The following is a 72,089-nucleotide window of genomic DNA, read 5'->3' on the forward strand; positions in this document are numbered from 1 at the left end:
ATTGAAATTTATTTATCTTTTCAAAACGTCATAATTGTCTGTCACATTATAGGCCTGTATATTAAATGGCAAAACACTTGATATAATAGAATCAAAAAATTACTGATGTTTTTTACATTAAAAGCCTGCATCGTGATCTAAAAAACAATAAAAACGCCAAAACAATACTTAAACCGCCAAAATATTTACTACGATTCTGACCTAAAAATAATAAAAACGTCGCGTATTTATTAAACGCCAAAAAAATGGAAAGATGAAGTGACACGCGTTAAAAAAAAGAAATATTAAAGGACAAAAAAGCCTCTCCGCCTTTCGCTAAGCGGCGTGACATGTGTTAGGCCAGGAAACGTTCTCACCGTTCTCACACTTTTAAGCGTTTTCTCCTAATCCCGTTTCTCTATATATATATAGATATTTCAAATTATGATGAATAACGAAGACCTAAAGTTTTAGAACACAACATATATTAAAATTGTTTACAAAGAACTATTTTGGTCGTGGTTGGGGAATGGACCTGTATGTTCCATATATATTCAAAAATTCAAATTATAGAAAGTAGATAAATCCTTAAAAAAGTTTGAGACGCTTCCTAATGTAATTTTATAAAAATCAGGAAACAAAAGGTTTGATTGTATTTTTTTAAAACTTCAGAGAGGGAGTACAAACAGTAAAAATAAAAATAGTAGAGGTACATTTAGCAACAGACTGTTTGAAAAAGTGTTACATTTTATAGATTTATATCAACAGAAAATAAAGAAATTTTAACCCTATTTTAAGAGGATATGTAATTTCTCTTTTAGAGTGACGTGGTTAACATATTTTTTTTCCGGTGAGAGTTGATTTGTACAAAATTTTCTAATGCATCTTCATTTTTTTTCTTGTTGATATTGTGTTGTTGGTTGATTCTTTTATGTTTTGAATAGGTTAGAACCCATGTACAAATTCAGATTACTAAAATTTTAGATGGTTATTAATATTTAATAAGCGTGTATAAATAAACCAAAAAATTTGAGAAAATAAATATTGAAAATGAAAATCTTATAAAGTAAGTATAAATAAAGAAAAGAGAAAAATGCCCGGATAGTCTCTGTGGTTTCACCTTTTTTCACATATACTCCCCAACTTTCTAAAACTACCTGAATAGTCCCCAAGTTTTCAATTTTTGTTCCCGGATAGTCCCTGGGCCTAACTTAAGTTACTTTTCTCTGTTAAGTGACCCCACGTGCATATCACGTGAGGGGTATTTTGGTCAGTTTATTTGTGCCTAACATATAAAAGTACCCCTGCACCCCTACTCCCTCATTGTCAGTTGTTTTCCCTCCCTCCCTAAGGCGAATCCGGCTCATCATCTTCCCCTAATCTCTTCACAATCTAAACCCTAAATCTGATCGATTGATCATCAGAATCTTCCCACGAAAATGAAGGACGACGATCCTCAACAACCGTCAGTGGAATTTTCGGTCCAATTCTGAGTATGTGAAGCCATTTGTACCAGAGAGTGTTTACGGTAAGTATCGTTAAAACCCTAGCTTCTTTGTGCAAGAATGGTACGGGTTGAACAACATCCAATATAGAGAAATAAACTGTTAAAACCCTAACAATATCTGTAATTTTATACCCTAATGTGAGTTTAATGTATGTGCAGATGGTTTTGAGAACTTTTTCAGCATAAAACTTCTTTATGGTGGTGTGTTTACTCCGTCACCAGGAAGAAAATACGCTTTTGGCAAAGCTGCTTATGTTGACTACTGCAACATTGAGGAATTTTCAGTGCATGAAATCGATTGGATGGTGAGAGATCTTCAACTATATGTTCATGATGTGAAGTTGTATTACCATTTTAAGATTCCTGAGTTAGATTTAGATGTTGGATTATGTCCTTTAGGTAATGATGGTGATGTTAGGCTTTTGGCCAAATATGTTGCAAAAAACAAACTTATTAAGGTGTTTATAGAACATGGTGAAACCAAGGTTAAAAATTACTTTAGTCCTACACAATCATCGAATGTGGTTATTCAAGAATTAGAAAATGAGGGGGGTGCTGTTAATACCATTCAAAGGCCTAGAAGAAAGAAACTTAGGGTATCAAAAAATCTGTTACTTCAATGGAAAGATGTAACTGATGTAGAAGGTTTAGAGGCTGCTGATAAGGTAACTAATGAAGTTGTAAATGATGATGTTGAAGAGGGTAACACAGGAGGTGTAGAGGCTGTTAATGCAGAGGGTAACACGGGTGGTGTAGAGGCTGTTGATAAGGTAAGTAATGAAGTTGTAAATGAAGTAGGTGGTGTAGAGGCTAATGTAGGTGGTGTAGAGGCTAATGTAGTTGTGGAGAATGCATCGTTCAATAACAGTTTTAGCTATGATTTTGAAAATGCAAATTTCTCAACTGATTTTCCAATAGATGGTGAGTCTAGGCAAGCGGAGGGTGATGAGTCTGAGGTTGGTCAGTCTAAGCAAGCTGAGGGTGGTGAGTCTGAGCATGATGAGGGTGGTGAGGCAACTGATGGTGCTGAGGCTGATGATGATGAATCATCTGAGGGTGATGATTCAGATGACAGTGACTTTGTAGAGGGGTTAGAGAGTATGGATGAGGCTGAGTATGACATGATGTACTACCATGCAAATGTTGACAGGGGTGTAGAGTTTATGGGAGCTGAAGTAGAGTCTGTTGGCAACCATGATGTGGATACCAGTGATGACTTATTAGATGATGAAAATCTAAGTTATGAGTCTTTTGACAGTTTGACTGATGAGGAAATGGAAGATTTCGAAACTAGGAGAAGTTTGAAATTAAGAGAGTTGAGGAGGAAAAAGAGGGCTGGACCATCAACATCCCAAGTGACCTTTTATGTTGGTTAGTTGTTTCCAACAGCCAAAGCGGCAAAAGACAAGATAAACAAACATGCAATTGAAACAAGGAGGTCACTGTCTTTTCTGAGAAATGATAAAAAAAGAATTAGGGTGGTTTGTGAGGGTAGATGTCCAATTTTCACATATGGGCCGAATAAAAAAGGGCCCAGCCAAAGTGGGCCTGGTATCCATATACAATCTGCAACTTGCCAAAAAGGCAAGGAATCTTCTGCAAGTGGGACAAAAAAGGGGTTTAAAAAGGGATTGGTAGAGTGCAATGATAAAAGGAAGGGTAGGTTAAATAGTGTGGATTGTCCTTGGGTTTTGTACTTGTCTAGATTGAGCGATGAAGATGAGACTTGGGTGGTAAAGACTTACCAACCAGATCACAAGTGTCTCACATCCAGAAAAATACAGCCTTTCACTTCTACCTTCTTGGCAAAACAAGAGTTTGTGATGAATCAGATTGCAGCCAACCCTAATATTTCAGTAAGTAGGCTACAAGAAGAGCTTGGGAGGAAGTATGAGCTGTCTGTGACAAAAATGAAGGTATAAACCCTAATTTCTGCTTCTGTTTATTTTCTTTAGTTATAGACCATTAACTAAGTTTAAGTTGGTTACAGGCTTTCAGGACAAAGCTCAAGGCTACAAAAAAGATTGAAGGGAACTTCAAAGTTCAGTATGCAAGCCTCAGGGACTATGTCATGGAACTACACAGGACCAATCCAGGTACAACAGTTAAATTTGTTGTTGAGCCTGAGTGTAACCCACATGCACCCACAAGGATCTTCAAGAGGATTTATGTTTGTCTGGGACCACTCAAAGAAGGGTTTAAAGAGTGTAGGAGGGAACTGTTGGGGTTAGATAGGGCATTTATGAAAGGCCCCTACCCTGGTCAGATGCTAACTGCAGTTGGTTTAGATCCCAACAATGGCATTTATCCTTTAGCTTATGGAATTGTTGAGGCTGAGAACAAAGACTCCTGGATCTGGTTCCTACAGTGTATTAAAGATGACTTGGATCTTCCAGATAATGCAAATTCACCTTCATTTTTGACAGGCAAAAGGTATGGTATTAAATTCAGCAATTATCATAAGTTTGTTTTTTGTATGATTAATGTTTGAAATGTGATGAAACAGGGAATAATACCAGCCATAACTCAGGTATTTCCAGCAGCTGAGCATAGATTTTGTGCAAGGCATATATGGCAGAACATGAAACTTCAATTGAGAGGAGATGCCTTCAAGGATTGTCTTCAAAATGCATCCAAAGCTTATACAGTTCCAGATTTTGAAGCAAAAATGGAGGAGTTGAGGTTGTACAACATTGAAGCTTATAATTGGTTGGCAAGTATTCCACCCATTCACTGGAGAAGGTCTCATTTTACAGGTATATGCATATCAAAACTGTTGTTTATTGATGTTTACCGCTGTTTATTGATGTTTACTGCTGTTTATTGATGTTTATTGCTGTTTATTGATCATTCAGTTTGGCAATCTGATGTTTACTGCTGTTTATTGATGTTTATTGCTGTTTATTTGATATACAGGTAGGGCACAATCTGATGTGGTGTTGAACAACATGTGTGAAGTCTTGAATGCAAGGACAGTCAATGGTCGAGACAAGCCTATACTTTCTGCTTTGGAGTTTGTCAGAGAGTATCTAATGCAAAGGATTGTGAATGTTCTCAGGAAGATTCGGCAGACAAATGGTCCACTTACTCCTAGAGTTGCAAAGATCTTTGAAACACAAAGAAATTAGCTGCAAATTATAATGTTAGGTGGAGTGGTGGGACAAAGTATCAAGTCAGTGGTAAGGTCACAGTGGATGGTGCTGCAACACATAAACAGTATGTTGTGGATGTTGTGGATAGGGTTTGCACTTGTAGAGAATGGGAAGTTTCAGGAATCCCTTGTAGGCATGCTGTGGCTTTCAATTGGGACATGGCAATGAATGGCCAAGAGGTTGGACCCCCGGAATCATGGGTTAATGAATGTTATTATCTTGAAACATGGAAGAGGGTTTACAGTCATACCATTAGTCCCATTAATGGTAGAGAATTATGGCCAAAATCACAGGTTCCAACCAACCTAACCCCACCTCTGCACCACACACCTATCGGCAGACCTAAGAAGAAAAGAAGGAAGGATGCTGTGGAGTTGCAGGATGAAGTTGAAAGGGCTTCACAAGCAAGAAACAAGAGAAACAGGGCTGCTGAAGCTGATAACGAGCAGGCTATGGTTGGTGGCAAATTCACAAGAAAATGGAAGTCCGTGAAGTGCCAGAAGTATGTTGAAAAGGGCCACAACCAAAGAACTTGTGGAAGGACCAAAAAAGTTGTCGGGCCGAAGAAAGGGAAGAAAGGTAAGAAGAAGAAAGATGGTAATCAAGCTACTGAGGCTGGTCAGGCAGGTCCAAGTGTTTAAGGGTTATGGTTTTCGGGTTGTCGGGTTATGGTTTTTGGGTTGTCTTAAAACATTGATGCAGTCTTTTGTGTCTATTTAGCTTATTAGAACATCTATAACAATTATCATCATATTTTGGACTTGTTATGTTGATGATATTAATGTAGGATATTGTGTATGGTTGGATGTTTAATGGTCAGTAGTTTAAAGTTTGTGGTTTACTATTTTGTGTTTTAGTTTCACGTTTGTCGAATGTTGAAGGTTGTAGCTGGTATGTTTGTGGTCCATTTGTCGAATGTTAAATCTGGTCCAGTACTTTAAAGTTTGTATGGTTGGATGTTTGTTGAAGGTTGTAGCTGGTATTTGAAGTTTGGACAGGTTATTGTGTTCATTTGTTGCAACAGGTCATGCACTTTGGACAAGTTATTTGTGTTCATTTGTTGCAACAGGTGATGCACTTTGGACAGGTTATTGTGTTCATTTGTTGCAACAGGTCATGCACAATGGATTTAAACGACACATTTTGCACAATGGATTTAAACAACACATTTCGCACAATAGATTTAAACGACACATTTCGCACGATACATTTTGCACAATACTTAATTACTTCCAAGCAACCACATTCAAACAACCTGCTCATTGAATCAACCTACTCATTGAATACTATACATATTTCACCAACCACATTTAAGATAAACTTACTTCCAAACAACCAAATTCATTGAATGCATCAGATTTTCAAAAAACATTGGGAATATCCATTGCAATGAAGACATTACAACATCCTTCACATTAAAAACATTACAATATCCAATACATTCAACCCTTAACATACATCCAAAACACAACCCCTAAAAGTATCAAAAGACCCGTAATGATCTTGTTCTTCAACCGATTCCTTTCCCGCATCTTGGCTAACTCAGCATCAACTTGGTTTCTGTGTCTTAAAAGCCCAGGAATAATTGCCACTGCACGACTGCACATTGGTGGGTCCACCCACCCTATGAATCTTCCACAGTTGGGATTCTACAGAGAAAGAAGAAAGAATCATACTTTTGAAGCCCTAGACTATTAAAACCGGTAATAGTATACATTACCATGGTTGGACAAGAGTAGAATCGGCGACCAGGGTTGAGATCGGTCCATGACGTAACTATGATTGCATCTTGGCCACAATTGCAGAGAACCATGAGATGATGGAATCGAGGCTGCTGAGGAAGATGAACAATGGAGAAGACGATGGAATCGATGCTGTTGGTGGTTAGGTTTGTGGGAAAAGGGTGTTATTTAATAGGCAGAGAAAACAAACAAGTAAACTGACCAAAATACCCCTCACGTGATATGCACGTGGGGTCACTTAACAGAGAAAAGTAACTGAAGTTAGACCCAGGGACTATCCGGGAACAAAAATTGAAAACTTGGGGACTATTCAGGTAGTTTTAGAAAGTTGGGGACTATTGATGAAAAAAGGTGAAACCACAGGGACTATCCGGGCATTTTTCTCTAAAGAAAATAATAAAAGACTGATAAACAATTAGCTAAAAAAATTCAGTTAGTTACCATAGCTTGGGCCTATCAGAAAATGACATGTGTCACAACCCAATACTTATTTCCATGTGTAGTGGTTACATCAAATAATGTCCCACCCTATGGCGTTTTGCGCCACTTGTAATCCTAGTCATCAAAGGGGCGTTATTCACAAATGAGCGTAGTGATGATAACGCCCAATAATGCTCCGTCAATCATTACACAATTATTAATTTTTTTAATTAAAACTAAAAAAATTCCATTAAATAAAAAACATTACAATCTAAAAAAAACCGGAATTAAGAAAAAAAAAATAAAATCCTAAAAAAACGAAACAAATAAAATAAAAAAACGAAACAAATAAATAAGCTAGAGTCCGTATTTTTGACGGATTTGTTCCCTACGCATTTGGCCTAGGATCAACGCGTCGCCTGTGAGATGGTCGATGGGTTTAGACAAAAATTCGATATCTTTCTCCATTTGTCTCGATTCTTGTATCGTGACAAACTTTTTGTTTTCAGCGTTTCTTTCATTGATAGTTTGTAAACGCCGATGACCGATATCTCGAATGTCTTGAAGGCGTCGATTCATTTCTTCGAAATCTTGCTTCAATATTTCTTGATTAGAAGAAGAGGACTCCGTTTTTCCCTTATTTTTGGCACTTCTTCTACCCCGCGGTCGTTCCAACTCCGAATCTTCCTCGTCATCTACGATAATATTTAAATCGACGTTGCGAGCATCTGAGTTTGGTGTGTCCGGGTCAACCGACGATGATGTTATGGACCGCTTTAATTTACATCTGACGCTAGACGTCATCGTGGGTACGTTAGCCCATTTGGGACTTTCTTATAAAAGCTCCCAACATCTAAAATAAGTGAAACTGCCTTTCCTACGATTGTATTCTTCCAACATTTTTGTTATAATATTAGCGTTGTTTTCGTCGCTTTCCTTGCTGTCCCAATTGCGTTGAAAGACCTCTTGAAACTCATGGCATTTCCAGTTGATATCGGTCCATTTGCTCGAAATGGAATCTTGTTTGTGGTACTCCTCGTCTTTTCCCATAGCTTTAAAGAACGTTTCACGAATCTTTTACCAAAAAACAGGTGATGTTTGGTAATTTGCTACAAAGAAAATCAAAAATTATAATGTAATATTTTACAAAAAAAAATAATAATAATAATACTACGGCCGAAAATAATAATAAAATTTTTTAAAACACTCACCAGCATTGGGGGCCTCCGGTATATCTAGCCACGCACGTGCCAACGCGTACTCCTCGTCTTTCGTCCATACAAGGTAGTCTCCTTTTCGATGAGGAGCGGTTGTATCTTTTTTTTTGTGAGACCTTTTCTCACGTTTGGATGCCTCGACAACGGGCTCGGGTTCGGGTTGTGTCTCCGATACCGTTTCTATCTCCGGAGACGGGTGCAAACCGCCCATGTTTTGAAAGGTTTGAGGAACTTGAAAGAATGATTGGGAACCGGGCGATGCTAATATTTGAGCGTACGCGAATACGTTAGGATCCATCTCTTGTAAGTTGAAGCTCGGTTGGGATTGCGTGGTGTTCGGCCGATATGCGTTGGGGTTACCGGGTCTCGAAGGCACACCAAATGGAGGTCGTAAGGGATTCATGATTGTGGGTGAAAAGTGGAGAAGTTTTTAAAAAGTAGAGAGTAAAGGTGAAAGTTTTATAAAAAATGAATGAAAAGTGAGATATATATAGGGTTTAATGTTGAATATATATATATATATATATATATATAGGGTTAGAATCATGTGAGAAGCACTAGGCTAATTGAGAAACTTGAGAAGCATTCTGGACCACACATTTTCCTAAGCTTTTCGTAATATACACATATGTATAGTTTAAAATTGACTATATACATATATATATATTGTCAAATCTTGAATTATACACATATGTATATAGTCAATTTTAAACTATACATATGTGTATATTACGAAAAGCTTAGGAAAATGTGTGGTCCAGAATGCTTCTCAAGTTTCTCAAATAGGGTGGACTTCTCTTAGGATCCCTACCCTATATATATATATATATATATATATATATATATATATATATATATATATATATATATATATATATATATATATATATATATATATATATATATATAGGGGAAGGTTCATTTGAGAAGAAAATTAAATTAAGAAGAAAAAGAACAAAGGGTAAAAATGTAAAACATTAAATAGTTTTTCTCTCAAATCATTTATTATTATCTTTGACTAATTAATTAGTCATAAACACTATCATCCTCCACACTTAAATTTTTGCTTACACACATCAAAATTTATCCTACACGTTTTGAAATTTATCCTACACAGCTCGTAATTCATCCTACACGCCTCGTAATTTATGCTACACTTTAAATTATATATATATATTTTTTTTGAAAAAATATGTTTTTTTTTTAAAATAACTTACAAATTTAATGTAGTTAGCTATTAAAAAGGAAGACTACCAATTAATGATTCATCTAAGTTTACCAATATATCCTTACACTAATATTAAATACGAAAATTAAATGAAGTAAAATGAAGCATTCTTATTGGTTGAAATTTCTTCTTTTTTATTCTTACAAAAAATTTCTTCTCATTTGAACTCTCCACTATATATATATATATATATATATATATATATATATATATATATAGGGAGAGGATCATGAGAAAACTACATATAAATGAGAAAACTAGAAAACTAACTAAAAAAGCCTAAAAAAAGCTAAAAAACATACCAATTTTTTTTTTTTACAATTTTTAATAAAAAATCGCTAGTTTTTATGCGTAGAAAAAAATTTTCAAAAAAAAAAATTGTTGTACTGCACATGTGCAATATATGTGATTATCTGTGTACTACATGTGCAATACAACCAGAAATTTTTTTTTTATTTTTTTATTTTTGAAAATTTTTTTCCATGCAAAAAAAGCTGCGATTTTTTTATAAAAATTTAAAAAAAAAATTGGTATGTTTTGTGGCTTTTTTAGTTAGTTTTTTGGTTTTCTCATTTAAACTAGTTTTCTCATGATCTATCCCCTATATATATATATATATATATATATATATATATATATATATATATATATATATATAGGGTATGGTTATTGTAAAAAAAAGTTAAAAGTGTGAGAAAGGTGAGAAATATTGTGGAGATAACATGTGTCCTAAATATAAATTAATTTAAAAGGGTAAACAAGTAATTTTATCATTAATTCAATTAATTAAAAATTTCCCATAACCGTCACCTTAATTATAGGAATTGGATTTTTTAAAAGATCCCTATAAACACCATTCAACAAGTATATAAAACCATTCAGCAAGTATATAACACAATTCATGGACTAAACATCTGATCGAAACATATTTTTTTCTCTATATAAGTATAGCAATATGGTACTCATTTTAAAGATTAAAAAACGCTCGTTATTATGGTGTAATTTTTTTTAAAAAAAAGTTACGTATAAAAAGTTATTGACGTTTAAAAAAGACGGGGGGAAGTTACATGTGCATTAATGTTAGTTTCTTAATTTAAAAATGTTAAATTTATCTATATACCCTTAATCGAGAAAATTAATATTTTAATAGTAAACATTATTTACAATTTTGCCATTATGATCTCAACCATTAGATTCTAATGGTGTACATTCTTTCTTACCTTTCTTACAAAAAAACTCTTTTTTACAGGAACCTCTACCTATATTTATATATATATATATATACATATATATTAAATGTTGTTACCGTTTGACAACGGTAAAATCTCGACAAAAACCTCCCAGCAAGAGCGTTGTTTTTACAACGCCAAACAACAAAAATTCAAAAAAAAAAAAAAAAAAACTCCGCGGGGGGCCATGCATGGAACGTTATGCGACAAGTGGTGAATGCGTAAGAAAGGGGCTTTATGGAGCTTTATATCACAAGGGGGTGTAGTCATAAAGCCCCTAGCCCATCATTATCTAATCATTAATTTTCTATTTTTTTTTCATTTAATCTCTAATATGGGGGGTTGGATGTGAATGCTAACACCGTTTCCGGCAGATCTCCGGTGTCTGATTCCATTCCATTCATTTAAATTAACACTCTCAAACCTCCAACAACAACTCAATTTCATCAAATTTCATTTTCAATTCCAAAAATCACTCATTATACGTACCAGCATCTTTCGAAAGCACCACCACCATCATCTCCTAAACCACCACTCACCACCGCCTTCTCTCTCTCTCTCTCTAAATACAAAACATCACCATCGTTTGTCACCGGATCTGTTTCACCATTGCACCCCGCCATACCACCGCTGGGTACTACACCAACCATCACCACCATCAAGATCCTCTGCAACTCTCTCTCTCTCTCTCTCTCTCTCTCTTGCTAACATCACCGAACCCAGATCTGGACAGGTCTTGATTTAAAAAAAAAAGGAGATTTTGATTTTGATTTGTGGTACACAATTTCACTCTAACATCTTCAATTCCAAAAATAGGAGATTTTGATTTATGCTTCAGATAACCATTTGTAACGGTCAGATTTTTGAAAAGCTCCCCCCTCACGTCGTTATCCTCTTCGCAGGGACCCAAATTGAAACCCTAGTTTTGGTGTGATTTTTGAAAAGCTCCCCCCTCACGTCGTTATCCTATGGGGGGCTATGCCTTGTTTTGGTGTGATATCCCGCCCCCTACGGGTGGCCTCATGAATAAAGCATAGTGTCAAATATGAGTAAAATTTATGCTATTCTGATTATAATTTAAGTATCTACATTAAATTTAAACTTAGGGCGAATTTCACACGATATGTATTCTCATTTTAGACTACTTATATTTACTTTTTAACAATTTAACTAATAATAAACAAATTTTTGAATTAAAAAATATGTGGATAAAAATGAAACGATTAATTTAGTTGTCTAAAATAGTTAAGTTGATAAAAATGTAGAAAGAGCCCTACACCCTTTAGCCTTACCAAATCAATGTAGAAATCAGATGAGATTAGATATAGAGTAAACTGCAATTTTACCCCATGGGGTTATATGAGATTGGCACACTGACCCCCTCCCAGGGAAATTTCGCACTCTGACCCCCAACTAATGAAAAAGTCTGCAATATTACCCCCTATTGTCAACTAACTTAACAGTTCTGTTAAATGGAATGTAAAATGACTATGTTACCCTTTCATATTACCCCCTATGGTTTGTTGTAAGCAAACGTATTACCCCCCGGTGTTAAATGACTATATTGTCCTTTCTTATTACCCCCTATGCTTTATTGTAAGAAACAGTATTACCCCCCGTGTTAAATATTTCATTGTTTCCTTACCCCCTGCTGAAAACAAAACCATTCCCGCTAAAAATGTTTGACCAGACTAAGTAAAAGGCCGCAGAAACTAAGTGTAAAACAGTGTAAGTGATTTGATCCACTGTTTTATTGATACTAGAACACTGAGAAATGATGATAAACTAAGTATTCATAACATTCACTTATTTATTGATACTAAACCTGTTGCACTGAATCTGACCACAAACTAAATGCTCAACTGAATCTGATAAACAAGTCCTAATGGATCATCTAACCTGCTGCAAATGGACATGAAACTGCTTAATTGATGTGAATGGATCATCTAACCTGCTGCAAATGGACATGAAACTGCTTAATTGATGTGAATGGATCATCTAACCTGCTGCAAATGGAGCATCTAACATGCTGCACATAGACAAACAAAACCTGCTGCAAATGGATCATCTAACTGTGATCATCTAACATGCTGCACATAAACAACTCAAACCTGTTGCAGATGACAAAATGGTTGCAAATGGTCAAAATGGTCCATTTCGATCATCTAACATGTTGCACATCACTGGTGGTCCGTTTTGATCATCTAACATGCTGCACATAAACAACTAAGCCTAACTGTTGCAAATGGTCAAAATGGTCATTTAATCTTAACACTCATCATCATCAATCATCATCATTAACACTCATAATGACATTATAACTAAGCCTAACTGCAGTGGAATTGACTATATTGCATGTAAATTTTAACCATAAAATCTGCTGCTGATCATCCATCATCATCATTAACACTCATAATCTTAACACTCATCATCATCCACACAAAACCTGCTGCAAATGACAAAAATGACCATATAAACAAGTAGACTATAATGCATGTAAATTTTGACCATAAAACTTGCTGCTGATCATTAATCATCATCATTAACACTCAAAATCTACACAGTCATCATCATCCACACAAAACCTACTGAAATGCTATAAATTTTGACCATCAACATACAAAATTAACATCTACTTTAAGTTAAGTTAACCTACAAAATACACATTACTAATCCTACATAACTACTAACTTAACATCAGCTCAACACTCCGGTGGATAATGGAAGTTGATGACAGGCCGACTAAACATGGAGACGACCAAGTGGACCACCAGTGATGAGCTTGATAGGCTCATCGTCAGGTCAACTGTAAAAAAACACCAAACAACACAAAATTAACATAGAAATCTGACTAATTTTTAATACCCTGTTTATAACATCAAACAAATCCGACCCTAATCGAACCCTCCATTTACATCAAACAAATCCGACCCTAATGGGGTTCATACATGAGATTAACTAACACGGACATACATATCAAACTATAATATACCCAATCTTGTGATCTCTAATGTCGAACCCTGATTAACTAACAATGGAACTACGATTGTACCTGACGTGTGGCGGATCAGGTATCAGATCACCCAACACACTAGCGGCATTTGGTCGGAGATGTGAAGGATCGCAGTTGATCGGAGATGAGGGCAGCTGATCGGAGATGAGAAGGATCGCCAGAGAAGAAACAGTAGTAGAGCTTATAAGGTGGGGGAAGGTGGGGGGGGGGGTAAGAGTGCCAAGAGTGTGATATATGTAAGGTGGTGTCTTGAGTAAGATATAAAACTAGAGTAGAAAAGACCATTATACCCTTTGACCGTTAATTACTTATGTTGACTTTAAACAGAAGTTGACAGCAGGGGGTAATATTGCAAACTTTTTCATTAGTTGGGGGGTCAGAGTGCGAAATTTCCCTGGAAGGGGGTCAAAGGGCCAATCTCATATAACCACACAGGGTAAAATTGCAGTTTACTCTTAGATTTAGATTTATGTGTGTGAGATATTCGTTTAAAATTTTAATCAAAACGTTATCATGATATGTATAAAACAAATGAAATCACTCCATCGTGGCTATTTAAAATTAGGGAAGATACAAAAATAATGATTGAATATGCCATGAAATCTAGCTACAAACTTGGTAAAATTAATAAAGATCTCCGGCAATCACGCCACCCAAATAAAAACAAAAGGACTTAATAGTATATATTCATAAGTTTAGGTATTCAAGAAGTATCATTGTTTATGACCATAAAGTCATATAAAAGTATGAGGGGTGAAGCTGTAAACATTATAAATCAAAGAAAGCCAAAGCCATGATTGACTTTTTAAGTGGTATGTAATATATTTTAATGTTTTAGCAATAGAGATAGAAGCGCATGGCTGCCTTGCTTCCTCTTGTCTCTTTTGATGCCATCAAGTTCATGGAATTTTTCTAAAAGTGTTAATAATTTGATTTTTTTTTTTTTTTAAGTTAAGGGGGTTTAAATGAAAAGTTGTAAGCAAATGAGATCTCTATACATTTATCATCCCTAGTTCTTGGGAAACAAACACTCATTTGGCCATGTCCCATAACTTAAATTGGGTAACAAAATCTTAGTGTGTTGGTCAAGAAATAGACCTGTTTTTTTTATGAAATTGGTTGGCATCACTGAATTGGGAAGATTTCAATGCTCAACTAGTTGACAAGAGATTCTTGCATTTTCGTTACCCGATATTTTTAATTCTAGAGATAATGCACCTTACTATATTTATATATAAATAAAGTATATATGAATTAGAAACAAAATTTTTGGTCTAACCCGTGTCTCTTTTCTTTGTTTGATCTTAAGAGCAAAATATGTAGATAAATTCCTTTGTGATGATTTATAAATCACTAGGAAAACTCAAACTACCGTCTTTTCTTATCTTTAATTTGTTCACGTCATACCGTTTCCCCTCGACAATCACAACTTCCCTTACGTTACTGAGTCGAATAGTTATGATTTTGCAAGTAAGATCCGATTTTGAAAGCGACAATAACAAGGAATTAGATTTGCATTTTTATCCATATTTTGTACGATGATTTTAGGTCCTATGAAATTCACTTATCTGATGTGTCAATACCTATTTCCAATGACATTTGATGATTATCAATGTAAAACAGAAGAAATTGTCATATAAATTTTACGTGTGCACACTATGTGCTTTTGTGTCTAAGTCGATCAACGCAAATTGTTATATGGTTTTATGGTTTTTCAAATGCACCAAGGAGTTAGACATTTATAAACATGTGCGCCAAAATAAATTACGATACTCCAATAACTCTTCAAATTTGGTCATGTCGCCCTAACAAGTCTAGACGAACTGCTATAAGCTTACGCGTCAAAATGATTGACCAGAATTCGATAGCTTTTTGAATTGGACACGTTGTAGTGAGTTTGGATGCACCACTAAAAATGTTACATGAACCTTATATAAATGTGTGCGCTAAAACCAATAACATTGGTATAACTGTATACATCTGGACCCACCATTCTAAGGTTCAGGCGCACAATTGCATCTACCCTTAACCCACTAATCCGCTGACAATTGACCTCTACCTTTGTTACGAACTGTTGTAATTGAGATAGACATACTGTTGTAATGAGTATATAAAAAATGGAAAAAAATTAACATTTTATATATTAAAACTCAATATTATTATACTTATATATACATATATAGGGAGCGGTTAACATACTTCACGGCTTATCCTACTTCACGTACGCGACAAGCGTAACCATCAGATCAGGGAACTAATCACGTATGGATCAGTTAATCACGCATGGGAGTAGTTAATCACGCATGGGAGCATTTTATCACGCATGGGAGCAAAATCACGCACGTTCAATTGAACAAAAAATAATCACGCATGTTATTTATATATTATCACGCAAGTTGTGTTTGTATCGCGTACATTAACGTACGTTAAGACGTTTTGTACATTATACTTTTTCTCTCTATATATATATGATTTTTGAACGCATGAATAGTAACATAATTTTCATTTTTATCATGGCGTGATCATGAAAGAAGGTTAAATATTGTTGCTATTACTGATTTCTACATAGATGTTTTTGTTATTATATTAGATATTTTTAAGTTGTCAATGATAAGTACATATTCTATTATAGACTTATTATTGTAATATTTATTTATGTTTTAATAATATTGTATTCATCATGTAGTTTGATTTTTTAATAACATGTGTTCTCTAACTTATTTAAAAAAGAGTTAATTGTCAAAATCGTCCTTAGGGTTTGGGCATGTTTGTCATTTTCGTCTAAAATGACTTTTTTGTACCATATTGTCCCTCACGTTTTTAACTTTTTATCATCTTCATCCAAATGCCTAACCAGGTTACTTTATGCCATCTGTTGGGGTATTTTTTTAAATTTATAAATTATAAGGGAGGTAATTTGTAATTATCTCTTCTAAACATGAATAATGCAGGTATCATCACAGCTCAACCTCCAATGAACTAAAACCCATTAAAGGTGGGTCCCACTTCACAAAGTTGCAAAACTTCTTTCCCCTACCCCATTTTTTCCGGACATCTTCTCCGGCGTCCCCATGTTTTCTGGTCATTTTCTCCGGCGACCCCAAGTTTTTCTGGTCACCTTCTCCGGTTAGAATAAATTTACGAGACTTAATAAATCAAACGCAAAGGGTGTCGGTGATGACCAGTGGGGTTTCCTTGACAAGGGAACCACGTCATCATTTCTAAGACCTTGCAAGAAAATGGAAGCTTTCAACTTGAGAACATACAGATTGAGAAAGAAACCCACAAACCCTAACAGATCTAAGCATCTAATTTCCATCTTTGTACTAGCAATCTAAGCTTCTAATCTCCACCCGTACTCTTCGTTTTTCCGGTGAGAAACGTGCTTCGCAACTCCTTCATCAAGCAGTTTGCTGCATCTAATCTCCACTCGTAACTGTGGTCGGAGATATTTGCAGGTTTGTGATTGGCCGGCGATTGCAGGCTGAATGTTGTTTTGATAGTGGTGGCAATTGAACTTTGAATGGTGTTAGGTGGTGGTTGGTCGTTGTTCACAGAAAAAGGGAAAAGGGTAAGGGTGGAGGTGGGGGTGGGTGTGGTGGTTGTTTGACGAGAATGGTGGTGGTGTGTGGCGGAGGTGGATGGTAACTTGTGTGGTTTGGTGGTGGGGGTTGTATGGTCTGGTGGTGGCAGTGGTGTGGTGGTGTAGTGCGGTGGTGTAATGGTGGTTTTTGTGTGGTTCTACAAAGAAATATGGTATTGTGATTAAACAACATTTTAACAATACCCCCTTATAATTTATAAATTTCAAAAAGAGTAAATTACAAAACTCGTCCTTTATGTATGTCACTTATATCAAACCGTGTCCTTTATCTTCAATATATTCAAGAAACATACTCGATGTTTGCAAATCCTTACAAGTTATGTCCTTTAGCCCTAACACAGTTAGTTTTTATGGTTAAATCTGACCTAATGGACCCCACATGAGGGTATTTTAGTCTTTTTACCCTGTCTTTTGTAATTTACTCTAAAATTAATAATCATAATCATCTTCAACATTCACCTGCCACCACACCCTCTCTCTCTCTCACACACACCAGCTTTCTCTCTCTCTCTCTCTCATTGCAAGACCACCACCACCACCACCGCCGTACACCTCAGCAGACCGACCACCACCGCCGTACACCTCAGCAGACCGACCACCACCGCCATATTGTTCTCTCTCACACACACACCAGCTCTATCTCTCTCTAATTGCAAGACCACAACCACCACCAGAATGACCACCACCGCCGTACACACACCCAACTCCGGCGACCAAGAACTCCGACGCCCAACCCTCCCCTCTTACTTTCTCTCGGATCAGAACCCTAGCTGTCGTCCTCTGGTTCAGATCCCCGCATCCTAGTTCAGTGCACCCCCACAACTGCCCCACTCTTTATAAGAATCGCCGCATACTCTGGTTCAGATCGCCGCATCCGATATATAAGAATCGCCGACGATGTTGCAGTTTCCGGCGTCAAAGAGGTTCTGACTTCGATTCCGTTTCATGTTTTGAATGCGAGATTGAACTCCAGATCGACCAGATCTGCGTTTTAGTAAAAGGTTTTGTGTTGAACCTGATGATATTGTTGATTTTAAGACTCGTTCAGATGATTTTGATTGTCCTTTTGAAGGTTTTTATTAGTTTACTATGTCGTGTTGATCGAGAAAAGTCATGTTTCTGGGTTTGTTTCTTGATTTGCTTGATTATGGACAAAATTCATGTTTCTGGGTTTGTTTCTTGATCTGCAATTGGGTTTTCGTTTTTTTATTTTTTCTGTATTTATTATAATTTTTTTTGGATTTTGTAACGTAGGATGGAAGTGGTTGAGAGAGAGAGAGAGAGAAAGAGAGAGAAAATGGAGGTGGAGGTGGCAGTGGGTGGGTGATGGTGGCGACAGGTGGGTGGGTGGTGGTTGTAGGGTAGTTTTAGAGAGAGAGAGAGAGAGTTGAGATAGTGAAGATTATTTCTGTATATGTATAATCTTTGTTAAAGATGATTAATCTATTTATTATTTATTATTTTTATTTTTTATGATTTTTTATTTTAATATTTAGGGTAAAATGACCAAGATACCCTCATGTGGGGTCCAATTGGTCAGACTTAACCATGAAAATTAACTTAGTTAGGGCTAAAGGACATAACACGCAAGGGTTTGCAAACATTAAGTATGTTTTCTGAGCTTATTAAAGATAAAGGACATACTTTGTAATAAATGACATACATAAAGGACGAACTTTGTAATTTACTCTTTCAAAAAATACCCAAACAGATGGCATAAAGTAACCTCGTTAGGCATTTGGATGAAAATGGCAAAAAGTTACAAACGTGAGGGGCAATATGGTACAAAAAAGTCATTTTAGACGAAAATGGCGAACATGCCCAAACCTCAGGGACGATTTTGGAAATTAACTCTTTAAAAAATCAAACTCCACAACTATGTTTTTTTAGGGATTGCAATATAAATATTATTGAAAATGAATATCGTCCTGCTATCGTATCAAACCGAACCAACACCCACAACGAATAGTTACTTATTATTTTTTGAGTTTTTATTTATATTTTATTCTTCACTTAATTTGTTTTTTTTTTCTAATAGCTTGTGTGCTTTGTTTATTTTCTTTGAACATAGTGCTATAAATTTTATCGAAAATGTATATTGTGCCACTATCGTACTAAAATCGACCGAACAACACTTGTATCAGTATCAATATTTATTTTTATTGTTTTTTGCTTTCGATAAATAGAACAGACACCATATCGCTACCATACCGAACCAAAGACCATCAGTATTGGTACCTGTATTTGTTTTTACGGTTTCTTATTTGATAATGGATATTGTACTTCTACCGTAGTGAACCAGACAGAAACCGACCGAACAACATTGACGTTGGTACCGGTATTAATTTTTATTGTTTTTGCTTTAGATAAACTCACGCCATATTGAACAACATCGGTACCAGTACCTATATTCATTTTTATGGTTTCCGATTTCAATATTTTTTTATTTATATAATTCTGTTTGCGACAATAAATGGATATTGGTACCAGTACCGTGATGATCTAAACCGATCAATATCGTACGAACAACATCGGTGTCAGTACTGGTGTTTATTTTTATTGTTTTGGGGGGATGTAAAGCACGCGTTGATTTCTATACCAAGTACATGTATCATACCGGTACTGTAAGGAACTGAACCAGTACCAAATTCAAAATTTCTTTTTACACTTATAATTATGATTCGAATATAATATTAGAAATTTAATTAACACATTTAAATTTACTTGTATTCGTAAATATTGAAAATTTACATATGTGTAAGTTTTCTCATTTACACATGTGTAGAAAATCCAATAAGAGTGATTTTGAGATAATAAATTAATTATTTGATGTTGTATCTTAAATACAGAGAGAATAATAACAACAATCAAGGTAGAAATGGGAATGGACGTGGCCAAGGTTGTTTTGGTTGCGGTGATGTAGGGCACTTCAAGCGGGATTGCCCAAAGAATAACCAAGCCCAGGGAAGAGTATTCAACATTGGAGCTAGGGAAGCTCGCAAGGATCCGAACGTAGTCACTGGTACGTTCCCTATTAATCAAATTTTGCATCTGTGCTATTTGATACCGGTGCCAACTATAGCTTCGTATCTCTAGAGTTTAAGAATATACTTGATTTAGTTGCAAGTAAGTTAGATATCCCGTACTCGATAGAACTAGCTAATGGGAAGCTAGTGGAAGTCAACGAAGTGATTAGAGGCTGTGTGATAGAGCTTGGAGAACGTGAGTTTTCGTTAGATCTTCTGCCAGTTGAGTTGGGAAGCTTTGACGTAGTAGTTGGGGTGGATTGGTTGTCGAGTAATCGAGCTGAGATTGTATGCCATGGGAAGATTATCCGTATCCCGATGGCGAATGAAGAGACGATCGTGATACATGGGGAGAAGCAGGATACGCCTCTACGAATTATCTGTTGTGTGAAGGCACGAAAGTTTTTGCGTAAAGGATGTGTTGCCTTCTTGGCTCATGTCGTGGACAGGGAAGCCGAAGAACCAAAGCTCGAAGATATCCCTGTGGTAAGGGAATATCCTGAAGTCTCCCCGAAGACTTGCCAGGATTACCTCCTCAACGACAAGTCGAGTTCTGTATTGACTTGGTTCCAGGCGCCGCTCCTGTAGCGAAGGCACCTTACCGACTTGCGCCTTCAGAAATGCAAGAGTTGTCACGCAGCTTCAGGAGCTTCTGGACAAGGGATTCATTAGACCAAGCTTCTCGCCTTGGGGAGCTCCAGTACTGTTCGTCAAGAAGAAGGACGGTAGTTTTCGTATGTGCATTGACTACCGGGAGCTGAACAAGTTAACCATCAAGAATCGGTATCCCTTGCCGAGGATTGATGATTTATTCGATCAACTTTAGGGTTCGAGTTACTACTCCAAGATCAATCTTCGATCAGCTTATCACCAGCTGCGGATTCAGGAAGAGAGTATACCGAAGACTGCCTTCAGAACTCGTTATGGACATTACGAGTTTCAAATAATGCCGTTTGGTTTGACAAACGCGCCGGCAGTGTTTAGGGACTTGATGAACCGAGTTTGCAAGCCATATCTCGATAAATTCGTGATTGTATGTATCAACGATATTTTGATCTATTCGCGGACAAAAGAAGACCATGTGTGTCACACCCCGGCCGCGTATAACATGCAACCGCGGCGGAAACGCCGGGGAGTGTTGGGACAGAATTTATTGTTTCAAATCCATGGAAAATGAAGTTTCGTTTTATTAATCAAATATGAAAGTATACATTGTTTAAACAAGAACCAAAGAGTACATAACATAATTTAACTAGTTCTTGTCTCTTTTAAGTCACTAAGGCACAGGTCCGCCTAAGTATGTCTTGATAAGTCCTATGCATCATCTCCGGAAAACACATGTGAAAATAGGTACGTCAGCATAAAAATGCCTGTGAGATACATTGGTTTTGTGAAAATGGAATTCATGACTTATGTTTGAGAAAATGTTTAGTCATGAACCTTGTAATTTGCTTTGTCTTGTAAATCATTTGAAGAACGGTAAGATCAGATGATATGTATGAATAAGAGAATAATGTATGGTTAACTGAATAACCATGTAAAATGAGTTTGTATAAGATAAGTCGTTTGTAAATCAATGTCTCGTGAAAAGTGTGTTATTTGTATAAAATGTTATATGTCTCAAATTGAAATGATTCAAATAACGCTACGATATGTAATACCATACAAACACTTATATATAGGAAGTACCAGCGGCGTATCCACCATGCTTGTATTATATTACACACGACTCGTTACTTAGATCACTTGCTCAAACCAAACCATCAAGATGAAATGTTTAACAATGGTAGAAATGTTTATGTATAGTCAAATGTCTATTGTCAAATGTAAATCATGTCAACAGATACAACTGGTTCACACGGTTCAATGGTTACAAACGGTTCATATAATCAAAGGGTTAAGACAGTTCACATAGTCAAATGGTTACAACGGTTTGAAATGTAGTATAATGTGTTCATATGCTGGATGAGCATATGCAACAGGAATGCAATGTAAAACAATGTACTAAGTATGCACACAACGGGCGTACGTAGCATGAAATGTATTGTAAAGTGATGTACTAAGTATGCACACAATGGGCGTACGTAGCATGAGATGTATTGTAAAGTGAGGTACTAAGTATGCACACAACGGGCATACATAGCATCTAATGTATTGAAATCATGTACTATAAATGTACTAATGAACATAGCAAGTATATGATGTGAAAACAGGAAAGCATGAAAGTAACAAGTAGGCACATGTGTTTCACCCCAAAACAGTTTGGAAAACAGTAAAAGAGGGGTTCAATGTACTCACCTGAGATTGCTTTGAAATCCTTGTATAACAACCAAAAATGCTAGAGATCACGGAATATCAAACGGCACCTAATAGGTAGCTATATTAATATACCGGACCTAAATCGGAGGATCAGATAGTATGCGGGTTCGTAAACCCAACGAGTATGGAGACTCGTGTAATATGGTTCAACAAAGCCTACATACTAATATGAAACCTAGCCTAAGTGCTTACGACCCACTACGACCCGTTTAGGTAGCTTATGCTACCTTAACGCGTCGTTCGCGTAAAACGCGTTTGGAACGCCTAACATCGTGACCATAAGGTATAACCTCGGAAGGTTACAGCTATGGTCACCTAATGTGTTTGGTCGGATCCTAATGATCGACCAAATGGGTCGGGTTCGAAAGTACAAGCGATTGTTTAGATCGCTTACCTTACGAACCTATACAAGCACTATACTGAAAGTGACGAGCTAAGTATGTTAGAACATGCTTAACTAAGTTTAGAAAAAAGGTTTGGTATCAAAACAAACGGTTTTGATACTCATGAGTAGTTTGGTTACAAAATACGCAAGAATGCGCATTTTGGCAGAAACTACGACTCGTCACTGACCCTAGATAACGTGGTAATCAGTAGGTACAGTCACTACGGACTATAACCATCGTGATCACGCTCACGTTATGAAGTTCCAACGAACTTCGTGTTGATCATATGCTGGTCAACACAGAAAGTCAAACAAAGTTTGACTTTAGCACTAGAAAGCGATTAAAAGAACGAAAGAACACTTACGAAGGGTCCCCGAAAGCTAAACTTGATCCTGGAGCTCAGGTATGAAGCAATAGCATCAACTTAGAGCTCTTTGATCAGTTTTGTGGGTTTTAACACAAATGAGGGGGGGGGGGTATTTATAGGAAAAGCAAGACCGTTAGGATCGTTTCTTGAATATCATGCCACGATCTCATGCGTACACTTGTCAAGATGTTGTGGTGGCTTATAATGACCTTAACTCCAGAGATTGTGAAAGGGCATTGCCCTTTGGAGTGTTTGAAAAGCCAAATTCAGCCAAAAAACGAGTTTCTGCATCTGCAGGGCTCACGCGGCCCGCGTCAGCATACAGGCAAAACCCAGGCGGGCCGCCCGGCCATGTCTGATCTGCACAAACTTTCATAAATGACAGTTTTAGCCCCTGTTGCATGTTTAAGCCATTTCCAACACTTCTAAGGCCCGTAAAGCCGACTTTAAGGCCCTAAAATGATGCCTAAACATTGTGGACATGAAACATGCTCAAAAATATGTCGGATGTTGGTTCGTTTGGCCGTACGATCGCGATGTTCGGTTAATTACGACGGAATGCGCATAAGCGCGAAAAATGATCCAAATTGCGCGACGAAGGGATTTTTCTTATGCCAAACACTAAGGCAAAATATAAGGATGCTTACATAAATTTTTGGATGTCCAGATGTATTCAGAACGTAAGTTATGCGCGAAAGTGCAAACTTGTGCACTTTTTGACACTTTTAGCCCCTGAATGATCCAAAAGTTTGTTTTAGCATACCAAACCCCTCAAAGCCTATTTCTAAGCTAGGTAAAGGATATTTATGGTATGTTTAACTTATGTACATGTTCCGGAATGTTCGTTACAGTTCAAATTGGCATACTTTCGCAGTTTGTCAAGTTTAGTCCCTGTAAGCGAATTAACTTGTTTTTGCCATACCAAAGCCTTCAAAACTTATTTCTAAGTTATGTAAAGGTTATTTAAGGTATGTTAAGTATATGTTGATGTTCCAGAGTATTTGTCGCATTTAAACTGAGTACGTTTACGCACCAGATTGCGTATATTTCTCCAGAAAGCGATATAAAGTTTGAAATTTAACAAGAATTGATATGTGCAAAAGATACACATATTTATACAAGATGCCAAGTATGAAATACAATATTTCATCGGCTTGGTATTTGTTTGATGGTCACGGTGACACAGGTGTCACAGTCTCCCCTACTTTAGGAAATTTCGTCCCGAAATTTATTCGTAGGAGTCTATTTGTGACTCTGCCAAATAACCATCAGCGATCTGCAAGGCAATATCCTGTCATTTGCTTAAAGGTCATTCTTTAGAAACGAAAATGAACAGACGAAGTCATTTTCCTCAACGAGTATTCTTCAGAAATGGGAATGACGGAATAAGCAAACGAATGTTCATTTCCTCCACGGACAAATCTTCAGAAACGAAAATGAACTAACGGAGTCATTTTCAACGGTTGCTTCATCAGAGTTGGAAATGAAGGATTACACAACGGATATTCATTTCCTCAATGGGTAAATCTTCAGAAACGAAAATGAACTAACGGAGTCATTTTCAACGGTTGCTTCCTCAGAGTTGGAAATGAAGGATTACACAACGGATATTCATTTCCTCAACGGATAAATCTTCAGAAACGAAAATGAACTAACGGAGTCATTTTCAACGGTTGCTTCATCAGAGTTGGAAATGATGGATTACACAACGGATATTCATTTCCTCAACGGATAAATCTTCAAAAATGAAAATGAACTAATGGAGTCATTTTCAACGGTTGCTTCATCAGAGTTGGAAATGAATAGAGTTAACTCTAGACACGTGACAGAACTTGCTGTGATTTTTATGCACTAAATTCCATAATTATGTATGCATCCATAATTACATAATCCCTTGCACAGTCCGCACAGTTTGTTTTGTAATGTTTTGGGGAAGGATATCAAACTTGTGATGAGGGTGACTAGACTTCCATCGGGTCCTTTTAATTAGATCGACAGGGGATCTTCTTAGTTAGGCCACCAAGGAGTCCTTTCAGCTATATCATCACATGATATCCCTAACCAGATTTTTTTGGATCAATCTGTTTAACTAGACCACTCAAGGGGTCTAATTATGAAGTAGTACTTTATAATCCAAAGGAATTAACTGTAACGTAGAAGTCCATTGAGGATTTTACGTAGTACCTTTGGGTATCCTACTATGAATCCTTTATACGAATGATATGGAAGATTCTACAAGGATTTGGATAACATAATTTGGATCACACAACAACACATAAGGGAACACATAAGCACAAAGTCACATAATTGTTTAACTTGATTATAATTTGTTATTAACTTGTTATCGATTGAATACGGATATGGAAACCAGTCGACGGGCCTCAATCCCACTGGGATCTATCTGAGAAGATAGGAAGATCTCCCAAAATTCGATTTTTGATTACAAGGAATCACCACATTCGAATTAAGGTATACAACAATTAAAGACTTACGGGAAATCCTTAGGTACCCTATTAAGGATTTATAGTGGTACCTTGGGTATTCGTCACGTGTTGTAACTTGTGCCTTGTACTTCGTTTTTCTTAGAAGAAACAGGTACTTAGGAATTTCTGGAAGACGCAAGAGATCATAGAATGGGAGAATTTTGGGGGTAGTTTGTTCTTCAAGGAATACGGTTTCTTGATTGTCGGTATTGTAAGGGATATGTCGTTTATATATGCAACCACATAAATACATTGCAATGTAAATAAAGATTTATTTATAAACAACGATAACAACTGTTTCTTGGACCTTGACAACAAAAGAAAATAATACATAAGACGTGATTATTTCTAAACGATGTTGTCTTCTAGTCAGTCAGATGCTCATCCCTGTGCTGGATTTGCATTAGCAAGCTTTGGGCAATTTCTTCGGAAATGACCCATCTCGCCACAGTTGAAACAAGAACCTGGTAGAAAACGACCTTGAGCAGGATTGTTGCCAGCTTGGTTTGGCGCAGCTGTAGCTGGGCAGACTCTTGCTGTGTGGCCTATAAGTCCACAAGTTTGGCATTTGCGGCACTGTACATTGGCGTGATGATGGAGGCTACATTGGTTGCACAAGGGTGCAGTTCCATTGTATGGTTTTCTAGCAGGGGGTTGAGCTGGTTGGTTGGGGACAGCTTGACCATTGTGAGCGACCATGACGAAGTTCTGAGAAGCCTTTCGCTTCTTTGACTTCTTAGGGGATTCAGTCTATTCATCCATGGTCTTTGATTCCTCGATTGGGTTCGATTCCCCGACCGGTTTCTTGTCACCTTTTCGGAAAAGTTTACCTTTCCTGATCTTTGATTCAGTCAAGGTTGCAGATAGCTCAATGGCCTGTCTAACTGTAGTAGGGTTGCTACCAGTCACAATGTCTTGTATTGAGTCAGGGAGGCCATCAATGTACTTTTCGATTGCCTTATCCAAAGGTGTAACCATATCCGGGCATAACAAACTTAACTCCTCGTAACGATCCGTGTAGGCTCGATGCTCACCGCTAACTTGCTTAAGATCGTCGAACTCCATTTCCAAGGCCCTGATCTCGTGACAAGGACAGAATTCCTTCATCATCAGAGCTCGAAGCTCTTGCCATGTTTGAGCCAGTGCCACATCGGCACCCCTATCTCTCATCACACCATTCCACCATGTCAAAGCTCGTTTCTCAAAGACGCTAGATTCGAATTCTACCTTTCGCTCGTTTGGACATTGAACATGTCTGAAGGTGCTCTCTAAACTCTCGAACCATTGCAGAAGTGCAGTCGCTCCTTGAGACCCAGAAAACTTTTATGGCTTAGCCGAGTTGAACGTCTTGAAGTTGCAGGGGGCATTATTGTTGTTGTTGGCTTGGTTCCATTGAGCAAAGAGGTTTGGGAATTGAGCAGCCATTTGCTACGCAATGATCTCTGCTAGTTCGGCAGTCGCTATCTGGTTTTCGCATCGAGGAGGCATTCTAAAAGAGAAACAAGAAAGAAAACAAATGAAATGACATTGGGTAAGAATAGGATGTTACAATTACCGACCATAATTATGGTTGATGGTCATTTGTTTGAACCACGAAGCAAACAAACAACACCAAGGCTGAGTCAAAGCAAATAGATCCTCATAGTGTATCGCGAAGACATGCTCGCCTATAAGTGGACACTCACCCCACGAGTTCCCAGGTAAGAGTGACTGGTCCGATTATGTGGATTTGTACGAACACTCTAGCCTTAGACAGAAAACCTAGGGTACAGGCATTCACTCTTCCAGTTTGCACGTGTTCACACTATTTGGGGCCCAAAACTTTGATGAGAGTTTTGAAAATTCAAAGAGGTTCAAAACCTTATAACAGAGGGTTCAAAACCTAGAAATCAATCATCCTAGAACAGATGATTAGTTTTCAAAGCGGTTTTGAAATTTATGTTCTTGTTGTGGTCGTCGCCTAAGGATAGGTGACGGTATTGTTTTATGACTAAACGCAAGTAAACTCGCGTTAGGGTCCTAGGAAGGTTATAGACTAGGTCAAAGCATTACTAATAACCTAATTCCCTATAACCATTGGCTCTGATACCAACTTTTCTGTCACACCCCGGCCGCGTATAACATGCAACCGCGGCGGAAACGCTAGGGAGTGTTGGGACAGAATTTATTGTTTCAAATCCATGGCAAATGAAGTTTCGTTTTATTAATCAAATATGAAAGTATACATTATTTAAACAAGAACCAAAGAGTACATAACATAATTTAACTAGTTCTTGTCTCGTTTTAAGTCACTAAGGTACAGGTCCGCCTAAGTATGTCTTGATAAGTCCTATGCATCATCTCCTGAAAACACATGTGAAAATAGGTACGTCAGCATAAAAATGCCTGTGAGATACATTGGTTTTGTGAAAACGGAATTCATGACTTATGTTTGAGAAAATGTTTAGTCATGAACCTTGTAATTTGCTTTGTCTTGTAAATCATTTGAAGAACGGTAAGATCAGATGATATGTATGAATAAGAGAATAATGTATGGTTAACTGAATAACCATGTAAAATGAGTTTGTATAAGATAAGTCGTTTGTAAATCAATGTCTCGTGAAAAGTGTGTTATTTGTATAAAATGTTATATGTCTCAAATTGAAATGATTCAAATAACGCTACGATATGTAATGCCATACAAACACTTATATATAGGAAGTACCAGCAGCGTATCCACCATGCTTGTATCATATTACACACGCCTCGTTACTTAGATCACTTGCTCAAACCAAACCATCAAGATGAAATGTTTAACAATGGTAGAAATGTTTATGTATAGTCAAATGTCTATTGTCAAATGTAAATCATGTCAACAGATACAACTGGTTCACACGGTTCAATGGTTACAAACGGTTCATATAATCAAAGGGTTAAGACGGTTCACATAGTCAAATGGTTACAACGGTTTGAAATGTAGTATAATGTGTTCATATGCTGGATGAGCATATGCAACAGGAATGCAATGTAAAACAATGTACTAAGTATGCACACAACGGGCGTATGTAGCATGAAATGTATTGTAAAGTGATGTACTAAGTATGCACACAATGGGCGTACGTAGCATGAGATGTATTGTAAAGTGATGTACTAAGTATGCACACAACGGGCATACATAGCATATAATGTATTGAAATCATGTACTATAAATGTACTAATGAACATAGCAAGTATATGATGTGAAAACAGGAAAGCATGAAAGTAACAAGTAGGCACATGTGTTTCACCCCAAAACAGTTTGGAAAACAGTAAAAGAGGGGTTCAATGTACTCACCTGAGATTGCTTTGAAATCCTTGTATAGCAACCAAAAATGCTAGAGATCACGGAATATCAAACGGCACCTAATAGGTAGCTATATTAATATACCGGACCTAAATCGGAGGATCAGATAGTATGCGGGTTCGTAAACCCAACGAGTATGGAGACTCGTGTAATATGGTTCAACAAAGCCTACATACTAATATGAAACCTAGCCTAAGTGCTTACGACCCACTACGACCCGTTTAGGTAGCTTATGCTACCTTAACGCGTCGTTCGCGTAAAACGCGTTTGGAACGCCTAACATCGTGACCATAAGGTATAACCTCAGAAGGTTACAGCTATGGCCACCTAATGTGTTTGGTCAGATCCAAATGATCGACCAAATGGGTCGGGTTCGAAAGTATAAGCGATTGCTTAGATCGCTTACCTTACGACCCTATACAAGCACTATACTGAAAGTGATGAGCTAAGTATGTTAGAACATGCTTAACTAAGTTTAGAAAACACGTTTGGTATCAAAACAAACGGTTTTGATACTCACGAGTAGTTTGGTTACAAAATACGCAAGAATACGCATTTTGGCCGAAACTACGACTCGTCACCGAGCCTAGATAACGTGGTAATCAGTAGGTACAGTCACTACGGACTATAACCATCGTGATCACGCTCACGTTATGAAGTTCCAACAAACTTCGTGTTGACCATAAGCTGGTCAACGCTGAAAGTCAAACAAAGTTTGACTTTAGCACTAGAAAGCGATTAAAAGAACGAAAGAACACTTACGAAGGGTCCCCGAAAGCTAAACTTGATCCAGGAGCTCAGGTATGAAGCAATAGCATCAACTTAGAGCTCTTTGATCAGTTTTGTGGGTTTTAACACAAATGTGGGGGGGTATTTATAGGAAAAGCAAGACCGTTAGGATCGTTTCTTGAATATCGTACCACGATCTCATGCGTACACTTGTCAAGATGTTGTGGTGGCTTATAATGACCTTAACTCCAGAGATTGTGAAAGGGCATTGCCCTTTGGAGTGTTTGAAAGGCCAAATTCAGCCAAAAAACGAGTTTCTGCATCTGCAGGGCTCACGCGGCCCGCGTCAGCATACAGGCAAAACCCAGGCGGGCCGCCTGGCCATGTCTGATCTGCACAAACTTTCATAAATGACAGTTTTAGCCCCTGTTGCATGTTTAAGCTATTTCCAACACTTCTAAGGCCCGTAAAGCCGACTTTAAGGCCCTAAAATGATGCCTAAACATTGTGGACATGAAACATGCTCAAAAATATGTCGGATGTTGGTTCGTTTGGCCGTACGATCACGATGTTCGGTTAATTACGACGGAATGCGCATAAGCGCGAAAAATGATCCAAATTGCGCGACGAAGGGATTTTTCTTATGCCAAACACTAAGGCATAATATAAGGATGCTTACATAAATTTTTGGATGTCCGGATGTATTCAGAACGTAAGTTATGCGTGAAAGTGCAAACTTGTGCACTTTTTGACACTTTTAGCCCCTGAATGATCCAAAAGTTTGTTTTAGCATACCAAACCCCTCAAAGCCTATTTCTAAGCTAGGTAAAGGATATTTATGGTATGTTTAACTTATCGACATGTTCCGGAATGTTCGTTACAGTTCAAATTGGCATACTTTCGCAGTTTGTCAAGTTTAGTCCCTGTAAGCGAATTAACTTGTTTTTGCCATACCAAAGCCTTCAAAACTTATTTCTAAGTTATGTAAAGGTTATTTAAGGTATGTTAAGTATATGTTGATGTCCTGAAGTATTTGTCGCATTTAAACTGAGTACGTTTACGCACCAGTTTGCGTATAATTCTCCAGAAAGCGATATAAAGTTTGAAATTTAACAAGAATTGATATGTGCAAAAGATACACATATTTATACAAGATCCCAAGTATGAAATACAATATTTCATCGGCTTGGTATTTGTTTGATGGTCACGGTGACACAGGTGTCACAAGATCGCTCAACCGCTGACGTCCCTTACTCAAAAGGATAAGAAATATGAATGGGGAGATAAACAAGAAGAAGTTTTTCAGCTGCTTAAGAATAAGTTGTGTGATGCACCTATATTATCCCTACCCCAAGGCACCGATGACTTCGTGGTATACTGTGACGCCTCGCGTCAGGGATTGGGCTGTGTGCTAATGCAGCGACAAAAGGTTATCGCTTATGCTTCGCACCAATTAAATGTTCATGAGAAGAACTACACCACACATGATTTAGAGTTAGGCGCAGTGGTGTTTGCTTTGAAGATTTGGCAACATTATCTGTATGGTACTCGCTGTAGTATCTTTACGGATCACAAGAGCCTTCAGCACATATTTGATCAGAAAGAGCTTAATAAGAGACAGCGACGATGGGTTGAGTTGTTAAATAATTATGACTGCAAGATTAAGTATCATCCAGGAAAGGCGAATGTGGTGGCAAACGCCTTAAGTCGAAAAGAAAGGATTAAGCCCATAAGGGTTAGGGCTTTGGAGATGATTATTTAGACAGATGTCTCATTGCGTATTCGTGCTGCACAAAGAGAAGCTCTTAAGAAAGAGAATTTTAAGGCAGAATATCTCCGCGGGATGGAGAAAAAGTTGGTACCCAACGAGGAAGGAACCTTGTATTTTATTGGACGAATTTGGGTTCCGCTTGTTGGAGGTCTTAGAGAGGTTATTTTTGATGAAGCTCATAAATCGAGGTACTCGATCCATCCAGGATCAGACAAGATGTACCAAGATTTGAAGGATTATTACTGGTGGCCAAGACTTAAGAGAGCTAGATATTATTCTAAGATAGATTTACGCTCCGGATATCATCAGTTGAAGATACAAGAAGAAGACATACCTAAAACCGCTTTCAGAACTAGGTAGGTCACTACGAGTTTACAGTTATGCCATTTGGACTAACAAATGCTCATGCAGTATTTATGGATATGATGAATAGGATCTGTAAACTGTATTTGGATAAATTCATAATTGTCTTCATGGACGATATACTTATTTATTCCAAAAGTCAGGACGAGCATTGTGGGCATTTACATGCACTCTTAACCCTGTTAAGAAAGGAAAAGCTTTACGCCAAATTCTCAAAGTGTGAATTTTGGCTACAAGAGTTATAATTTTTAGGACACATGGTGAATCACGAAGGTATTCACGTAGATCCCTCCAAAATAGAAGCAATAACCAAATGGAAGGTCCCACAATCAGCTACGGAAGTTAGAAGTTTTCTAGGATTAGCTGGATACTATAGACGATTCATTAAGGATTTTTCCAAAATAGCTGTGCCATTAACTAAGTTAACCTGTAAAACAGTTATGTTTGAATGGGGACCTAGGCAAGAAGAGGCCTTTAGGATTTTAAAGCAAAACTTAACAAACGCCCTAATTCTAGCCTTACCAGAAGGGACAGAAGATTTCGAAGTTTATTGTGATGCTTCTAAGCTAGGGTTAGGATGTGTGCTAATGCAACGCAAAAAGGTAATTGCGTATGCCTCAAGGTAATTGAAAAGGCACGAGGAAAACTATACGACACATGACTTAGAGTTCGGGTCGATAAATTTTGCCCTTAAAATTTGGAGACACCATCTATATGGAAGTAAGTTTACCGTTTATACAGATCATAAAAGCTTAAAGTACATATTAGGGCAAAAAGAATTAAACATGAGGCAAAGGAGATGGATGGAAATTCTAAGTGACTACGACTGTGATATTCAATATCACGAAGTAAAAGCAAATGTAGTCGCAGATGCCCAAAGTCGTAAGTATCATGAAAAGCAAAAGCGAGTTCGTGCTCTTAGATTAAATCTACAGTTAGATTTAATGGAACAACTGAAGAATGTTCAAGCAACAACAATTGAGGATGATGCTGAAGGAATGAAAGGAAGGATAAAGGAATTAGAGCAAGGAACCGATGGACTTTGGAGATTCCACAAGAAAAGGATTTGGGTACCTAAACAAGGAAATTTAAGAAATAAGATTTTAAAGGAAGTCCATAAATCTAGATATACCATGCACCCTGGAAAAAATTAGATGTACCAAGATTTAAGAAACAATTTCTGGTGGATAGGAATGAAAAAGGACATAGCTAGATATGTATCTAAGTGTCTAACTTGTTTGCAAGTTAAGGCAGAACACCAGAAACCTTCAGGGTTACTCCAACAATTAGAAACGCCTGAATGGAAATGGGAACTAATAACAATGGATTTTGTTACTAAGTTACCCAAAACCAGAAAAGGTAACGACGCAATTTGGGTAATTGTGGATCGATTAACCAAATCAGCTCATTTCCTGCCCATGAAGGAAACCTTTAGCATGGAAAGATTAGCTAAGTTATACGTAGACGAGGTAGTATCCGTACATGGAGTCCCATTCTCCATTGTATCGGATAGGGATAGTCGTTTCACTTCACATTTCTGGACAAGTTTCCAGGAAGCAATGGGGACCCGACTGAATTTAAGTACTGCATCCATCCCCAAACAGACGGACAAAGTGAAAGGACGATCCAAACCCTCGAAGACATGCTCAGGGCATGTATAATAGATTTTGGTGGAAACTGGGATGATCACCTACCCTTAATTGAATTCTCCTAAAACAATAGTTATCATTCAAGCATCGAAGCTGCCCCGTTCGAAGGACTGTATGGACAAAAGTGTAGAACTCCAGTTTGCTGGGCAGAAATAGGAGAAAGCTAATTATGAGGTCCCGAGATTGTACAGGAAACCACCGATAAGCTAACTCAAATCAAGGAAAGACTAAAGACGGCTCGAGATCGTTAGAAAAGTTATGCAGACAATCGACGCAAGCAACTGGAATTTCAAGTTGGAGACAAGGTACTCTTGAAAGTTTCTCCTTGGAAAAGGGTAGTTCGGTTCGGAAAGAAAGGAAAGCTAAGTCCAAGGTACGTAGGACCATTCCCAGTAATCCAGCGAGTAGGACCAGTTGCCTATCGCTTAAAACTACCAGAAGAGCTAGCCGGGGTACATGACGTATTTCATGTATCCAACCTCATGAAATGTTTATCTGACGAATCCCTGGTAGTACCTCTTCAAGAAATAGAGGTAAATGAAAAGTTAAAATTTGTGGAAAAACCACTTCAGATAGAAGACAGAAAGGTCAAGTTTCTCAAGCACAAAAGACTAGTACTGGTCAAAGTCAAGTGGGATTCAAAGAGAGGACCTGAGTACACTTGGGAACTGGAATCAGAGATGAAGAGAAAATATCCCTACTTGTTCCAGCAAATCTCGAGGACGAGATTTTAAATAAGGTGGGGAGGATGTAACAACTCTCGCCAAAATTATTATTTCTTATTTTATTAATGTCCAATAGGAAACCCTAATTGAGACCCCCAAGTAGTATGGCATGACCCATAAATTTTTTCAGAACAATCGAAACTAGGATCAGGGCCCCTAAAACTCAAGGGGGGTATCCCCTAATTGATAATTATCCTCAAAACCGTCTGTAAAACACGAATTTCATTGAAACTTGACACACCAGGGCTATGTTAAACACGAGGCTACCCTACCCTAAAAGGGTAGCCGTCGCGCCATGCGCCAGGACCAGGTGGGTCTGGCGCGCCACGCGACAGGGACCATTTTTCAGTATATATATCAGGGGTATGGCACTTGCATGGAATGTTTGTTACGACAAAAAATTAAGCTACGTGCGTTTAGTTATACCCGTTTCTTTCAAAAACAATCAAAGTCTCGACCCTCTGCTGCGACAACAGGGTAATAACTCGATCACTGCTACGATACAATGTCCGATTGATTGAAACCGATCCGATGGATGTTTAAGTGCTACTCGACTCCGGGCTATACTTTGTCATTCGTCGTGAGGGTTTTGATTTCGTGAGTTTATCTTAAATGTTGTATTAAGTTACTGACCTAGTTTCGTGTGCATTATTATTTAACTAGGTTACAAGGCTAAAATCAGTAGGCAATGTTCTGTTCAGTTAAACTTGCAATGTGAGTCATTCTCTTTTTATCAACAATGTTTTACAATACTCAAATTATTTTCAAAAGTTATAATTACATGGATTGATGTGCACAAAATGCAACATATAAATTACATCAATTGTGGCATAAAATTAGCCCTTTTTAGTACTAATGTTGGAAAAAGTGTGCTTTTGTCTTCCCTTTGTATGTTCAGGATTAAATGAGCTCAAATAAGCAAAAGAAGCAAAAAGGCAGCTAAATCTAACATAAATACAAGAAAAGAACAAACGTGGCATGCCCGGCCTCCCGACAGCATCTTCCCAAGAAAAACAAGGAAACAGAGGGCTGAACACGCCCCGTGCTCATTGAGCACGGGGGCGTGCCCAAGTGTCAGCAGAAAAGACAAAGTTGTAGAAGCTTCTATTGCCCACCACGGGGCCGTGCTCAGCGGACACGGGGCCGTGGTCACCTATAAGATTCGTAGAATCCAGGCAAATCTTGATAGTACAGATACGCTTCTGCACACGGGGTCGTGCTCAGCGGACACGGGGGCGTGGTCAACTAATGCAAACAAACTGCATTTAATGAAGAAAGAAAGGAGGATGGACACGGGGCCGTGCCCAATGGACACGGGGCTGTGCCCGAGCTTCTGTTCAGCCTATAAATAGGAGTGCTTGGAGCTCTTGCAACTCATCCCTTGGCACACCACCTCTCTCACACTTCACCCACCACCCACCACCATCACAACACCATCATCCACCACCATATCCATTGTCCATCATAGAGTGTGTGAGTCGTCTCGGGATCCAAGATTGATCGTAAGAGTTCTTGACAATCAAAGGCCATGTTTGCCTAAGTCTCTTACATCACTTGGTGAAGACAAGTGTTTAGTGTAATACTTTTTATTTTAAATCTTTTGCACTTTTTAATTGGTTATGTATTAATGACTTTAATAACTAGTTTCTTATCTTGAATGTGATTCTTCCTTATCGTTTGTCCGTGGTGTCTTGGCATTATTTTACTGTCTATATAAAATAAAAGATTTTCACCATTCATATCTCCACGGTCTATATGGAGGTATGTTGGCTACCTGGTCGGGGGTTAAGGGAACGGTTTGGTAAGAGTCTTGCCATTGTTCAGTGTATAGATCCTGCAAAGGACCTGGGTCAAATTTAGTAGGACCTCCTTCAATACCCACCGGTATTGGATGGCGGGGGTCCAAACTCTTTGATCCCCTCATAAGTTAAACTACTATTAAAACTTTAACCCGGCTACTTAGGACTGTATCCCTGCTGACTCAGACTACTTAGCCGAGGGTAACGTCACCTTCAAAAGAGGGGCCTACCACATTATGCATTAATAACTTAATTAATTATCTTTCAATAATCCGACCCTTTAGGATTGTATCCTTGCTGACTCAAACTACTGGGTTGAGGGTAACGTCACCTTCAAAAGAGGGGCCTACTACAATAACTAAGATAATCTCTTAAACAAGTGCAAAAGTGCGAAAATAATCAAAGGTTACACTACACACGATTCTGATCCAAGTGATTCATCTTGTCTATCTGTTTTTTACTTTTATTTTTATTTTCAGCATTTTAGTTAGTTTTATTTTTCTAGTTTAAAAAACCTTTTTCTAACATTTTGATTTGATTAGACGTTGAGGATAAACCTGTACTAAAAGCTCTTGTGTCCTTGGACGACCTCGGTATCTTACCAACACTATACTACGCTCGCGATGGGTGCTTGCCCATATGTGTGTTTAGTGTTATTAAATATCGTTTTTTATAAATTTAAAACTTGGCTAAAAAAGTGTAAAAGGGCTTAAAATATATACCTAAATTATATTACACTTAACGCACATCAGGGATTAAGTCTTGGTTATCTTGAATCACTGGCAAGTGGGGTATTGTGCACATTACTAATTTCTCACTGTTAGATTCACCAACCTAACAGTGACAACCATCACTACTTGGGTAAAAGGACCCAATAGTGGTATGACCATCGTCACCAGGGTGTGACACGGCGCCAGATAAAAATAAGATAGTAGCCATTGTAATCGCTCTTATGCTGTAATTTATAACTAATGTGTCGTTTTATATAACCTGAATGACTCGCAAGTATTTCCCCGCTGATAAAAATCTTTTTAAACATGTTTCAAGTGACTTACTGTGAATCAAGGAACAGTGCTACGTAGCACTAAAAAAGCTTGAAGAGGTGGCTCAATAAAATAAATAAACATGTTTTGTAAAACAAGGGATTTCCTCGTGAAATTCCATTTATTGTAAATTATGGGGTTTATCCCAAATTGTGAAATAAAATAATTGGGCATTTTCAGTTTAAAAGATCCTGTTAAAATTTCCGCTGCCAAAACCAACAATACCACGGGTTTTCTGTCTCGCGGCTCCTGAAACGGGTAAAACCGGGTCAAGGGCCGTGACAGAAAAAGGTGGTATCAGAGCCACTGATTTAAGCCAATTAAGTATTTAGAAATACTTAATTTTTCTGATTGCCATTCTGTGATTTTGTGGAAATTTAATTTACAATAAATAAAATTTTAACTTAAATTGGTGTGTGTCTTCATGTATGCTAACAACATGAATGAACTATCGGAGGCACTCCGAAATTTCACTATCCATACCACCGATATGGATACTACAGGAAACTCATCGGGCTACCAAGCAGATACTGAGGAGCCCATGATATTCCAAGCCCAACCACAGGAGAAACCAAAGCCTAAAAAGAGGAGGAGAATCTTGGATTGGAAACGTGGGCGTAGGAAGAAGCCAGCTGCCCAGAAGGTTAAAAAGACTGAGGATCCAAAGGATAAAGGCAAAGGAAAGGAGATCGGGAAAAGTTCAGGACAAGCCCAAGAAATGCCACCATGGGAGGAGCTTGATCGCAAACTGGCGAATTGTGACCTTATCGGACCTGCCGATGAAAACCTCTTCAATTATCCCGCTGAATCACAACTCCCAGTTAATTTGGAACCCACTATCCCAGATCCTATTGTCAACCACCGACTTTTACCCGGGGAGCTGGAAGAATGGTGGACAAGTGGCTGGCAATTTCAGAACTTCATGAATAACCCCAATGTCTATTTTCCCCAATTTGACGCTGAGCCTGCACCAAACCCACCTATGCACACCGAAAACTTAGCTGAACTTCGTCATTACGGTGAGGAACTGGTGAATGCAGGAAATAGAATTCAGAATGTGGGGGAGAAGATATCATGGAAATACGACGACAGGGAACGTCGTTTCTGAAATGCTAGCTGACAGTGGTTGTATAGTTGTGTGTTTAATAATAATAATAATAATAATAATAATAATAATAAAATAATAATAATAAATAATAAAATGTAATCGTGTAAAATAACTTCAAATAAAACTTTTGTAATATAACTGGTGTGTATCGATGCATACTACTATATAAAATATAAATGTCGCAAAGTCGACAATTTTGGCTATACGTGTTAGCGTGATTTTTGTGATTGCCTTATTGTGTTTGGTTATTATCTACTTTGTGACAATAATTTATATTGTTAATTATCTAGATGGAAAACGCGGAAAATCAACCAGTCAATGAAGTTAATCAATCGGAACAAAATAATGAGGATCATTTCCTTAATAGACAAGATATAGAAAACATCGTCGCTCAGGGAATAGCCAACGCTATCCCCGCAATTGTCGCCGCTGTTAAAAACCTCGTTGAACCTTCGCAAGCCAACCACAGCAAGCGAACTCGCGACGACAATTTCAGTAACAGTGTTAATGGAGGTGGCAATAATGAAAATAATGTGATTCAAGCCCCAGTACTCAAGAAAATAAAAGTTACAACACCTGGTTACACTTATGAAGGGGCTACTGCTGCACTGCGTTGGTTAGAGAAAACCGAAGCAGTAATTAAAATAAGTAAATGCGCCGAAGAAGACAAGGTTATGTATGCATCCTACCTCTTCTTGGAAGAGGCATTGGAATGGTGGAACACAGTATAGCAAGCCAAAGGAAGTGACATGGCTTATGCCATGAGTTGGGAAGAAATTAAGTGTCTAGTGGAAAGGAAATTCTGCCCCGAATATGAAAAGGAACAAATGGCGAATAAATTCCTGAGCCACCGAATGGTGGATGTCGATTGTCGAGGGTATACTTTGAAATTCTTCGAATATGCCAGAATTGTACCAACTCTGGCCTCGCCAGAACCGGTACTTATTTCTCGCTACATTTGGGGTTTAATTAGCGAGATTCGGGATATCGTCAAAGCTGCGAGACCCCGCACAAGTGATGATGCAGTGGAATTAGCCAACACCTTGACTGACGGGATGGTGCGTACGCGAGAAGAAAACAGAAAGAAGGAATTGGCTCAGAAGATTACCCAAGGATTTCGAGGGGGTAATACTAGTAGCAACTTCAAGAAAAGAGGAACTGGGCAACCCTCCACTGCTCCATTTTGTAGTACCTGTAAAAGAAAGCATTTTGGAAATGTAAGAGATACTGTAACTTCTGCAAAATTCCAGGGCACCAAGAAGAAGATTGCCGAAGAAAGAAATCAACAATTTGCTTCAATTGTGGAGAAGCTGGACATTTTAGACCAGACTATCCTAAACTGGTCAAACCAGCTGACAACAAGGCCAAACCTGCTGAAGGAACTAATAAGAAGAACGCAAGAGCCTTTCAGCTGACAACCCAAGAAGCAGATCTAATTCCGGATGTAATAGCGGGTACGTTCCTAGTTCACAACGTTTATGCGAAAGTATTATTTGACTCTGGTGCAAACCAAAGTTTTATAAATACTTCGTTCTACCAAGCTCTTAATCTACCTTTAACCAAGAAGATGGAAATTCTGTTAACATAGATACGGTTTTACAAAAAGGAAATATAGAATTTTCAGGTCATAAATTTTCTGCAAACCTGTTACCTATGAATTTAGCTGGATTCGATGTCGTATTAGGAATGGATTGGTTAGTAGTCAACCATGCTCGAATCCTCTATGATAAGAATTCCATAGAAATTCTTACGCCATCAGGAGAAATAATCGTGGTTGCAGGAGATAAGCTACGTAAGCCAATGAAGTTCATTCCGTAATGAAAGTTGCTAGTTATGATCGAAAGCAAGGAATAGTGTATATGATTTCGGTAATCAGTAGCACTAGGGTTAAGGAACTTAAGGAAATTCCTGCAGTATCAGATTACCTGGATGTATTTCCGGAAGAGCTACCAGGATTACCTCCGGATAGGGAAGTAGAATTTAGAATTCATCTAATTCCTGGAGCTACACCCATAGCCAAGGCACCCTACCGGTTAGCACCTACTGAGATGTTAGAACTGAAAAAGTAGTTAGATGAGTTGCTAAGTAAAGGATTCATACAACCTAGTTCGTCCCCTTGGGGAGCTCTAGTGTTGTTTGTAAAGAAGAAAGATGGTTCAATGCGAATGTGTATTGATTATAGGGAATTGAATAAGGTTACAATTAAGAATCAATACCCATTACCTAGGATTGATGATCTCTTTGATCAACTCCAGGGAGCTAGATATTTTTCTAAGATAGATTTACGCTCCGGATATCATCAGTTGAAGGTACAAGAAGAAGACATACCTAAAACCACTTTCAGAACTAGGTATGGTCACTAAGAGTTTATAGTTATGCCATTTGGACTAACAAATGCTCCTGCAACATCTATGGATATGATGAATAGGATCTGTAAACCGTATTTGGATAAATTCGTAATTGTCTTCATCGATGATATACTTATTTATTCCAAAAGTCAGGACGAGCATTGTGGACATTTACATGCACTCTTAACCCAGTTAAGAAAGGAAAAGCATTACGCCAAATTCTCAAAGTGTGAATTTTGGCTACAGGAGGTACAATTTTTAGGACACATGGTGAATCACGAAGGTATTCACGTAGATCCCTCCAAAATAGAAGCAATCACCAAATGGAAGGTCCCACAATCAGCTATGGAAGTTAGAAGTTTTCTAGGATTAGCTGGATCTTATTGACGATTCATTAAGGATTCTACCAAAATAGCTGTGCCATTAACTAAGCTAACCTGTAAAACAGTTAAGTTTGAATGGGGACCTAGGCAAGAAGAGGCCTTTAGGATTTTAAAGCAAAAGTTAACAAACGCCCCAATTCTTGCCTTACCAGAAGGGACAGAAGATTTCGAAGTTTATTGTGACGCTTCTAAGCTAGGGTTAGGATGTGTGCTAATGAAACGCAAAAAGGTAATTGCGTATGCCTCAAGGTAATTGAAAAAGCACGAGGAAAACTATACGACACATGACATAGAGTTAGGGTCGATAATGTTTGCCCTTAAAATTTGGAGACACTATCTGTATGGAAGTAAGTTTACCGTTTATACAGATCATAAAAGCTTAAAGTACATATTTGGGCAAAAAGAATTAAACATGAGGCAAAGGAAATGGATGGAAATTCTAAGTGGCTATGACTGTGATATTCAATATCACGAAGGAAAAGCAAATGTAGTCGCAGATGCCCTAAGTCGTAAGAATCATGAAAAGCAAAAGTGAGTTCGTGCTCTTAGATTAAATCTACAGTTAGATTTAACGGAACAACTGAAGAATGTTCAAGCAACAACAATTGAGGATGATGCTGAAGGAATGAAAGGAAGGATAAAGGAATTAGAGCAAGGAACCGATGGACTTTGGAGATTCCACAAGAAAAGGATTTGGGTACCTAAACAAGGAAATTTAAGAAATAAGATTTTAGAGGAAGTCCATAAATCTAGATATACCATGAACCCTGGAAAAAATAAGATGTACCAAGATTTAAGAAACAATTTCTGGTGGATAGGAATGAAAAAGGACATAGCTAGATATGTATCTAAGTGTCTAACTTGTTTGCAAGTTAAGGCAGAACACCAGAAATCTTCAGGGTTACTCCAACAATTAGAAATGCCTGAATGGAAATGGGAACTAATAACAATGGATTTTGTTACTAAGTTACCCAAAACCAGAAAAGGTAACGACGCAATTTGGGTAATTGTGGATCGATTAACCAAATCAGCTCATTTCCTGCCCATGAAGGAAACCTTTAGCATGGAAAGATTAGCTAAGTTATACGTAGACGAGGTAGTATCCTTAGATGGAGTCCCATTCTCCATTGTATCGGATAGGGATAGTCGTTTCACTTCACATTTCTGGACAAGTTTCCAGGAAACAATGGGGACCCGACTGATTTTAAGTACTGTATACCATCACCAAACAGACGGACAAAGTGAAAGGACGATCCAAACCCTCGAAGACATGCTCAGGGCATGGATAATAGATTTTGGTGGAAACTGGGATGATCACCTACCCTTAATTGAATTCTCCTATAACAATAGTTATCATTCAAGCATCGAAGCTGCCCCGTTCGAAGGACTGTATGGACAAAAGTGTAGAACTCCAGTTTGCTGGGCAGAAATAGGACAAAGCTAATTATAAGGTCCCGAGATTGTACAGGAAACCACCGATAAGCTAACTCAAATCAAGGAAAGACTAAAGACGGCTCGAGATCGTTAGAAAAGTTATCCAGACAATCGACGCAAGCCACTGGAATTTCAAGTTGGAGACAAGGTACTCTTGAAAGTTTCTCCTTGGAAAAGGGTAGTTCGGTTCGGAAAGAAAGGAAAGCTAAGTCCAAGGTACGTAGGACCATTCCCAGTAATCCAACGAGTAGGACCAGTTGCCTATCGCTTACAACTACCAGAAGAGCTAGCTGAGGTACATGACGTATTTCATGTACCCAACCTCAAGAAATGTTTATCTGACGAATCCCTGGTAGTACCTCTTCAAGAAATAGAGGTAAATGAAAAGTTAAAATTTGTGGAAAAACCACTTCAGATAGAAGACAGAAAGGTCAAGTTTCTCAAGCACAAAAAGACTAGTACTGGTCAAAGTCAAGTGGGATTCAAAGAGAGAACCTGAGTACACTTTGGAACTGGAATCAGAGATGAAGAGAGAACCTGGCTCGGATCAATATATTGACCCGTTTCAATACCTTTCCTTAGTGGCTGCTAAGCGATAGCGATGTAAGCATCCATGTGCTATTTATTTCCTAAAATCATGCATCTTGACAACCCATTAGTCGATATTGTCAAAGGGTGATAATTTCACCTTTTGACCCGTTTGGCCGAATTGACCGATTATATTAGCGAGATGATATTTATTACCACCTCGTATATATATATGACTCGCTCCGATTTACACCGTGCGGTCACTTACTTATAATTCCATTTCTTAACACTTTTTAGCCTACTATGGCTTACGTCATAAATTATCTTTTTCGTAATACGACAAAAGGATATTATGAAATATATGACTAGTGTAAGATATACTTACCTCGTGTCCGAACTATGCTTTTTCCTTTCCTTCTTGATTCGTTTGACCCGCTCCCTCATCAAGCTTCCACCTAACTTGTTACGCGTCAAACTATCATCATTGTTTTCAAGGTGGTTAGTTTAATCACAATTTAATACGATTATTCCACCTTACGCATTTCATACCAAAGATTACCATTTATCGCATTATGGGTCAGTTTGACTTTTCGAAAGTCAAACATCCCTTAATATGCACATTCATGTTCCTTAGCTAGTTTAGGCATTTTCAATTTACCCGGTGGGCGTTCCTTTAAGCTATCGTTCTAACGAATCTTTTAACTCGAGTTCATGCTATTGTTAACACTAAGTTAGCCTAGTTCTTGATTATCGAATACACTATATATTTCTTTATCTCATAAAATCCATGGGTTTTCCCTCTATAAGTGAAACCCGTTTTGTCATGTTATTAGGCATTTATCCAAACCAAGTTCCATCTATGAACTAGTAGATACCCAATTTCACTTAGGCATTACATCGAACACCTTATGGGCATATTCTATAAATAATTCATTGACAAGCTCATGACTTGTCATATAACCCGAATTTTTCATCATTCAAACTATTTAACACACATATTTGCCTTTAAAGTTCTGAAATAACTTTGCATATGTCAAATTACACTAGAACAACCCAAAATTTCCTAGTGTTTATCAATTCTACTTAACCCACTAGTCACCTACAACGGTGACCATGGTTTTTACTAGAATTTAGCACATGAATTCAGTTTTCACTAGAATAGTATTCACAATTCTAGTGTTTATCTAGTCTCTACAAACTCAATAATCATCTACTATGGTGATCAAAATTGCTAGAATCATCACACTAAATTTCAACAAGAATTCATCTAGGGTTTTATCCCTAAACATCATATTACTTCTAATTTCATCCATGCATCAAGAAATCAAGCTGAATTTTCATTTTTCACATTTAACCAAGAATTCAAGATGCAACAAAATACCACAATTTTGCATACCTTTTGATCCCCGTAACGAGATGATCACTGATTCATGCTTGAAACTTGATTTGGAGCAGATTAGAGGCTTCAATTTGTGAATTTTGGGAGATTTGGGGTTTGATGGAGAAACCTGGTCGCCCCCTGTGTTTAACATCGACCAGACACACACTAAGTGTGTGTTTGGTGTGGTTTATTTTTGTTTTAATCATACAACTTTCACAATTGCCCCTTTTTAGTCCCTCGTGTTTTTATTTTGATCAAATGAAACTATAATTCATTATTTATTTAGTCACATGTTACTAACTAGGTTAATTACTCCTAGTTACTTTAACGGGTTCGGGAAGTTATAACCCGTTATGTTTTAAGTCCAGTTAATTTGGCCTTCTTATATACTTTGTTTTCTCAAAGTATTTATTCCCCTTTTAACTAATATTAGGTTTATTTATTTGAGTCCTAATATTTACCGGGTTAATATTTACCACTAACGGTATTTTACCCGTTTTTACTATTAACGTGGTTTGATTAACAAACCCGTTTTCCGGATGTTACACTACCCTAAAAGGGTAGCCGTCGCGCCATGCGCCAAGACCAGGTGGGTCTGGCGCGCCACGCGACAGGGACCATTTTTCAGTATATATATCAGGGGTTTGGCACTTGCATGGAATGTTTGTTACGATGAAAAATTAAGCTATGTACGTTTAGTTATACCCGTTTCTTTCAAAAACAATCAAAGTCTCGACCCTCTGTTGCGACAACAGGGTAATAACTCGATCACTGCTAGATACAATGTCCGATTGATTGAAACCGATCCGATGGATGTTCAAGTGCTGCTCGAATCCGGGCTATACTTTGTCATTCATCGTGAGGGTTTTGATTTCGTGAGTTTATCGTAAATGTTGTATAAAGTTACTGACCTAGTTTCGTGTGCATTATTATTTAACTAGGTTACAAAGCTAAAATCAGTAGGCAAGGTTCTGTTAAGTTAAACTTGCAATTTGAGTCATTCTCTTTTTATCAACAATGTTTTACAATACTCAAATTATTTTCAAAAGTTATAATTACAGGGATTAAGTCTTGGTTATCTTGAATCACTGACAACTTAGGTATTGTGCACATTACTAATTTCTCACTGTTAGATTCACCAACCTAACAGTGACAATCATCACTACTTGGACAAAAGGACCCAATAGTGGTATGACCATCGTCACTAGGGTGTGACACGGCGCCAAATAAAAATAAGATAGTAGCCATTGTAATCGCTCTTATGCTGTAATTTATAACTAATGTGTCATTTTATATAACCTGAATGACTCGCCAGTATTTCCCCGCTGATAAAAATATTTTTAAACATGTTTCAGGTGACTTACTGTGAATCAAGGAACAGTGCTACGTAGCACTAAAAAGCTTGAAGAGGTGGGTCAATAAAATAAATAAACACGTTTTGTAAAACAAGGGATTTCCTCGTGAAATTCCCTTTATTGTAAATTACGGGGTTTGTCCCATATTGTAAAATAAAATAATTAGGCATTTTCAGTTTAGAAGATCCTGTTAAAATTTCCGCTGCCAAAACCAACAATACCATGGGTTTTCTGTCTCGCGGCTCCTGAAAAAGGTAAAACCGGGTCAAGGGCCGTGACACAAATGATGCACGAAACACAGTTAGCACAGTTATAAGATAAATCAGAAATATGCTGACGGAGTTTAGTATATAGACAGACATTGTATTGAGACACAGTATGAGCCAGAAACCAAGTATTATACTAGTATAGTGTGTAGGAAAGTAAAGATCACAAAACTGCCTTCCTAGAGATAGTTTAAGTGCCGGAAAGTGCCTAAAACTCACATAAACCGCATAATTCTGTAGAAATCAGCAAAATTCAGCATTTAAACACTCTAATATCATGCAGAAATATGGTTAAATGGTCCTGAATGCTTTCCTAAGTGTCGGGAATCAAAACTGTCATAAAAGGTAACATAAAGCACACTAAACTGCATAGTTTAGCACCTTAATGAACCGGTAACCAACCGAACAACCGGACACTACCCGAAACACCAAATTTCCACTAGAAGCATTGTTTTAACATTACCAAGCTAGTTATGGTCCCCGAACATCATAACACATTATATAACAACTAGTAACTAACAACCTAACTAACACTTGATTTTTAACCAACTAAACTAACTATTGGTTATCACCTAGCCTAAGACCCCCCCCCCACCTATAATCGGCCAACATGTGGCCCCCACTAGAGATTTTATTTGTTTATAAAGATGGATCTTGTCTAACTTTACTAAACATAAAAACCACTAGATAATATGAGTTGGTGTGTTATAAGAATAACCAAATATCATAACCCTCTCATTTCTTTCACAATCACAACACACACTTCTTCTCTTCTTCCCTTCCTCTAACTACAGCCGAACATCACCACCCACACCATCATCATCATTTTTCATTCTTCATACAATCCAACATATACAAGGGTGCTAGAAGCCATACAAAGAAGCTTGGAACTCTTGGAAGCTAAAGGACCTCTCACATAAGCTTTTATCCACTTCATTTTCATCTAGTGATCATCCCTAGCCTTGAGCTAGTAGTAAGATCATTCTACTCTTCCTTTTACCTCTTATTTTGGTGGTTAAAAGATGATACAAGTTGTTAATCTTAAAGAACACTATGAATCTTGAACATGAAACTATAACATAAGACTAAAATCATAAGAATACATAATGTTAAAGTGTTGTCATGCTTGTTGATTATTGATTACTCATGTTATTGATGTAGATCATCATATGATCTTGCTAGATAGTGATTAAAGACATAATCTAGCAAGATGAGAGGATAATTTTGTTAAGATCAAAGTGATCACCTTCATGTAAATCATGAACTTGAAGGTATAAGTTGTTTTTCTTGTTAAGTGATGATCAAAGTAAACATAAAGTCTTGTAAATCTATGATTTCAAGAATGATTTTTCAAGAAATCAAGTTAAAAAATACAAAGTTTACTTAATCTTGGTTCTTAAAGGAATTAACCACATTTTTAGTGGTTAATCAAGTGTAGAAATATATATGTAACAAGAAAAACTCAAGAATAAACATTTTTAGAAAAATTAATTACAAGTTGTAAACAACTAATTCCTTCAAAAATGAAGTTTTTAAATAAACAACCACACTTTAAAGGGGTAAGTAGGCTTACTAAACACACTAGTAAGTTACTACACATTTTTGTAAATTTTCAAGTTCATGAGGTAGTAGTTTATGCTTAATTTTGGCAAATTGGTAAGTGTAGATTGATTTGTTGTTGATTGTGTTGAATTATAAAAGAAAATGATATGCTTTGAAAGCATGGAAACCTCTATTTTAGGGGAAACTATGGCAAATTTTTTTCTAAAAATTAAACACTTAGAAAAATATTTTTGAACAAATATTTACAAGCATATTTTAAACCATGAATTTTCATAAAAAGTTTGCCATAATTTTTGTTACAAAAATTATAAACATTGGAGGTGGGTTTTTGTAAATAAAAGTGACTAAATATGTATTTAGGAAATATATATTTAGATGTCACCTTGTGTGTGATTATTTGTATATTATGTGTATTAGTTATATTATTTTAGGACTTGAAATAATATAACTCACCAAAATACCAAGAAATTAATATACAATTTATACCCAAAATATTGGAGAAACCGAACAAGGAATATAACTTACAAAATATTCCGGAAAATTAATTCATAAATATATTTTGATAATTGGTATTTTGGACACCAAGAGAATAAAAATGTGATTTTTATAATTACTACAAAAATATGTCATATTTTTTACAAGGAGAAAATATATTATTTTTGGGTAGATAAAAATATATATTTTCTTGAAATTATTAGAAGACATTATTTTTGGGAGAAAATATATATTTTCTTGAATAAACATGAAATACATTATTTTTGGGTGAAAAATAAGTTTATATATATATATATATATATATATATTCTAAGTTAGACTTGAAAATATATTATTTTTGAGACTTGTATGAGATTTATAAATATTTTTTGCCTAGGGAAAAATTGTAAGTAATTTTTCTATGTAATATTTCTTAAAATATACATTGGAAATATATATTGATGTATTTTTATTAGAAATATTATTCCGTAAAGTTAATACAAAAATTAAGTATAAGGATACTTAATAAACACAATAAAAATACGTATTCTCGTACGTATAAATACACACCGGAATAGGCCACCGATACTTGGCAAAAATATACAAGTTGAAGTTATGAGTATAAATACACCCATCCTTGGGGAAATTACACATGTACAATTACATAAGTGTGATAAGTTAAAATATATTATTTTAACTAATATTCCTAAATGAAGTAAATATAATTTAAGTTAAAATATTTATTATTTTGACAAATAATTATACAACTTGGAATAATATTAAGGGCACAATGAAACGTAACTCAAAGACACTAATTAATACTAAGTCAAGGCATGACCCGCTCGTCTAATAAATCGTAGTACGTTGTAGGTAGTCGTGCACACTAGTAGCAGCTTGAGTTACATCGGATTGAAGAACGCAAAACCGCGAGTTCATGTCCCCCTTTTCTTTTAACTGTTTTTGTTTTATAACTTCGGGGGTGAAGTACAAGTTACAAAATGTTTACAAACGATTACAATTGGTATGGTTAGCTAAGGAATATACTGTTAGATCATGTGAATGGGTAGGCGCACGCTTAAGACCATTAATCCTCGTTTTAGGACCGAGGGGCATGAGTGATAGATCTATTTGGGTGTAGCGAGCCCACACCCATGTGGACCGGGGTTTGGCCGATGAGGTGACTATGTCTTACAGCCGGAGGCCCGGTGCAAAATCTACTAGGTTTGAGCCTTCCTACATCGTTGCACACATGTTAATGGCCTTGCAAACCATTAATTGATCTGTTTTCCTTGTTTGCTTTCATATCGGGTTTACAAATACATATATACTTACAATGATTACAAAGGTTATTCGTGCACACATACAAACACATGAACTCGCTCAACTTTTGTTGATGTTTTCAAACTACATGTATTTCAGGAAATTAAATGTGGATCTAGCGGGCGTTTGGATGTTTCAAGTGATGTTGGGAATAAAAGATGTCATCCGGAGTCTAAGGGTTTGGATAGTGTGTCTTATCCTGGATAAGACACATCTTTCAGAGCCTGGTTTTTATTAATGCCTTTTGTTGAGTCCTTATGGAACTCTAAACATTTTGCATGGTTCAAAATTTGGATTTGAAGTCTATGTTTGGGTTCTAAAACAATGTTGTTGTGATGTTTTAAAACATAATCAAGAGTAAATTACAAAAATCATCTTTTATGTACGTCACTTATTGCAAACTGTGTCCTTTGTCTTCAATAATTACATAAAACATACTCGATGTTTGCAAACCCTTGCAAGTTTTGTCCTTTAGCCCTAACTCAGTTAATTTTTGTTGTTAAATCTGACCAAATGGACCCACATGAGGGTATTTTGTGGTTAAATCTGACCAAATGGACCTCACATGAGAGTAAGATGACCAAAATACCCTCATGTCGGGTCCATTTGGTCAGATTTAACCACAAAAAATTAACTGAGTTAGGGCTAAAGGACATAACTTGCAAGGGTTTGCAAACATCGAGTACGTTTTCTGTAATTATTGAAGATAAAAAGACACAGTTTGCAATAAGTGACATACATAAAGGACGATTTTTGTAATTTACTCCTTAATCAATGGATGAACATCTTTAGCTTTATCATATAGTTGTTTGTTATGGTTGAATGCAATGATATTAAGCAAGTCACACATAATCACGCTTCCGCAAAAGTCAGGGTGTGACAAAAGAGACTGGTGACAGTGAAGATTTGGAAGATCAATTGTTTATATATTCTTTTTTTAATTTTTTTTTTCAGTTGATTGTTATATAATAAAAACGCCATATATAATAAAAACGTCAAACAGCCAAATGCTTGTTAAAACGCTATCATGCCGTAAAACGCCCCCAAAAACTCCCAAACTATAATAAAATTACTTTGGAAAATTATTATAAAAACCCAAAAAATAAGAAAAATAAAAATCAAACTTGAAAATGTAACTAAAACAGTAACTACAAAACAGTAAAAATGAAGAGAGGGAAAATTTATTATATTATAATCTAAAACACCAAACTTGAAAGACGGGGCGTGTTACAGACTTTAGAGAAAAAAGCTTATCAAAAACAATAATTACAAACAGTAATTGAAACGACGAATACTTTATTATAATAATGGACCGCCTAACCTACGCCGCCAAAAGAAATCCTATAAAATAATAACTCTCAGCAACTTCCATTTAATCAAAGCAAAAAAACAAACGCCAAATACCACTCACTGTAAAACGCCAAAAAATTAAAAAAATCAAAGATGTCTAATATGCTATCTTGGATATTCAGTATTGTTCTTCGTGAAGTTTCACTGAATGGATTATTAGCTAAGAGGAGTAACTCAGAAAGATTTTCCTGCATGAGATGGACAAATCTTCAAGAAAAAAGATACTGATGACAATCGAATGTCATTTTGTATTCTTTGTTCTTGAATAAAGCTTGGATGAGGAAAAAAGATCAATGACACTGAAGAGTGGGATGATTATAAAGATGAAGATCAAGATAAAGAAAAAGCGAAAAACCCACCCACACGTCATAGATCTATGTCCCCAAACATCCACAAAAAACTACTTCAACAGACGAGCAGGCAAAATAATCAAACCGATGGGTTTGTTAAGTTTTACATAAAACGCCATATATTTGGTGACAGTTCTTGTACTATTAAAGAAGAGAGACTGATGACAGTGAAGATTGTGAAGAGAGATCCAATTATGATTTTTAATTTATATTCTTCGCTTCTATTTTTTCCCTATAGTTGTAATATAATTGTAACAACCCTCACTAAAAATTAATATTTAGTATGATAATTATGCAATAAGGAAACCCTAATTAAGTTTAGTATGATTAATTAATCAGTTAATCAATATTAATTAAGCTAACAAGATTAATTAAGCTAAGTAAGGTCTATTAAAAATAGATATATATAAGGTTGTATAAGAACGTTTAATATTAATAATAAAATATATTATTTTATTTTCCTTACTCCGTTTTTAATGAAACTTGGGTTAAAACGTAGATAAAAATATGCTCGTTCTAAAGACATATTCGTCGTTTTATAAAACGTTATATTTTAAAAGTTATACAAGAAAAACGAGTTAAGCAGCTGAAATAAAATAACTAAGCTAGCTAGCTAGCACGTCAAGCTAGCTAGCAAGCACGTCACTTAGTCCCACATCGACGAAATTATGTTGAGGTGCCTGCCTGCTTGCTTACTATAAATAGGAAGCTTAGGATTCATTTTTCTTTGTTCAATTCTCTTCTTCTTCTCTCTATACGTTGGTGTTCTAACCAATAATCACTCGATCGCTATTACGATTAAGTTTCCAAGCGATCAATATATCCAAAGAATGTTTAAGTGCCGCCCACATTGGGTTATGCTTTATCTATCGTCGGTAATCCGATGACTGAGCCGAAGCATTGTACTTTATCGTTGTCGATAATTCGATAATGAGCCGAAGTATTATACTTTATCGTTTGTCATTATTGATAAATGAGCCGAAGTATCGCACTTAGACATTCATTAGAAATTGATCTCGGAAAATTATCGTAACTGCTGTATTGATCATTAACCCGGTTTTTATGAAATTCGTTAAGGTTCGAATCTCATGACTACCGTTAAGGTTTGATTTGGGTTTTTACACCAATACGTATTCTATTCTGTTAAACTACCAAAAATACTCCCAACTACACCCTTACAATCAAACAAACTATAAAATCATCAGAAGATCCAGAATAATAAAGTGCATGCCTAATTATCGGAAGAAAGTTTGTTAATTAAATCCTGCATGTTGATTTGTGAGTTATTCTCTTTTTATAAATTCTTTTATCACAGTTTGTGATTATTTACAATACTCCAAATTCATTTTCCGAGATTATAATACCAGTGATTAAGTTGATGTAATCACCAAATTGCAGCCAGTATGTGGGGTATTGTGCACAATATTACAGTTTAAATCATTTTAGGTGGGCGTACCTAATTTAATTGATTTACGTCATTCATTGGGGCAGCCAATGGTGATATGACCACTGTCACAGATTCGGTCGAGTGACAAATACTGTGGGTAATTGGTTGATATCAGAAACATGCGTAAAAGATCTTAACACTGTGAATAATCTTAAAATGTGTCGTTTTCAGTAACTAGAATAATTCACTCAGTATTTCCCGCTGACAAAATCTTTTTAAAACGCGTTTCAGGTAATTACAGTAGATCGGAGCAAGGATTGGATCCGGCACTAAAAGACTTCAAGAAGTGGCTTATTTTATTAATTAAATCAACTTAAGAAATATTGTTTTCATTAAAAGCTACCTTTGTAAAACATGGAATTTATTCCATCTTTTAAATAAAATCCGGTGTTTCTAAACTCTGATATTTTCCTAACTCACGGTCCTGATGAAATTTCCGCTGCAATGTTTTTCAAAATAATCACCGGTACCACTGGACTGCTCACGACACCGATTCCGGCTAGATGGGGTCGGGGGTCGTGACAGAAGGTGGTATCAGAGCTAAGCCACTACTTTAAGCCTATAAGTGTTGTGATAACAATACTTAAGCTTAAATATAAGAGTTAGGAAATTGCTATTAACTTAACTGGTAGCACATCTGATAGTATTTAGACTTGAACATAAGAAAAGATGCCTTAGTATAAGCTAAGCCACTTGTTTACGCAAATAGGTGTTATAATAATACCTAAGTTTAAACGGAGAATTAGAAACTTAATATTATTTGATAGCACTCTGAATAATATTTAGACTCGAACTTAAGAATTTTGTCTTAATATAAGCTTCAAGATAAAATTACTTATATGAGTATAAAGAAGTATAAGTGTTATTCAATAAGAATAACAACTAGCAGGCAATAGCATTTAATTGCTATTTATTCTTGTTTATTGATATTACTTGGTTAAGAATAAAGATATATTATGGAAATATAAATTTCCTTGATTAAAGCCCTAATAAAAAGAGGCACTTTTTGAAAAAGATACTATTTATGGGAAATAGGAAATTTTCTCCGGCAAAACTGGGTATAGAGTAGCAGACTCTCCAGCTTGTCCGGATATACTGAAAATTACCGCTCCGGCGCGAACCGGATAAGACGGGATAAATGGTATGTCAAACCAGTAACAAGATTTCCCTAAATAGTATCATGACCAAATATCTGACTGGTTTTTGGAAATATATACATTTAAGGTATGTATATTACAGCATGTAAAATATATGATATATATATCTATAAGAAAATCCAAAAGCCATAACAATTGATAAATTAGAATAAAGCACAAGTATATGTGTCAATAATAAATTTAGATTCCTTTATCAAGAATCTCTTACCTACATCGATATCAATCATTATTTCGTTTGATCATCTACCTCGTAACTCGTGCAACAAAATAATACTGGAAAACCCATTAAGTTGGGACACCATCAAAAATATAAGAATTACCAAAATGTTACCATAAATTATTAACGCCATAAATTATGAACGCAGGTAAGAAACATGTCAAGTTGTGCTAATGCACAAGAAAACACATGAAACTTAAATTATACATCCACAGATGTCGAAGTTTATCACACACGACTTCCAAAGGCAAGATCTTTGAAAAATATAAATTAGGCACGATGATACCTACACTAATTCCATCAGTAAAAGAACTCCTAAATCAAAAATCGGCACTTTGCCACATGATCTTACAAACAATCAAAATGTCGCTGAGATACGTTGGAACAATATTTCACAGACATCGGTGCATAGTCTAACCTGAGTCATAATTATTAGCACTACAAAAGAAGTCATATATTTTTGCAAATCCCTGATTTCATTTCACTTCATTCGACATTCTCTGATAATGTTATTTAACAAATAGTTATCACATGAAATTTCAGATAAGAAGTTCTTATATTTCTTTCGTTGCAATTCTAACTTCTGTCTATAATAAGTTGACTTTCGTGTTCTTTTAATGGTCATCATACCATAAAGAATTCTTTCATAATAGCAAATATTGATCCATTTCGTTTCTTGTGTAAATCCACACAATACACATGCACTATTTGTTGCGCATGTGGTTCATTTGAGTTATAAGACCCTAGGAAGGCATCCTTTCAATTTGTTGTTTTATCAAAAGTTCAAATATCGTTCCGCTATACTTAATCTTTGCATTGTAAATTGCGTTTTTACAAAGCAATGACTCTTTAATATCAAATCAATGAATTTATTGAAAAACTCGATTTTCTTTTGGAAGGGAAACATGGTTTCTTTGTGATCATGTTTGAACTTTCTTATTAAAACTCGTTTTATCCAAACCCAGTTAACTTGCTCGCAATACGTACTCAATTCAAAGTCCCATATGATGAATTGAAACCATCATATTCAAAATAGTTCTAACAAGCACTTCAATTCTCTTAAATCATAATATGCTTGTTTAGTCTTCGAATTCATCAAATCATCTCCTTGATCACAATCACTTTGTGATGACATTTTCATAAAATTGAAGATTGCGCTAATCTAAGATTTAATTATTTATTTATATAGAATCCGCTTTATTGATTCATTTTATAAAAGAAATCTTAACACAATTATGTGCTAAGATAATGATCCACCATTTCATGTCCTAAATTCCGTAGTCCTTACAACCAATCGAGCCTTTCATGATATTTCTTACCTCATCATCATTAATCGAAAAACATTGTATAAACTTAATTGATTATATATAGAAACTTACAATATAGTATTTCTGTAATTAAAATTTTGTTAAAACCATTAAGGTAAAGAAATTATATTTTTACGTATAAAATTTTGTTTAAAGTATATTCTCATTTAAGTTTATGCATTTATTATTGGTAATTAATATTAAGTTTTATTATTAGCAATAATATGTTAATAATAATAGTGTTAATATTATTTTTAGATACTAGAGATTATTATCAGGAGCATGTATTGAATAGCCTAGCCTTAGTTAGGCATGGACTGGCCACCTATGCTTAAACAAGGCAGCACTAACCAATATCCGCCGTGATAATGACTAGTTAATTAAGTCATCATACTTATTTAGTAAATTTTAATTATATATATAAAAAAAATATATTTTACTTTGTACTAAAAAGAGAAGACATATTTTTATAAAACAATACCAGAATTAGAGGGACGAATAAAATTATACAAATAATTATGTATCACATATTTTGTGATAACTATGTACTATAACACTCTAGCAAGAAAATAACCATATAAGAATAATATAGTAGTCAGCGACTACATTGGGTTAGAAGAACATTGTAATACATAAAGAATAGTCACCACAACATTTGTAACTACATTTTACAACGCTATATGGTTTCAAAATAAAAATAAGTAATCACATAGAATTAACCCAGTGTTATATAAAATATTTTACAAATACTTTTACCCCTTTTATTCACAACTTTCATTTAAACGTTATAAATAATAGTGATTCTTTTACAAAATCATAATACTAAAATATTTTGTAAATATAATAACTTCACTATAGTATTTTGTAATCTATATTACATAATAAATATAAGTTATTTTACATAGTATAATAAATACTAAAATAATATTTATTTGAAAGTAGTAACCATTTATATATAGTAAAAATGCGAAACAAATAATATATATTACATTGGCTTTACAAAATATAATATAATGGTTAGTCATGTCAAAACAACTTATTTTTATTGTATTTCCATCTCTAGGACATAGCATGAAAAATATAGTCACTAATAGTGTACTATCACATTATTTCACAATTTAAAACAACTTGGAACTCTAAATAATAATACACTAACTCTATTGCCCTTTGGTGTATCTTTGCAATTCACTCATCTCAACACAAAGAATTTTTCATATCATAATTTACTATTTGAAAAAAATCATTTTTCATGCTCTTATTTTTGAACCCGTCAATTCTCAGTCTTTCTCAGTTGTCAATCAAGTAAGATTTCTTTTGATAAGAAATTTTAGTGATTCCAAAAATCCTACACATTTATTTTAAAATCTATTTATCATATATCTTTTGGCTTAAACCCAATTACCTTGAAAAACTATACCATTTCATCTCATTCGTTTAAACATTTCATCTTTTGAAATATCTAGATTCGCTTCCTTGAAACTCACAATTTCGAAAACGGTGAATTTATTCGGTCATCATTATTGAATTCTTTCAATCACTACAAACGCTTTGTAGCATCCGAATAGAGCTGTAGCCTGTGTTAAACCCTATTCATAAGTCATTCGTTTGATTTATCATATTCTTGGTACAAATATGTACTCAGATTACAATACACTAAATCCTGTTGTCCATTACCATTTAAGTAAACAATACTGATTTTCGGATAATCATTAACAAATTATTTTCCATACTCCCATTCACAAATAGATATTTATCGAATCGGAATCTCCCTCAATTGATTAAAGTAAGTTCATTTTGAATATTAAATCCAACTGTTTCTATAAATTATTTTTATTTTTAAAATGTTCATACCCCTCAAAATATCTTTTGACTCCATTCCACGATACATTGCTTCTCCTAATTAAAAGAAGAAACAAAATTCCAAGAAAATGTCATCGTCCAAATCTCGAGGACGAGATTTTTATTAAGGTGGGGAGGATGTAACAACCCTCACTAAAAATTAATATTTAGTATGATAATTATGCAATAAGGAAACCCTAATTAAGTTTAGTATGATTAATTAATCAGTTAATCAATATTAATTAAGCTAACAAGATTAATTAAGCTAAGTAAGGTCTATTAAAAATAGATATATATAAGGTTGTATAAGAACGTTTAATATTAATAATAAAATATATTATTTTATTTTCCTTACTCCGTTTTTAATGAAACTTGGGTTAAAACGTAGATAAAAATATGCTCGTTCTAAAGACATATTCGTCGTTTTATAAAACGTTATATTTTAAAAGTTATACAAGAAAAACGAGTTAAGCAGCTGAAATAAAATAACTAAGCTAGCTAGCTAGCACGTCAAGCTAGCTAGCAAGCACGTCACTTAGTCCCACATCGACGAAATTATGTTGAGGTGCCTGCCTGCTTGCTTACTATAAATAGGAAGCTTAGGATTCATTTTTCTTTGTTCAATTCTCTTCTTCTTCTCTCTATACGTTGGTGTTCTAACCAATAATCACTCGATCGCTATTACGATTAAGTTTCCAAGCGATCAATATATCCAAAGAATGTTTAAGTGCCGCCCACATTGGGTTATGCTTTATCTATCGTCGGTAATCCGATGACTGAGCCGAAGCATTGTACTTTATCGTTGTCGATAATTCGATAATGAGCCGAAGTATTATACTTTATCGTTTGTCATTATTGATAAATGAGCCGAAGTATCGCACTTAGACATTCATTAGAAATTGATCTCGGAAAATTATCGTAACTGCTGTATTGATCATTAACCCGGTTTTTATGAAATTCGTTAAGGTTCGAATCTCATGACTACCGTTAAGGTTTGATTTGGGTTTTTACACCAATACGTATTCTATTCTGTTAAACTACCAAAAATACTCCCAACTACACCCTTACAATCAAACAAACTATAAAATCATCAGAAGATCCAGAATAATAAAGTGCATGCCTAATTATCGGAAGAAAGTTTGTTAATTAAATCCTGCATGTTGATTTGTGAGTTATTCTCTTTTTATAAATTCTTTTATCACAGTTTGTGATTATTTACAATACTCCAAATTCATTTTCCGAGATTATAATACCAGTGATTAAGTTGATGTAATCACCAAATTGCAGCCAGTATGTGGGGTATTGTGCACAATATTACAGTTTAAATCATTTTAGGTGGGCGTACCTAATTTAATTGATTTACGTCATTCATTGGGGCAGCCAATGGTGATATGACCACTGTCACAGATTCGGTCGAGTGACAAATACTGTGGGTAATTGGTTGATATCAGAAACATGCGTAAAAGATCTTAACACTGTGAATAATCTTAAAATGTGTCGTTTTCAGTAACTAGAATAATTCACTCAGTATTTCCCGCTGACAAAATCTTTTTAAAACGCGTTTCAGGTAATTACAGTAGATCGGAGCAAGGATTGGATCCGGCACTAAAAGACTTCAAGAAGTGGCTTATTTTATTAATTAAATCAACTTAAGAAATATTGTTTTCATTAAAAGCTACCTTTGTAAAACATGGAATTTATTCCATCTTTTAAATAAAATCCGGTGTTTCTAAACTCTGATATTTTCCTAACTCACGGTCCTGATGAAATTTCCGCTGCAATGTTTTTCAAAATAATCACCGGTACCACTGGACTGCTCACGACACCGATTCCGGCTAGATGGGGTCGGGGGTCGTGACAATAATCATACAATTGTAAAACGCCAAGATACCACAAACGCCAAAATGTATATAAAAACAATAGAACGATGGGCCATATTGTTTAAAACGCCTTGAAAAACGCCATTAAGAGAGATTTGAAAAAACGCCATAAACCGCATAAACGCCAAAATGTTAATAAAACGAAACCATTAAAACGCCATATAATTATTAAATTTAGTTAACGCCAAAAATCTTAAACCCCAAAAATAAATCAATATTGTGAAAATCGGAACTGGAAAAGGAGAAGATAAAAGGACAAAAAAGCCCCACTGCCCTTCTCTATGCCGCGTGACACGTGTTGGGCCAGGATGCGTTCTCACCATTCTCACACTTTTGAGCGTTTTCTCCTGATCCCGTTTCTCTATCTCTCTCTCTCTCTCTATATATATATATAGGGAGAAGATCATGCGAGAACCACCTCTTATTGCGAGAACCGTGAGAACCAATGTGAACACAACCAAAAATGCATAAAAATAGCTAAAAATCACACAAAATTTTTTTTTTTAATATTTTTATATAAAAATCGCTACTTTTCGAAGCCAAAAAAAATTTAAAAAAAATTTGGGCCACTAAAAGTAGTGATTTGAGCATAAAAAATATTAAAAAAAATTTAGATTTTATTTTTTATTTTTTAGATTTTTTTAGGTTTTTTGGGGGTTTAGTTTTTAGCATTTTAGCTTGGGGGGTGGGGGGGGGTTAGGTTTTTGGGGGGGTTGGGGAGGGGGGTTTAGTTTTTTTTTTTTTTTTTGGGGGGGGGGGTTAGGTTTTTTTTAGCTATTTTAGGTTGTGTTCACATTGGTTCTCGCGGTTCTCACAATAAATGGAGTTCTCGCATGAGCCCCTCCCTATATATATATATACACACACACAGAGAGAGAGAGAGGTCGGTTAGCATACAATATGCCTAATCGTACATTACGTACGCTATAACCACAACCGTCAGATCATCTCAATTAAACCCCGTGCTTAACTATTAAATTAATCAAATTAAAATATATATATGAAACCGCCAAGGTTAAAATCGTCCATTACGAAATCAAAAACCCCTGATAATCAGCAAACAAAAACTCAAAATCATACCGTAAGATTCTTATTCAAAATCGTATTCGAAAATCCAACAAGTAATCAAAAATTGATCGATTCTTATTCACCAACTCCTTTTGCGAATTGAATTTCTGCTAAATTTGGAAGTTCAGAACTGAAACAAATCGATAGACCGTCTATCGAAGAAGATGATGCAGGATGAAAATCAAATAAAATATGCGAAATACATATCAAACGTGCGAAAAACATTGCAGACAAAAAGGAAGGTTGTGTTTTTTGTAAAGTTTGCGAAATCATATAACACAACATGCGATTATAAAAAAAGGTAATAATGTTTAAGATGTCTTATGATGTGCGAATTCATGATTTAGAAACATGCGATTTCAAAAAAAGTTAATAATCTTTGAAATTTCTTATAGTTTGCGAATTCATGATTTTACACATGCGATTTCAAAAAAAGTTAATTATCTTTGAGATTTCTTATAGTTTGCGAATTCGTTTTCGAATCAGATGCGATTTTGAATAAAATGCTGCTAATACTTTCAAATAAGTTTGTCCTAAAAATTGCAAAAAAAAAAAATACGAATTAGTAACTAAAATAAATAAAAATTAACTATTTTATATAAAAAAAATTAATTTATTACCGATGTAACTATAATTTGACATGTAATGATCAATTTTACCATAAATACTACTGAACTTACCACCCTACCTATATAATAAATTTACTATTTTAATATAAAATACCCAAGTAACTACCTTCCATATTAAGACATAGAACACAAAAAGACACACAACACACCCACAAAAAATGGCATCTGAAGATTCAGAAAAAATAAAAAACATTGCAATAAAAGAACTATTGTCAACTCGCACATTGACAGAAATAAGCACCGATGTCACCTCTTCTCATTTGATTCTTGATGTGCAGGGGAAGATTCTTGAAGAAATCAAGAAAAATCAAGAGATCTGGGAGACACTACTTGAAGAACCACCATCAAGCTTCAGAGACGCAACTTTGAATCACATAAAGGAACAATCTCGAGCTAATGACTTAGCCTTCTCTTTCCTGAAAGATGCTCTAAACACTGTGAAGGAGAAGATGGAGTTCAGCTCGGCTGAACGTGACAAAATCTTTGCTTCAAGTAACTAAATTTCTGTTTAATCGTTTTATGGTTTTAGCTGTGATAGACAATAACAACTACTTTAAATTTATGTTTTGGGTACATGTTTTGAATACATCTTACGCTTCGTTATAATATAAATCGCATGAATGATTTACACATCTTTGTCACAAAAAAACAAGATAACTCAAAATCGCATGTACTAAATTGAAAACAAAATGAAAATCGCATGTAACCTACGTATATGATTTTGCATATGAAATCGCATTTTTACAAACTAAATCGCATAGTTGTATGAACTAAACTCATATGTATGAAATCGCATGTTTGCCTGTAAAATCACATGTACATTAAAAAAATTAATCTTTCTCATCTGAAACCTCCTCCCACTGATCTTCTTCTTCAGAGCCATCATCACTACTACCACTGTAATCTTCAAACTCATCTTCCGCTTCATCGTTGTAACGCCTCGTATTTCCGCATTTTTTTTAATTTTATTTATACGTAGGAATTACGGGCCACTTAAACGCGAGAACGGGCTTGTGGGCAATGGGCCCAAGCCCATTAAGAGAATAACCCAAACTATTTATTTGTAGTGTTAGACCAGAAATTAATTCTTTTTTTTTAAACCCTAATTCACTTTAAGCAACCCTAGCCTCTTGTTTCCCTCTAAACACATGTCTGCAACTCAGAGCTTTATACACACACAAAATACACTCACACACTCACTCGGTATTCTCTCCCTCCTCAAGAACTCCGGTGACCGGAGCGAATTCCGGCGAGACACCCTCAATACCCCCCTCAACTCTCCTTCCCTTCAAACCCATTACTTCAACCCCCCTCCCATCACCTCCGCTCGCTGAACGGCCGACCACCACTGTGGTGGTGGCGCACGGCGGCGACATCAGTTAGAGAGAGAGAAAGACGGAGGAGATGGAGAGAGAGAGAGAGAGAGAGAGAGAGACGACAGGGATAGAGAGAGAGGCGGTGCACCGGTGGTCTTCACGGTGAACCACAGCACCAGCGACGGCAGACAAGGGGCTCGACGACAGCTTCGGTTGTAGGTCCCTTTAAGTCTATGGATCGTCACATAATCGTCTTTCCAATCAAGAGTGCGGAATCCTCTTGATCAGAATTAGCAGAAAACGTGTAGGAAACAGAAACAGCAAATCACTTTCAAACCGGGTTTTATTGATTATCTATCAAGACTGATTACAATCAATCAAACCCTAACCACAAACCCTAATTTCGTCCAAGCAAGCACTCTCACGAAATTATGTCTCTCAAACTCTGTTTTGGCTGATTAACCATAACCCTAATGTCTAACCTTGTTTATATAACACAAGGTTCACAACTGGGCTAGGTTAAAGACTCCTGGGCTGCGAATTGGACAGGCCCAATTCGCCCCCATCACCCAATTCCTTGGGTTTAGTTAGCCCAAACATTACAACTAACTATTACAAAGCTAAACCCGCTAATTGTTTATCGTTTAACTAATTACAAGATATCCAAAGACCAAATCTAAGCTGTTGTCACAAACATGTACCAACAAACTCCCCCTTGACAATAGCTTCATAAAACCTTTGTCTTGAGTCAAAACTTTGTCTTCAGTCTTCTTGCAATCTTCATGTAGTCTAGCACTGTCTTTGGTCTTTGGATAGCTTCAGCTTCAACAGCTTCTGTCAGCAACAGACTCCCCCTAAGCTGATGCATCCAATCACCAAATCTTCAACACGTTAGCGTTTGAGTAAACTCCAGTTCAGCATTTGCACAGCAATCTTCAAACTCTTCAATCTTGTCTGCAATATAGAAAGGAGGTTCTACCATGCAGCCAATCAAACTCTCATCTTCACACTTCACAGCAACTTCACAGCAACAAACCGCTTCAATCTGTATACTATAAAACAAACATCTCGAGAAACCATAAGAATTTTTCAACATAAGTTAAATAAATTATTATTTTTCAAGAGATAGTTAAACTGTATAACAGATTAAGCTTTTTCAAAATCATCAACACGCAAAACTTTTCATTCAACACACAAGAACCTGCCTGATTGAAAATTTTGAGCTCACTTACTAACACCGTCTCCCCCTATCAGTAACAATTCCTCCAAGAATAATAGTTTTCCGTACGTTAAGAAATTTAAACAGAAAAAGACACTATTTTTGGATTTTTATATTTTTCTGAAAGCAAGTAAATACAAAAGCAATAAACACTCTATTTTTGTGAGAATCACTGGTAAGAAGATCATATCAGCACAAGCAAACTGTTTCACACAATTAGATAATTCTTTATTTAATTTTTCATGAACAGCAGTTCAAGACGATTACCAGTATATTTGTCCATTTAAACAAAATGCATGAACATTTCAAGTACCATTACCGTATGATACGTTAAGGTAATTTTATTTTCTGAAATACGAGCGTGTCCCACTTCAGGATATACCCCCACGATCAAGGTATGCACAAAGATTCATCGTAGTAGGTGAGTATACTGATGGCATCCTTTAAGATATCCTGACTGTGTCTAGTTCTGCATATAAACTTTTTTATCATGTTTTAATTGCTTAACTATGAACACCCAAACAAATACTAATCAAATCCTGGAAATATAAACAGCACACTCTATCATGCAAGTATCTTCCCTACCACATATTTCACAAGTCCAATCCAGATTTCTGAAATCTTAACTGGGAATAGGTTGAGAAGAGAATAGAATAGATCTTTAGCAGAGATGGTATAATATACAGATCAAATGAGATTTTCTCAGTTTGATATAGGTTTGTTGGGTTTCTTTTGGGCACTTGAGGGCCTCTTTCGGGTGTATTAGATCTATAGCGCGACAACGTACAGCTAGGTCAGCATGTATCTGGATGCAGCAGAAGCTGTCGTTGCCTAGCACCTCCAGGTCAGCATATATCTGGATGCAGCAGAGGAGGTACACGACTTTTTTCAGAGAAGATTTCAGAAGTAGATCAAAATTGTGTGTATCGGGAAATATACAGACATTCAAATAGAAATGAGCTAATTCCAAGTGACTATCTTTCCTGGGGTCATATACAATTTTAGTTCTAACAGACAGACAGCCAAGATATCCCTAGTTGAAACAACAGTATAAAGACCCAAAACTTCAGATTTTGGCAATCTATCAACGCAAGAATTAAGGTCATTAAACCATACATCACTGATATGTTCCCCACTCATATTCAGTTCATTTATGTTTATATCACATTGATAAGTTGATTATTTCATGCTTTTGCCTACTGGTACATCATATGATGAAGCTGCTATCACACTTAAGGAATTTAATTTCAAGTTCAGTGTGACAGTCTAACTTGCTGATGTACTATCATTTCTCCTTTTCACACAGTGATAACTCATTTTTTATTTTCTAATTTTTTTTATGTTTTTGATTTTTCAATTTTTTTTGTGTTTTTGATTTTTAAGAAAAGCAGTAAACTATTTACAAAAATTCTTATGAAAAACCAGTTATTCAGGATTCCTCATCCCGTTGAGTTCGACTAAGTGTTCAAAGCGAGCCCTGTCAAATGCTTTAGTATAAAGATCTGCCAGGTTATCCTCTGTGTCGACTCGATGAAGTTCAATCAGTCTCTTTTCAGCACAATCTCGTATAAAATGATGACGTATGTCAATATGTTTTGTGCGACTGTGATTTACGGGATTATTAGTTATTGAAATAGTGGCATTATTGTCTATCATAATAGGAGTACGAGTGAAATCCAAACCGTAATCGCACATTTGCTGTTGTATCCAGAGAACCTGAGAGCAGCAGCTTCCAGCAGCAATATATTCAGCTTCACACGTAGAGGTAGACACACAGGATTGCTTCTTGCATTGCCAAGACACAATCCTGCCTCCTAAGAACTGACAACCACCTGTTGTAGACTTCCTGTTCGATTTGCATCCTCCAAAGTCTGAGTCAGTGTAAGCAACAAACGTCAAATCACTATCAGCTGGATACCACAACCCAAGTTTAGGTTTCCCCTTCAAGTAACGAATAATTCGCTTCACTGCTTTCATGTGTGACTCTTTAGGATTCGCCTGATATCTGGCACACAAGCATACAGCAAACATGATGTCGGGTCTTGAAGCAGTCAAGTACATTAGAGAACCAATCATTGCCCTGTATTGAGTAGGATCAACGTCTTCAGTACTTTCATGATCTGGGCCAAGATTGTGATTTTCACATATGGGTGTGTTGGAAGTAGTGCAATCATTCATTTTGAACCGACTCAAAATGTCATACACATACTTTGTTTGATGAATAAACATCCCATCCGCCTTCTGTTCAACTTGTAATCCCAGAAAGTAGGACAGCTCACCCATAGCACTCATTTCGAACTTGCTCTTCATCACCTGCTCGAACTCTTTACACATGCTTTCATCAGATGACCCAAAGATGATGTCATCCACGTACACCTGTACCAGCAGAAAATCTTCCTTCTTCCTCTTGATGAACAGTGTACTGCCGATCTGACCTCTTTCAAAACCATTCTTGATCAGATGTGTAGACAGTGTCTCGTACCACGCCCTGGGAGCTTGATGTAACCCATATAAAGCCTTATCAAGTTTGTACACTCGATCTGGATAATCTGGATCAACGAACCCATCTGGTTGTGAGACATACACCACTTCTTGGACTTTCCCGTAAAGAAACGCACTCTTCACGTCTAGTTGGTAAACTTTGAAGCCCTTGAAAGAAGCAAAAGCTAGAAACAGACGAATTGCCTCCAACCTCGCCACTGGTGCAAACACCTCATTGTAATCTATCCCTTCTTGCTGATTGAAACCTTTGACAACCAATCGAGCCTTGTTTCGCGTGACTATTCCTCTTTCATCCTTCTTGCACCTAAATACCCATTTAGTGCCAATCTCTCTTTCACCTTTAGGAAGATCAACCAACTCCCAAACCTTCAACTTAGCAAACTGGGCCAATTCCTCTTGCATAGCTTCAACCCATGAATTGTCTTTAAGAGCCATATGAATGTTCTTCGGCTCCTCTTGGGAAATAAAGCAACTATACAAGCACTCGTTCACAATCCCAGTCTTCTCAATCGAAACAAATAACCCAGTATTTGCTGCTATGCTTCTTCTTGTCTGAACACCTGCAGTAGGATCTCCAAGTATCATGTCAACTGGATGATCTCTATTTGCTCGTGTAGTAGCAACCGCATCGACTTCCAAATTGTCACCAAGGTTTGAGCCAACCTCCCCCTGAATATGCTGATCCGCAAACGGATTAACGAAATCGTCCCCCTGATTGGGTTCGGGTTCACCATCACTTGAATCAGTATCAGCAGCATCTTGGGAAGTTTCCGGAGCATCTGTCATATCAACATTTGATCTAGGCATGAACTCGCCTTCATCATCTCCATTTATCACTGTTTGAATCAGCTGAGACTCATCTGCATTGGAAAACTCAGGAATATTAAATGATTTAAAAACACTTTCATAATCATATAATATAGCTGGTCCACTCGTTGACTGTTGAGGTTTGTAAGAAGTAATTTCAACATTAAACACAACCTCAATTTTACCAGTTTTTAGATTAAAAACCCTTTTATTCGGTGCGCCAGGTACGTAACCTAGAAAGTAGCCCTCGTCAGCCACCTCACCGAATTTTTGTTTATCTTTATTTCGCACAATGGTGCAGGGTAATCCAAATGGTTCAAAGCCTTCTAAGTTTGGTTTCTTGTTAAACATTAATTCATGACAAGTTTTGTTAAAACGTTTAACAGTCAAAACTTTGTTTAGGACATAGCAAGCTGTATTCACAGCTTCTCCCCAGAAGAGAACTGGTAGCTTAGAATCTGAAAGCATCGTCCTAGCGGCTTCAATCAACGTCCTGTTTTTCCTCTCAGCAACTCCATTCTGTTGAGGCGTATAAGGAGCAGAATATTGATGTTCAATTCCCTTGGGAAGACAGTAGAGATCCAGAATACGATTCTTGAACTCCGTGCCATTATCACTCCTTATCCCCTTAATCTTTGCATCATGGACGTTTTCCAATTTTGTAAAAAGATCTATCAACATCTCTGCTGTCTCATCTTTTGTACCTAAAAAGAAAACCCATGAATAACGTGAGTAATCATCAGTGACAACTAAACAATAGTACTTTCCACCTATGCTCCTCACGTTCACTGGACCGAATAAATCCATGTGAAGTAATTCGTAAGGGGCATCTATGGAATTTACTGTTTTTGATTTATGAGGTTTCTTGTGTTGTTTTCCCTTTTGACATGGAAGACATTTGTCTTCCACTTGAAACCTCCGCAATGGTACCCCTTTCACTAGCTCATTTTTAACAAGATAGTTCATTTTGCGATAGTGAATATGGGCCATGCGTCTGTGCCACAACATCGATTCAGCTTCAAATGCTTTTGATAGTAAACACGCCACCACTGCAGTTGGATCCTTAGCACCCATGTCCATGACATAAGTGTCATTTCTCCTTGGCGCTCGCATCACTATCCAATCGTCCGGTATCTCCAAACCTGGTTTCAACACTAATGCTTCATTCTTGGTAAAATGGACCGAGTGACCCTTGTCGCAGACTTGTGACACGCTCATCAGATTGTGTTTAAGCTGCTCCACATAGTTCACTTTGTCCAGTGTGATCTTCCCATTGGTCACCTTTCCTCGGCCTGTAATTCTACCACCTTTTGCACCCGCAAAATTCATATGTCCTCCATCATAATCTTCAAATTCAGTCAACAACCTCGCATCCCCCGTCATGTGCCTAGAGCAGCCACTATCAACATACCACAAGTTGATAATCCTCCTTAGCAGCTCCTGCACACACCAACCAAAAGATTAGTTAGATTGGGGGACCCAAGCCTTAATGGTCTTGGGTCGTCCAAATTCACCAACCACCGGAACATCCATCCAATATCCATTACTCCTAACTGGAGTCTTGGATCTTAGACCTGTTGGAATTTGATTTTGAGTTCCACTAGGTCTTTGGTCCTGGGGGTTCCTATGTGTGTTTGGAGTATTTGACCTTTGAAAATTTTGATTTTGATTCCAAGAAGCATTATTGTTGTAATTTCTAAAGCCATTGTTATAAAAATTTCGACCACCATTATTTTGGTATCGATTTTGATATTGACCTTGACTTCTGAAATTATTTGTATTTTGATTGTTCATTCTTGGTGAACTGCTTCTAGGTCTCTCGAATCTGCCTGGTGGAGATCTAGGCTGAAATCTAGGTTGATTTCTTTGAAAACGAGGAACTTGTGGAGTTCCTTTTTCAGCCTTATCCACACCAACAGCAACTTTCTTTGGTTGCTTAGGAGCAGATTGCTTTGGAGAGTTGGACTCTCTCTCCTGCTTATCACCATTCTTCTCTGGTGACTTCTCTCTCTTCCTCTCATTCACTTGTGCTTCATTCTTTTTGTTAGGACAGCAGCTAGCTACATGTCCTTTGGTGTGACATTTGAAGCACGACATCTTTTTCGAAGACTTCTTATCTGAAGCCTTTGAACTAGATTCAGGCTTTGATGATGATGCTTTAGAAGAATCTGGTTCAGTTTGCTTAATTTCAGAATTTTCGTTGTTTTTATTTTTAGCAAAGTCTACGTTCGATTCATTTTCAATAACAGCTGTCTCATTTTTCATGTCACTTCCTTGAACAAAATTTATCTTTTTAGCAAAAGTCGAATTTTTATTCTTAGGTTGTGAAGTGTTCTTTTTCAAAGCTGGTTTGCTGTTATTATCCTTCTTAGCATCACCTCTCTCAGACTCATCACCTCGACTTGCTGTGGAACTACTTGGTGCTGTTGACATAAACTTTGTTAGCTCATCTTCATCAGGTAGGAATGAATAATCATGACTAAGAGGAGGTGGGACTTCATTATAGCCTTGGAATCCCACACTAGTCTTGTCATTACTCTTCTTTAACCCACCCATCATATGTTTCATAACAAAAGTAGAATCCCTGAATTGACCCAATTTCTTTTCAAGTTCAACAATTCTGAGTTGAGCATCTGACAACTCTTTGTTTTTATCAGAAATCTCTTTTGTTTTTTCAGCCATCATGTCATGAGCTAAGTCTATGACTTGAAGTTTTTCATTTAATTTGCAGGTTACGGCTTCAATTTCACTTTCATAACCTTTTATTTTCTTCAAGTATGACGTTTCATTTCTTTTAGCAAAAAAGTTTTATTCTTTAATGTTAGACATTTCGTTTACCAAACTTTTGTTTTGTGCAGACAACCTGTCAACCTCACCCTGTAGTTCACGACATTTTAAACACACAGAATTAGATTTTACCTCTCCTGTTTGTTTGTCAAGGTTGGCCATTAGAGCTGCAAGCTGAGCTTCCAATTGTTTATACTTAGCATCCTTTTCCTCAGCTTCTTTTTCATATTCAGACTTTTGTTTTTCATCCTCAGCACCTGTTGTCTGATCAACCTTCTTTTCTTCAGCTCTATTCTCTACCTTCACCTCAGCATCCATTTTCACTTCAGCATCATCTACTTTAGCTTCACCATCATCGACTGGAGTAATCTCTGCCATGAATGCTTGAGTGACATCCCCATCATTTTCTAAGTGAATGCTCCAATCATATGAACCCTCTCTTGCAGTAGAGATCAACGCCTTTGAGCTAGAGTTGCTTGATGCATTCCTGTTGTTTGAACTCTGACTCGAGTTTTCTTGCTTTTGTTTCTGACACTCCCTAGCAAAATGCCCATAACTTTGACAGTTAAAGCACCTCACTTTGGCCTTGTCGAAACCAACAGACCTCCCAACAAACTTCCTCCCAGTTCTATTCATAAACCTCTGCACACGCCTAGAAATCATGGCCATTTGCCATTGCAAATCCATCTCTTCAAGATCATCAGGGTCAATCTGATCATAGTCTTCATCTAAAGTAGCAGGATCAGAAATCTTTCCCTGAATATAGTTTTCATAGGAAGCAACAAACGAAGCAAGTAGAGCCAGATGCTCTTCAGCAGACTTCACACTCATTGGCATTGACTTAGCACTAGTACTCTGCTTAGAAGCTGACGATTTCTTAACTCCTGATGATCCTCCTGAAGCAGCAACAAAACACACATCACCATCCTGATTCACCATAACCTGCTCATTCTCACATGATAAAAACGCAGTAGCAGAGTCGTTAGAAGCGTTGTGAGATGAAGAAGATGTAAGCCCATTGTACACTGCCGGATCTTGAACCTGATCATATCCAGTATCTTTCTTCTTCATGCTGAGCTCATAAGCTCTCAACTTTCCTACAACCTCTTCAAGCTCTTTTGTTTCATAATCTGCTTCACCCTTGATTATTAAAGTGTAGATATCCCACTTAGTAGGCAAAGCATCTAGCAGCTTGTCATTCTTCTCTACGTCAGAATAGCAATCGATCTCATAATTGTCCATTTCTGACATCAGATGGTAGTAACGAGTGATGACGTCTTCAAGTGATTCATGCTTCATGTACTTGAAAACAGCAAACTGCTTCTTCAGTAGATCAATCTTGTTCTTCTTGACATCAGCATTACCAGCGTATCTTTTCTCCAAAGCATCCCACATATCCTTTGAGTTAGTGTACTTTTTGAAGGTATGTTTGATGCTATCAGGTAACGACATTTTGATTGCAGCCAAGGCTCTCTTTTCAGCCTCATACATCTTTTTATCATTATCTTGCATGTTCACATATTCTGTTCGACGTGGTCTGCCCTCAAAGTCGTGTGTAGGATTCACGTAACCATCTTCGATGCATATCCACATGCGCGTATCCTGATATTCAATGAAGGACTGAAAACGATCCTTCCATGTCAGATAGTTTTCCACTTTCATCATCTTAGGTGGTTTGTTGGTAGTACCAACCTAATGCTCCATCTTCAACAACTCGTTCAAAGTAGACATGTTTGACATTTTAACGTTAACAGACTGAGAAAACCGTACAAAATTTGTCCGAAAACAGTGGTTACCAAATTACACCGTTAGAATCGTCTCGAAAAGACGAATCTAATGATATATAATGTCAAAAACCGAAATCGGGATTTTCCAGACTTTTTTTTTGTCCTAAAAATCACACGAGTTCAACGGTGCAAACGGTTCTGTCCAACGAGCTACGGATCAATTTTTATTTTCGAAACACTGAAAATTTTCCGACGCTTGCCAATGGAAATTCCACCCCTTAACTCCTCTACTAATTTCGCTAGATCTAACTTAATTTCGCTGGTTCTCAGTTAATTTTGCTGGCCAAACTGTTAAATATGCTGGTCTAGTTCGCTGAGATGTTCAAGTTCGCTGATCAGTTTATTTCGCTGGTCAAGTCAAATTCGCTGGTAAATTCGCTATAACGACGACTGGTAAAGTCGCCGAAAACCGTAATAATTTCGCTGTGAAAACTATACGGTTACCAAAGTCGCCTTTGGATTTAACTTCGCCGATCACCGAGGTACTTAGTCACAAAATCGGCGGAGAATTAATTTTGCTGGTCAGTCAGCGAAATTGATCAAAATCGCCAGTTAAATCTGGAAACTTGATATGTTCGAAAATTTTGAAGATTTTTCTGATTTTCTAACAACTTTCTGCACAATCAAAGCAGCAAATCAGCAAAAAATTTCGAAAATTTTTCAAGAACAGATTGAATAAACTTAAGAACACGAAGAACAGTCTTCGAATCTTCAAGCCTTTTCAGCCAAAATCCTTCAAACAGTCAATCAGAAACTATCCTGAAAACCTGCAAATCAGCAAACAAACAAACCAAAAGATCAAACAGCCAAAAAATTTCGAAAATCTGTATCAAACCAAGAAAAATTTCGAAAATTTATAAACCCTAATTTTCAGGTTTATCAAAAATTCCGAAATCACTCCCTGTTTCTGCAGCAAACAATTCTGAACCGAGCAATCAAGAGCCTAACGCTCTGATACCAATTGTAGGTCCCTTTAAGTCTATGGATCGTCACAGAATCGTCTTTACAATCAAGAGTGCGGAATCCTCTTGATCAGAATTAGCAGAAAACGTGTAGGAAACAGAAACAGCAAATCACTTTCAAACCGGGTTTTATTGATTATCTATCAAGACTGATTACAATCAATCAAACCCTAACCATAAACCCTAATTTCGTCCAAGCAAGCACTCTCACGAAATTATGTCTCTCAAACTC

This window comes from Helianthus annuus, chromosome 9 (assembly GCF_002127325.2).
Source record: "Helianthus annuus cultivar XRQ/B chromosome 9, HanXRQr2.0-SUNRISE, whole genome shotgun sequence".
In the NCBI taxonomy this organism is placed as follows: Eukaryota; Viridiplantae; Streptophyta; class Magnoliopsida; order Asterales; family Asteraceae; genus Helianthus; species Helianthus annuus.